The following is a 72089-nucleotide window of genomic DNA, read 5'->3' on the forward strand; positions in this document are numbered from 1 at the left end:
TCCTTGGATGCCTAGCTTCCATTACTTAAATGTTGATTCAAATGTTTTGAGTGAGTTCTGTTCTTGGCAGGAATAACAAATGAGCTCTACGTGTGGGGGTGGGGGGGATGGGATATCAACGTTTGTGTTAGAAGTCTGGTTCTAGATTCAGCTTTAAAGAATAAAGGGCTAGTGACCAACTAGTGATGTCTGGTACGAGCCCATGGTATGAAGCTGCAGCAGCCTGTGTGCTTGCCCTGCAGGTCTAGGGCAAAGGCACCCCTACATCTGGGTCTGGTGGTGCAAGCCTGCAGTCCTAGCTACTCTGGAGGCCAGGGAAGGAGGACCAAAAGTTCAAGATTTGCCTGGAAAACTTGGGGAAGCCATCTCAAAAATAAAACTTTAAAAAAGGTCTAGGACACAGTAGTAGTAGAGCTCACCTGGCATGTGCAAGGCCCCGTTTATGTTCAACCCCCAAACACCAAACACAGGGCTATCTATGAAAGCACCTGCACAGTAGGCCTTTCCCAAGTCTACTGTCCTCTCCACCTCACTGTTCACCCCTAGCAACCTGTGAATGCATTATCAAAAGTGAAGCCTGACCGACCCCCACCCCACTTTGATTAATGCCTATCTTTCACTACACTGTCCGCCTAGGCCCCACAGTGGCTTGTATCCCCAGGTGTGGCCTATGGTTTTTCTAGAAACATCAGAGACTTTCCTGTAAAACCAATCGCCCCCTTCCACTGGGCAGGCAGAGCAGGCCTTGGCTTCCATCAACGACTAGCAAACAGGACTTGGCCGAAGTTACCAGCTTTCACTTGCGTGATTCTGAGTGCCAGGGTCCAGGCGAAGGTGCAGCAGGTTTCCTTTGCTCCAGGCAAGGGTTGGCTGTCCAGGCACAAACATCATTCTGGCCTTGTGCAATTCCTTCAGCAAGCACCTCTAATCACACTGAGGTCACACCTGCAAGCAGTTCTCAGGTCTGGACAGTAAAGGCCTCTCAGACAATGCGGTTAATAATCTACTCTTTTGGATGTCCAGTGTTCACACACGTCCCATGGGAGGTTCCATCCTCCCAAGTGCTCCCAGTACTACTATCAGTGGGATCCCCACAAAGGGCCTACAAGTACCACCAAAAGCATGGGGAGAGCAGAGCACTTTTTTGCACCTAAGATGTTCCGGGACAAACACCAGCAACACCAACACCATTACTCTGTGCCCTTGAAACCTTCCCAACAGTGATGAAATGCAGACAGGGACCATTTGGAAAGCATTTCTTCAACAATCAAGACTCCCATTTGCACTTTCTTTTAGTGCCAGCTCAAGCACAGAACCAGACAAGGTGTCCTCAGGATGAATCCTCAAAGACAGGCCACAAGCAGCAGCAGGGAAGGAGCCAGCTGCAGGCTGGCAGGGCTTGTGGGCCAGACAAGGTGTTTCACTCCATCTGCTCACAACAGGCTTAATGGGCTCTGGCAAGAGCAGGGCTTGTCTGAAGGCTTTCAAACACTGGAGGACAGCTCCAGTTCCCTCCTTTGGATCACCACAGCCTAGCTGAAAGGAGCAGAGACACAATCATTTTCTTCCAAATTTTGATGTTTTGGCTCAATTCTCTCCTGTATTACATTTGTGATCTATACACTAAAACACTCAAAATAACACCAGCTTGTGGTAACTCAAGTACTGAAGGAACTATGCTTTCTATTCCCACTGGAAACATCTCACAAGTGTGTGTGTGTGTGGGGGGGGGGGGGGAACTAGGCTTTTCTAAGGGCTGAAGTCTATGGAACAACAAAAATAATCATCTCCAATGTAAATTTTACTATTTTATTTGTGAAAAAACTACAAGCAGAATTCATAAATAGACATTTCTATTTAAAGCAGGAAAATGATAAAGTGGCTTCTAATAACATAGTCGTGCACATGCCAATAACAGGAATATATTAACATCTTTTATTTGCTAGACAAAGAGCAGTGTCCAATATAAATTTCCCCCAAACATTTAAGACCTGTGAATTTCTGACCAGTTCACAAAACCACCGACACTTTAGCATGAAGAGAAAACAAACCTAACAGACTGTCAGCTCTAAGACGGACGGAGCAGAAACTTCCAAAGCATTATACAAGCCATCTTTCTGGGCAAATGGAAAATAGAGCTCGTATAAGACATTAACAAAAGTTCACAAGGGAAGATTATGTTCTGACATACTTAACAAGCATTCGCTATCTGTCTCCAACAAACAAAGCTAAGGAAATAATGTAACCATCTTTACACAGTAAATTAAGGTTACAAGTCATACACAAGAACAGAACTGCTTGCGCGTTAGAAACTGTTCAGCTCCATTGTCACACTCTAAAGGTTGGCTCTTAAACCATTTTCAGTAACATACAAGCAAAGGTTATTATATATTCAGCAATTAATAAATTCTCAATAATTTAAGATATGGTAGCTTAAAAATGCAGACTGAGAATGATCTTGATAAGGCAGGCGAGACATCTTAGTGGAGCTAAACTCACAGAAGCTTCCGCCAATGTTCTGAAGTATCCAGATCCAAACTGAAAAGTTTCGATTAAAATATTTTCGTGGGTATCAAGACATCTTTTTTTTTCTCCCAACTGCATGACTTGGGCAGAGCAAGTTCGGTCAGCTCTGTGCGTGTGCGCACGAGTGTGAAAATCATGTACTAAACATATGGGAAACTTGCAAGCCTTAACACTGTGCTTTTTGTTTTAATATGCTTCCTGTGCCACTGAATACCAAGTATTTCTGGTCCTCTTAATGTCTCTTTGTAAGCTACACTAGTGTTTTTTACCTACTGAGTACTATAGTAGGGCAAACTGTAGATGCAGGAAGCTACTAGGAATTCCATTTCCAGAATGCATGCCTGAGGATGTCATTGTGTAGCACCTCTCCTCCACCCCAACAGAGCCTGTGACAGCAGCAACCGGGCGGCCGGGAACATCTGATTGCCTAGACTCCGCCACTGCCAGCTGCAGTTTCTCCCTCAAGGCAAGTTCACTCCACTCGTTCTGAAGCCTTTCCTCCCTTCCCCTCTCCTCATTAATTTATCACGGAGGCAAAACTGAAGAACCAAGACACGGGCCATGAATGAATTAGTAGCCTATGAGGAGCTGGTAAATCAGCCTTTCCCACTAATCTAGGGGGTCCAATCACTTTACATGAAACTCGTTTTGAAAAAGTACACAGTGTTTCTGAACAAAGTGCATACCAACACTTATTGGTTCAAAGAGCAGTGCAATCCACATGAATTTGGTGGCATTTCATTTTTTTTTAAAAAGTTAATTAAAAAACTTAGCAATTCCTTACACCTCTGGAAAATAAATATGGCTGACTAATTAACCCTCCCTGAGACCCTTAATAAAAGGAATATTAAAACTTTAGAAGGAATGTCTTTGCAATACCCCACTAATATTAAAATGTGGATTTAAAATTCATAGTCAAATCACTATGTATTATATATTCTGATGCTTACAGAAAGCACCTGATTTCCTTTGGTTCATTAATAAATACTTTAAAAAGGTATTTAAAAAGGTAAGTACAGCTTGCATCCCAGACACAAGCACTGTTTTAAAAAGAGGGGAGCATTGTCCATGCTTCTGAGAACAGGAGCCCAGCGACAAATAGCACTGCCTTTGTGGACAGAACGTAGACCACGGCGCATCAAATGACTGGTTTTAATGTAAATGTGAATGGAACCGTTCCTGTTGGCTACTCAATTCAAGCTGTTAATACGTTCTTAACTTGTTGCCTCCACAGATAGAAATTAGCTCTATTATTAAGCAAACCCGGTTAACACCAAGAGGTGGTGTTTCCTTACACACTCTCCCATGAGTCCTTAGAGTGTGATCAAATAAAAGAGGTTACCACCGCCTTCTCATGCTTACAGTGACTGAAGTACTACAAACTCAGTGGATATGAAGGTAAAGTCAGGTAGGAGAGATACCCTGAATCTAAGAGCAGAACCACCCAAATTTGGGAGGAAATGGGGTGATAAATTGTTATTAGTGGTCTTCAATTATCCCCGCCCCCAAAAATGGTAAAAAGTGAAAAGAAACTACTTTAGAGTTCAGTCAAGCTATCTCTGTTGAGAAGACAGAGACTGCCCGTTCACTCTCCTGGGATGTGAGCTCTCTCTATAACTTGCCCGTGTACCCTGCAGTCCTTTCCCCCACAAGGAGCTGAGAAATGACACCAGAAACTGGAAGGTCTGTGTCAGGTCTGGATGTGTGGTCGACAACCACCGTTTAGCAGGTTTTAAGAAGACAAACTAACAGTTGCATTAGTAGGGTGAGGGCTTGGGGGTGGGGTGGGGTGGAGTGGCAAACAGACCATGGTCACAAAATCCACCACTGCAGTGTCACAGGGGAAGTAGAGACAGGGCTGCTTCCCTAGATGGCATGGATTAAAAACGCACTACTGCAACCCTACAACTAGAGACAGCTGCTGATGTGCCTCAGGCATGAGCAGAGGTCTGGAAAAAGGCCGGAATTCGAGATACAGAACACCATATTTTCATGAGTGCTTAATAAGAACAGCAATGTTAACATGTAACCGTAATTTACATGAATACTTGGCATTCTGGAGCTAGTTTTGTTACTTCCGAATGGTCAAAGCCCTCCAACTGAACCACTTGTGATTTGTCAATTATCCCATCGCAAATGCAGGCTATCTGGAGCAGTCTTTAAATGTGAGATCACGTTGTTTAAAAAATATATTTTTTATATCATCCAGTACTCTTAAAGACAGATGAGAGAGTCAAGTTCCCATGTAGGTTGGAACATACTTCATGTAAGACTGATTTGAATTACATTTCAGCACTTTCATAGAAGGGACTGTCCCATTTCTGTGTCAACTGTTCAATGTTGTATTCACTTCACAGTGTATCAAGCACCAGCGTTGCCATGGATTGGTTTCAAATAACCCTTTATATATAATTTTATATTTATATATATAGTTATATCAAAACTGATAGTACAGAGTATAGCTGGAAGAAAGAACTAAATTTAAGAGGATATGCTGACAGGATGGAGTCTGTGAACACAATAAATAAAAGTTCCCTCCCCCCTCCCAACCCTCTTCAACAAAACAGAAACAGAAAACCAGTTGTAATGTACATGGAAAATTGTGCACAGCAGATTTTTTTTTTATATAAAAAGTAGATTCAGGAGCACATCCAATTATAAATGATTGTTAGGAAAATCATATAAAACAATGGAATACATAAAAGTGTCAAGAGGAACTGTCAGGGTACGAAATTCCTTGGTGGCCAGATGCCCACGGCAAGCAGAACCTCTCCTGGTAGCATCACTACAAGGTCGTCCACAGAAGACTCTCCAGGGCGCAAGCAGCATGGGCAGGTGGAGGGTTTGAATCTCATACCCTGATTCATAGTTTCACAATTCCATGTGCAATTTCAGAAAGATTCATCATTTACTGCTGACATGTCGCCCTTTGGCGTGGAGGAGCGGGAGGAGCCTTTGTCTGTGCTCTCTGAGCCCGAGCTGCTCTGGTTCTGCTGTTCTGACCCTGCACTGGAGGTCACTGTGGAGGAGGATGTAGAGGAGGATCGAGTCTTTTCTTTAAAGTCTGTGATAATGACGGTGACGTTGCCCACAGTTACGGCCAACTGCTGTGCGGTGCTCCTGTCCACATTCTTCAGCCGGGGCCTGAAACATGCCAAGGGAAGCGCTTAGGGAGTGACAGCAACACAAGCCTTCCCACAAGCTTGTGCCCAGGGACCTACACACACCACGGACCACCACAGAAGCAATGCTGCCCATTAGCTGCAGGCACGCTGACCACTTTATCAATAAGAGAAATGACCATCAGCTAGCAGAACTTTTGATCATAGACGACGACGACCCACTTCTCTTCTTTCTGTTCTAGCCAAGATAATCTCAAAAGGTCAGCAGCCTTACCTCTAGCTCCTCGTTCCACCTCCCACCCCCAAATCTCTAAAATCTCTAAGTATGCTGTAACCTTAGGCTTTTGATTATGATTAAATCAACAACTTAGCAGTTCACTCCAGTTTCATAGTACCTTGAGGTGTGATTCGTTTCGCTGGTCTTTGTTGTAGCGTTAGCAGACTGTATACTGTTAGCTTCACTAGGAGGATCTTTCAGAATATCAGACTTTGGTCTAAGGGGTAAAGCAAAGACCCAGAGAAATAAAAGTAAGTCATCATTGAAAATCTCTGACCCCGGTGTAAATGAGTACATTGTATTTAGTACCCAGAAACTTACTTTGTTTTCTTGGTGGTGTTTTTCTTGGTGACACTGGGGCTGATGTCCTTGTCTTTATCAGGTTTCTCTTTGTCGGGCTTTTCTACCTTCTCCTTCTTCTCCTTCTTCGGGGGAGGTGGAGTGGCGTACTGCTGGGCCACCTGCTGCGCCACCAGCTGAGAATTGATGCGAGGTTTCCTACAACAGTCAACACGAGAGATGGGGCTTCAGTGGCCGTGTTCGCACTTCTTACCAACAGTACTACTCCACATTGTTTCAACGTTGTGTGCGTAGCCTTCAAAAGGAGACGTCACATGCACTTGTGATACATAAGCACACAGCCCTGTGCATCATCCAACACATTATAAGAGTGCTACAAACACTTCTTTTGAGCTGTCAGGAATATACTGACAGCTTTCAAATACTTCCGCTGCAGAGGGCTAATCTGGTTTTATTAAAGGGACACTGGTAATCCCCTGAAAAGAGAATGAAATTAGAAGTGTGACATTCACTCCTCAATCTAATTATTCCAACTGGGCCTGCTCCCCTGCAGCTGTGATTGGCATGGACAACACATACAGGGCAATAAAAGGTAACTGTGGTTCATAAAACTCCCAAGGGGATGAAATCACTGTGGAAAAAAAAACCTCAGACAAGTGATACATTGACTGTGTCATAACAGTTATGCCTGCACCAATCTCCAGCTGACACAGGCTCTCTCATGGGCTCTCTCATCACTGTTGTGTGTAACTTCTAAGTAGTGCCAACATTTTTACAATGCAGGACCATTCATAGACCCAAACTAGGGGGAAGGAATGCTAGCCAATGTTTCTATAGACAGCAACCCCTACTCTGCAGCCACATAACAGATCTCTTAAGTGAGGTAGGCCCCAAACTATTACAAGGCAAGTGGCCCATCCAGCAAGGAATACTGGACAAGGGGATGACCTGTCAGGTTAGCGATGGTTGGGGTGAAATGTTATTGACCATGGCTGACTACAACTGACCACTGAAGCTTGGATGAGACAAGATTCCTTTAATACTAATATAAAATTTCCCTAGCTAGACATTCAAGAAGAATCAATGCTCCAAACCTCAAATGGGAATATTCAAATGAGTTCTTAGCAAAGTGAAGCGGCAGGCTGCTAGAACACAGCAGAGTTGACCAGAGCGGAAGTCCTAAGCAGAGGACCTGGAAGAGCACAACCCTCCCTCCACAGCACTGCCTTCTCCTGTGGTTCCGCTATTCCTCACGGGGACTGTTAAGCAAACATGGTTAAAGGAGCACCCCTTGAAAAGACATGACATGGGGACAGATACTTATAGTTCCAGTAGAGGTACAACCTTAGAGAATGTCTATCAGCCTCCAGCAACAAAGGCCTTGATCAGGAAACCAGTTCCCTGAAAGTACAGTTCTCCAAGTGAGGTTAGATTAAGTCACAACATCTCTATGGGTGATTCTCAACCTTCACAATGCTGTGACCCTTTCGTGCAGTTCATGATGTGGTGACGCCCAACCATAAAATCATTTTCATTGCTACTTCATAACTGTAATTTTGCTACTGTTATGAATGAATCGTGATGTAAAAAAAAGATATTTGACCCTTGTGAAAGGGTCACTCAACCCCAAAGGGGTCTCAACCTATAGGTTGAGAACCACTGCTCTAGATGACTGCACTGAGTCTAAGCCTTTAGGTGAAAAGGTGCTGTCAGTTTTAACAATGAAGCAGCCCTACCTAACATGTTCCTTCAAAGAGGAATATAGCTGCAAATACAAAGACAATATAAAAGCATTTCATAGACACCAAAGGAACAAAACCCAGCTGTTTACAGGGATTATTATCAAGCAGTATAAATCATATACTTTAACCTACACTCGGGTGTCAAAAGGAATTTCAGTGCTGGAGTGTAGTGTGTTTTCCCTGCATTCGATCCCTGCTGTTAGACCTAATAAATTTTGAGGCCAGCTGAGTTACAGGAGGCCTTGGTATGTACAGAAAGTACCATGATCTGAGGATCCTTTCAATTAAGCCAGACACAGAACCAAAAGCGCCTAGGGGCCATGCTAGAACCCCAGTAAAGTTTTGTGGTGTCTTTTACTAGGCTACACTTTACACCTCAATGCCAGGTAAAAAGAGGAAATAAAACAGTCAGGTGGTGGTGACACATGCCTTTAATCCCAGCACTCAGGAGGCAGAGGCAGGAACAGGAGCAGGAGGATCTGAGTTCAAGGCCAGCCAGGACTACACAGAGAAACTCTTGTCTTGGGGAGAAGGGAGGGGGGAAAAAGGAACAAATAAATAACCCCTGCAGGTAGAGGCAAAGGAGAATGAATGCATGGTGGCGGTCTCCACTCTACTGAGTTTCAGCTCAGCCACTCCTACAAACCAGGTCTGCAAAGATGAAAGGACTACAGGCTGTCAGCAATGCATTTCCCAGGCCGAGGTGGTAAGAGCTTGGGGGAGGGGAGGGTGTGGGCAGAGATGTATCATGGACATCAGAGATGCTGTCTGTTTGGTACAAGGCATGTGTGCTAATATAGTCCTAGAGGGAGAAGCAGAGATGGACAGAAAGGGAGCTCCTGCATCTCAAACCACCTGTGAAGGCCTGGCTATGGGCAGAGCAGCTAAGAGCACAGCTTCCAGCTCCCTGCTGTAGGTCTCTGGCTTCTCCAGGATGCAGGACTCCTGACAAGGACAGCCTGCTGCACTACTCAAATGCTGCAGCCAACAGGTAAGATGTTCAAACACTTGTGCCAATGTCAGGCACTCACACATCAGCAAATACGCTGCAATTCTTCAGCACAGGCCAACAAGCTTCATTATGGACAGGACAAAAAAATCTATATATGCAGAGAATAAATGATGGCCCATTCATTCTAGCATAGGCACAACAGTGTGTGGGCAGACAGTGATGTGCTGTGTTATACAAGCCAAAAGGAATTAAGACTAATTAGCATAGTATTCAATTATTACCATGAAAATTGACCCAGCTTCTAAAAGCACTGTGTTATTTGAAAAGAACTGCTGTGTTCTAAATGTTGCAGGTATGGCTCAATGATGTCCTTAACTGACCTTATAAGCAACCCACCACTTGTTCTCCCCCACCCAAATCCCCCACAGTGACAATTTACTATTTTCTTTAGTTCAAATACTTGCTACAAACTAACCACCCCCCATCCCACCCAGTATTTCTAGTGTAAGGAGCAATTTCATGACCCAAGGAAAATGAAAGCCTAAAATGGTGTCTCATATTAAGGCATCCCTATGAGAAGCACTGATTCCCCCCCCCCCCCCGATTCCATAAACATGTATATGCCCAGCCTAGACACCAAAGCATTTGTGTGTAGCTATTCTTCCTACCTCTTGAAGATGAAAGTCTTACCAGAAGACAGGAATGGTACATCAGGGCACTGGACAGACCAAATATGCTTTTGCAAATACAATTTTATAAATCAAAGTTATTTTTCTTTGCAAAAGTGCCTGGTTAAAGCCACACTGAGCTAAATAATTCATCTTTGTTTGAACTAGTCTCTATAAAATAACTTAAATTCTAATTGTAAACAGCTAAGGCATAAACACATGTCGGGATGATTCCTAAATCTACCTATAAGGCAATGTGCTAAGCTGTCCATGCCAGCAGCATCACCCACCACACATGAATGGCCCTGGCTTCTTAACCAGTACAACTTGTTTTCTGCAGATTTAATCCTGTTTCCGGACCAAGGAACGTATGTAACTCATGACAACTTTGTATTAAAACCAGATACCTTCACACAAGGGAAATTTAAAACCTCCACCACATTTCAATGTGGCCATACCTTATCAGGTATCATTGATTTCTCGGCTTTCCTCCTTAAGAAATCTTTTAGTACTAAACAGCAGTTCCTATTCCCACAAAACAATCCTTCAAATTCTTTGGCTTCCTGAATGAGCAACTAGGTGGCCTAAAGAAGTCGTAATCTTATTCTAGATTATTCTTTCTCACCAGACTCAAGAGAGCCACCATGCTCTATAAAACCATCCTCTTGAGACTAACACCAACTATTGAATTCAACACTTTTCTCCTGTTGTCTTACAAGGAATACGGAAAGTGTGATGTAAAAGAGTACAGCTGGGTGTCCCAGCACTAGGGAAACAGAGGCAAGATCTCTTTAAGTTCCAGGACATGCAGAGCTATAGAGAGAGACTGTTTCAAAAACAAACAAAACAAAACAAAAAACCACCAATATAAAAAATTCTGATATGAAAATTTCATAGTGATATATATAACCAAGACAACCAAAGCTCCTTGGGGGCTCTTACTATTTTTAAAGAGAATAAGGGCTGCTCTGGTCAAGCATTTCACTATGCAAGTATGCTCTGCCACAGGCAGTCCCACTGCTGAGAAGGCAACCTGCAGAAACATTCAGATGAACTCTTAACTTCAAAAGGTAGAGGCAGGCAGATCTGAGTAAGTTCCAGGAGAGCCAGGGGGGTACACAGAGAAACCCTGTCTTGAAAAACAAAACAGAACAAAAACAAAGAAAGAAAGAAAGTCCATGGATAAGATACATATAAAAATAGAAGGTCTCATGTGGAAGAATGTTTCCTAAGTTGTTTAAAAAATACTTTTAAAAATTGTTTTTGTGGTTTGTGCCATGGCATGTATGTGGCGGTCAGAAGACAGCTTGAGGGAACTGGTTCTCCCTTCCCACCATGTGGGTCCTGGGAATTGACCTCAGTTTGCTAGGTTTGGTGGCAACTGTCCTTACCCCGAGCCGTCTTGCTGGCCACCTAGAACCTTTCTCTGAAGCTCAATGGGTTTCTTTGGCATTTTCAGTCTTTGGTCAGGATCATACCCCCTGACCTGAGGCAGCCCAAGACCCACTCTCTGATGCAGTGCACTGTGTGATTTTTGGGTAAGACACGTCACCTGGAAAAACTTCTGATCCCTTGAAGATGAAAACATTGAAGTGGAGTAAATGATCACTGAGGTTCCTTTAGCTCGGATACTTGCATTCAATATTTAATAAACGCATCTAAACGAAGTGCTTGCTCTTGAGGCGCAGGCAGGTTTGCAGCTTACATCGTCAGCAACTCATTTAGCCTGTCTTTACAGTCAGCTATATCATGTTACAAACACTCTACCGTGAGTTGGATGTGATCAGAATCACGTTCTTCCAAAAGGCATGCAAAACCACCTTCTAAACCACAAGGACAACAACTCTCTAGGCAAATACAGTTTCAAATGCAAATAAACTTGATAAATCAAGTCTCCCTCCAAGAAAGAAAACATTAAAGCAATCCAATCTGCTGTGCAAATTACTTCATAGCTGTCAAAGACACTATTTAAAATCTATGAAACAATTTTGAAATTACAGTTCATTTCATTAAAATACTCATAAAACACAAAGAATCTGTAATTCTTCAAACAAATGTAAAAAGCTATTTATCAATTCCAGGTCTAATACTCACCCAACTACCTTCTGCAGGTGATGGTTAAGAGAAGTGCTAAACTGAATTTATTGAGGTATCATTTTTCAACATTTCTCAAATCAAAGCCTTAAAATTACCCCCAAACTTAAGCACAAGGAAACAACAGCTGCGAGAAGGTCATTTATGATCAAATGCTCATGCCATAATAGTTTCTAAATCACTGGTAATTAACGCTCTGCTTAAAACCTCAAGTACAGTTGGAGCTTATAGAAGGGGATCTTAAACTCCTGGACTTACATTCTCTGTGTCTGTGAAACTCTCTCCACACTGCTTTACCCGAGACCGCTCATTCACACAGGTCCAACTACACTGGACTTTGTGTTTTTGGAAGGTACCTTCCACCACCTGTTTGCTTACCTTCAATCCCTTAGCTTTTGAGACACACCCAAGCTCAAGACCACTTGTTTCCTCATCTCTCTGGGCAAATAATCGGTAGCCAGGTCTTAGGACGCCACTTCAATCCACCCTGGCATGTACCTGCTGCTTAACATTTCACATCGTAATTTACACTTTTGTTTCTCTACTAGATTATGAATGATTGTAAGGCAGTACCGATTTCAATTTTGCATTCCACCCCCAAATCTGCTTTGAATTAATAGTTTCCAGACAGGAGCTCAGTGCTTACTTCTATAGGTGTTATGTCCTCTAAAAAGTGGTGCAGAAGCAGATGCTACAACAGCATGGAGCATATCTCTGCATTACAATGTTATACTTAACTGTCTGTTTGGGTCTCAGAACAGAACTCTTTAAGGTCCTTTGTATATACAACTCATCTTCTATGTTGCTATTCCTTAGCAGAAAGCCTGCCTGGGACACTGTGGGTTCTCAATGAAAAGTGCATTCTATGAGGAGGGTCTGTGCACTGCTGAGCTTTCTATAAACCACATCTCAGAGTTCTCAGTTTTCTGAAGTCACTAAAGGAACCAAACAACAAAAAATTATGTGGCCAGTTCGAGTAGACTCAAGTTCATGCTTTTCCACTAAACCATATTAGCTTAAGAAGGAAAATGAACACATCCAAGTGAAAGGTTAAGGAAGCCGGGCGGTGGTGGCGCACCCTTTTACTCCCAGCACTCAGGAGGCAGAGGCAGGTGGATCTACAAAGCTCGTTCCAGGACAACGCAGGGCTACAAAAGAGAAATCTTGTCTTGAAAAACTAAAACAAAGACAAACAAACAAAAGCAAACAAACCCAAAAGGTAAGGAAACAAAGAATTGCAAACCATTTTTTAAAGGGAAGCAAAAAGTTTACAGTTTTGTACTAGGTGAGATACAAGCTCCAATCCTCCACCTTCCCAGTCTCAAATATGCCAACTGCTCAAGCACATTCCCACTTTTGCTCACATGAGCAGAAGACTTGTGCAATCTGTTCTACAGCATTGTAGTTTTTAGTATCTGGGGCCAAGGGACAAAAACCTTAGGAAGCTCAAGACCTTCAGAAGTGTTAAATCTGTTTCTCTGGCAAAGTAACACACACACACACACACACACACACACACACACACACACACACACACACACACAACAATGAGTAAGTTAGTTTGCTTACTTAACTAGAGAAACCACACCATCACAAGTTAAGTACTCTGGCTTCAAGTGGGATTTCTACACCACCACAAGATCTCCAATTGCACAATGTTAGCTAAACCCTTCATGTATATACAGGGGTATTTGGACAAACTGGGATGACCTTATATTGCACACGTGGCTGTAATCATCTAGATAGAATAAAGTACCTGCTTCTAACATCAAAGCAAATCCACTTTTCAATCTTGATCTAACGGTGTCTAACAGGCTTTGGATTTTCAATACTCTACAAGTGACTCAAAGTCTGTACGAGAACTCTCCCACCCTCTTCTTAATAACTATCAATGAATGTGGTAATACACTGTGTCCCCCAATATATTGTGTCCCCCAGTAAAATTATCTGGGGATGAGAGAACAGAACAGTCACTAGGTTAGACAGAGAGGCCAGAAAATGGTGGCACACACGCCTTTAATCCTATTACTGGGAGGCAGAGATCCTCTGGATCTCTGAGTTCAAGGCCACACTAGAAATACAGCCAGGCGTGGTGGCACACACCTTTAATCCCAGGACTTGAGATTTCATGTCTTTGCTTGGGAAGCACACAGGTCTTTAATCCCAGGAAGCGATGGCAAGAAGTAGAAAGGTATATAAGGCATGAGGACCAGGAACTAGAGGTTTTTAAGCTTTGAGGTTTTTAGCAGCAGTTCAGCTGAGATCCATTCGGGTGAGGACTCAGAAGCCTTCAGTCTGAGGATTGTGGAAACAGGATCGGATGAGTTGTTGTTGAGGTGAGGTTGGCTGTGGCTTGTTCTGCTTCTCTCATCTTTCAGAATTCATCTCAACATCTGGCTCCAGGTTTGTTTTTAACAATAAGACCTTTAAGATTTGTCTTATAAATGAACTTTCTGCAAAAACTACTAAAACATTAAACATCTCCATTCTCTTTTTTCTGTTTGGGGGTCCAGATGAGGCCCTCACATCACATTTTGCTTTCACTTCTTTCTCTTTGTCTGCCTGTGGTAGCTTCTTAGTATTTTAAGACCATGAAACTTGTAAAGAGTTGCTTTCTAGAAATATCATTAGGTCAGGGCTGGAAAGATGGCTCAGTGGTTAAGAGCACTTGCTGCATCTTTGGTGGAGAAATTCTGGACTTTACAAATATGCTGTTTCTCCTCAAACTTTCTGCAACTATCTAATGTGGATTCCCCTCAAATAGCTACACAGACCCAGTTGATTTGGGATTTGGAATCTTCCTTACAGGCCTACACCTCTAGACCTGGACCCTTCCACTTTTATCAACTGGAATTCTTTCCCATACACTCATTGTATTTTTTCTATGATTTATATTAGTATGAATTTGTTTATCACATGGGGTATAAGGTTTTATTGTTTTTTAAAAATCTCATGTTACCATTACAGGTTCTAGCTTTTTTGCCGTGTGTCCTTTCAACAAACCTCATCCTTCAGAACGTGTTCCAAAGTCTACAAGTTAATAAATATTAAATGGTCACTGGATCATCCAACATTTTAAAGCAATACATTCAAAGACCACCTACAGAAGTAAGAAAGCCCTCACTAAGCTGGTATACAAGGTGATAAATGAGCCTTCCCCTCCAGGTAGATGAGCTCGAACAGAAAGAGGTTGAGGGCTTGTACATGTAAACAAGGAGCTTGAATTTGAATGTCTGTATCACAGGCACTGATCTACAGCACTGACCAAATGTTTTAATGCCTGAGAATACTGTGTTCCAAGGGCACACTTGATCATCAAACAGTATGTAGCTGAAGGCAGACATATCAAAGGAACTAAGGATAGATCTCAGTTTATCAGTTATATGAACTGCTCCCTAAAATATAAAATGCTTTCTAGAATCTTGGTATAGAGAACAAACAAACAAACAAACAACAACAAAACCCCACAACTCTCAGAAAGTGGAGCTTTTCCCTCAGAAATACGGACTCAAAAACCAAGACTCAATTCATGTGCCTAGAAAAGCATATAGCCTGTTGTGAAAGGAAACAGAGAACCAGGTCCTCTTCAGTCTCTCTACAGCTCAGGGCTAAAGGATAGCAATAGCCCCAAGCCTGTCCATTCCTAAACAGCTGCCACACATTCAAAAGCAGCCAAGAGAGGGCAAAAGACAGTGGGTGCTGCAGTTTGCTTGACTTGGTCACCATTTTCAGGGTTTTTTTTTTTTTTGTTTTAGTTTTGTTTTTGTTTTTAAATTAAGAGAGGCATTTTTGTTGTCATTGTTTTTCAAGACAGAGTTGATCTGTGTAACAGCCCTGGCTGTCCTCGAACTCAGAGAGATCTGCCTGCCTCTGCCTCCCTTAAAAGGGGTGCACCTCCACAGCCCGGCTGAGAAAGGAATCTTTCTATGTTGTCCAGGCTGGCCATAAGCTCTTAGGCTCTTCCTCCTAGTACCTGAGAGACCAGGTGTGCTTCATCATGCCAACTAGCCTTTTATGTTTCCAAGGTAGTCAGTCCAAGAAGGTGTACCACAGGCACACAGCGTGATTACCATCTCCCATCTTTTGTAGCTCTTTCCCAGACAGTTCTCTTCCCTGCTCCATGAGACTACATGTTTTCTGATATACGGATCAGATCCATCTTTCCTCTAGTTTGATGCACATGAATGACATAGCATATACTTCTCAAGTGCACATCTACTTGCACTGAGCTTGGCCTCTGAGCTTTGTCCATGCTGTGTGCTTGCTGTTTACCCAATCCCTTTGATAGACATTTATGCCTTTTCCATGTTTTAGCTAAAATGAAGAAAGCTGAAATGAGCACCAACTATAAATCTTTGTGTGGACATATGTTTTCATTTCTCCTAGCTAGAGATCCATGGCAAGTCTATATCCAGTTTTTTGATAAGCTGCCAATTCTTTTTTCAAGAGGATTATACCATTTCACACACTCTCTCGGCACAGCCCGAACACTATGGTGGTTCTCCATCCGCAACACTGGGTACTAGCAGTCTTTTTCATTTGAGCCATTCACATGGGTGTACAGCAGCGCTTCCAAATAGGGTTTTAGATTTTGAACACATGGTTTCATGTAGCTCAAACCAGCCCTGAACCCCCCATCCTCCTGTCTCCATAGGCAGCTTCATCTGGCTTTCACCTGCAATCCTCGATAGCTACTGTGTTTCTGGGTATTATAGCTCCACAAGAACATTGCAGCACTTGTGAGGATCAAAGACAACTGCCAATTTCTGCCAATTTCACACTTAAAGCTGGGTGAGGAGCAATTAAGTGCCATTTCTACCTTAAATTACACACACTCACCATCGTGTGCACATGTATGAGGCAGGTCATGGGCAGTGTCAAGTTCTACTGCTCTCCACCTTATTTTCTGACACAGGCAGGTTCTCTTACTGATTCTGCTACACTGGTTGACCAGCACTCCCCCTGGATCTTCCTGTTTGCCTCTTAGGACTGAGATTACAGTCATGCACTACTACATCAGGCTTGTTATAGGTTAAAAGTAAACCAGAAGCTTACATGCCTAGAGAATGCAACTGGAGTTAACGTACTCAAATGTCTTAGAGGGTTGATGCTATAGGGAAAATATCCTGATTATGCAAAAGACAAGCCTTAAACTATTACAATGTTTATTGCACACCTGTCATCCTACCACTGAGGAGGCTGAGGTAAGACAGCCACAGGCATGAGGCCAATCTGGTGTATACAGCTGATGAATGAGCCTATGTTTTCTAATGATTATGAGAAGGCAGTGTGACATCAGAGAAGATAAACAGAGGAAGTGGGAGGTGGAAAGACAGAAGGAAACAGAAGAGAAAAAAGTGTAAAAAGAGGCATGAAGTCAGTGTGTTTTCAAGGCAACCTAGACAGACCCAGATTCTGAAGATTCTGAGGAGGGGAGGAGGGGAAAACACAGAAGGAGCTGCCATCACCCCACCTACTTCCCTTGTAGAGAATGATGAATTACCCTGGGATTTTCCTTATGAGGCAGACTCAAGGAACCTAGACCAAGATCTCCACTGGAACCCAGCAACTCCTTCCTTCTTAACATGGGTGGCAAGGTGGTATGTGAGAGAAGGCTTCTGGGAAGGCCAGGGGCTGGGGAAATAAGAGCAAGGGCTAAATACTGCATTGTCAGTGGAGATGACCAGCAAGTGGAGCAGCAAGATGTTTGCAGGTGATGCAAAAGAGAAGGGTTAATCTCAGGATGCAAGGAAGCAGATTCAAATCCATTAACTGAAACACTTAGTGTCCTCCACTAAAGTAGTACTGATAAAGACTTGGAAATTGAAACCAAGACGAATGTGAAAAATAAGGCAATGGGAAATGTGTGACATCTGAGATTCTTGGTGCTCCTGATGAAAAAATCAGGATAGATATTTTTAGAATTTGAGAGCTGAATCAGCAATTGAAGCTGTTGTTGATCAGAATGGGAGGTATTTTGGTGGGCAGGTGATAAAAGCATGTTTCTACAAATTAGATAAAATGGATCTTGATCTGTTGGAACAAATTTAATTTTAGAGCTACAGTCACCTCCATGATACTTACATGAGCTGCAGACTGAACAATGAAACATGCATTAGCCTCAATGGCTGTTGGATAAACTTCTAAGTTATATGTTGGAACCCTCCCTCTCCCCCCCACTCTGGGTTTTTCGAGACAGGGTCTCTCTGTGTAGTTTTGGAGCCTATCCTGGAACTCACTCTGTAGCCCAGGCTGGCCTCGAACTCACAGAGATGCGCCTGCCTCTGCCTCCTGAGTGCTGGGATTAAAGGCGTGTGCCACCATCGCCTAGCAATGGACCTCTCTTATCTTATGGTTTTTAAATATAGTATTAAAAAAATGTTCCAAATGTCTTTAAGTTTGCATTAACTAAACAAGAGTAATGAATTTATACATCTTATATCACAGCTCCAGGGTAATAGCATACAGCATCATTAAGGAACCAATGGTAGGAAACTGCCTGTTAAAGTGGCCAGGGCATAGTGGATACTCTTTTTAGTGGTTTTAAAGTCACTGTCACTTCATGCTAAGAACCTCCTGAACCCCTTCACAGATGAACACACTTCTGTTTTACAGAAAACCAGGAGTTCTCAAGAATCCGAGTTTGAGCACTGATGTGCCTGCACTCTCTTAATGGGAAAGTACAGGACCAACTCCTAAAAACTTTTCCCAGTTCACCACGCAAGAGTTGAAGCACTCTACAATGTTCTAAGGCTAAACGTCTGTCATACTTTCTTCGTTGTACCAGGTATCGAAGGGTTATCTACACGACTCACACTTCTATTTCTAATTCTGACTGAGATGCTGATGATTTTAAAATGTAGCACAAGTTCATGAGCCAAACACAGGAAACAAACATATCTTAACAGGCAGGCTGAGTATGATTTGATTTACTTCTATCCTAAAATAATTCCCCCTGAAAATAAATCTGACTTTAAAATCTTATCCAGACCAGATGTGATGGTGCACAACTGCAATCAAAATGCTGAGGAGGCTAAGGCAGGAGAATCTCAAGTCCAAGTTCTGCTTCATAGTGAGAGAACCTGTCCCCAGCACTCGGGGAGGAAGATGAACTCTGAATTCTAAGTCAGCCAGGAATATACAAAGTGAGACCCTGTCTCACAAATAAAAGCAAGTAAGCAAACAAAAGGTCCATAATACTATGTAGTAGTCTCCCCTTAGCCAAAGTTTTGCTTTCTAACATTTAGTTAGTCATAATCCAAAAACACTACATAAGAAGTTCCAAAATAACCAATTCACAAGTTTTAAGTAACTTTTACTATGATATACTATTGTAATTTGTATTATTATTAATTTTACTGTGCCTAACATAAACTTCATCCTAAGTATGTATACATAACTGAATGGATAAAAGAAAAACTCTCTGTGTGTGTGTGTGTGTGTGTGTGTGTGTGTGTGTGTGTGTGTGTGTATGAGAGAGAGAGAGAGAGAGAGAGAGAGAGAGAGAGAGAGAGAGAGAGAGAGAGAGAGAAAATATATGAAGTTTGGTACCACACGCTTTTTGGGGGGAAAGGGGAATTAGAACATGTCCCTAAGGTAAGAGGCTATTGTATTAAGTTTTGAGGTGAACTTTGTCAGCCCCTAATTTAAAACAGGTTTACTGCTGAGCTGAAGGCTCCAGGAACGTTGCTGACATTACCTAGTCTATCAATATCATCTATCCTTTTCAAAAGTGCTGTTACTAAACAACTTCTCAGTCATCTTGGAAAAATACCCTTCCAAATGCCATGGATTTGCTTCTGCTGTGCTGGACCCACTCATGTAGAAACAGGAGGTAAACACATGAGTTAGTGGAGAAAAACAGGGGAATCTACAGTGTTTTTTCCAGGAAAAAGATCAGACTCATGTCCTTCAAACACATCTACTCTTTGTGCTATGAGGTGAGCAAACAGGGAGAAAAAAGGAAACACTTATCACAAATCAAATCCCCTCCTTTGCTGGTTCTTAACTTGGCTAAGTGAGTCTCTCTCCGAAATCTCAACATATAGTATGACAACTATTAACTCAGAACTGCACAACAGAAGGTGTGATTTGTGGATCCCATCCATGTTGTTCAGGCTGGGCCTAGCAGTCATCCATTTTCATAAAACAAGCAAGAATAGGGATGACTGATTAAGACTATGTGCAGGAATGTGGCAGACACACCAAAGACCCTAACAAAGCCTTATGGACAGGCTCACATGGTGAGCAACTAAGACCTATATACCTGCCAACAGCTATTAAGTGCCCAAGGTCTTCAGTAACACCATACTTTCTCCAGCCCCTATACCAAGTCTTCAGATGAGGAAGGAAGCTGACACTGTTAGAACTTCATCAAGGATAAGCCACTCCCAAATCCCTTACAAAAAAGACACAACTTATCTCGCAATTACTGATTTGGGGTAATACATTAATCAATACAATACAGACACAATTAATACACGGAAACACGCCTCCTATTATCTCCCAAATGTACAATAACTTTATCAAGTGATGGATGCCTTGGAGAGACAATATCTAAGTTATACATTATGATCAAATCTACTCTGGAGAGAATGGTGAATCAGAGAGTAAACCCAGAAATGAATCTTAATGATCATGTGTCTCTATGTTCAGAGAATGTGTTAGGCCATTCACTGTTGCATGAGCACCACACTGCATTTACACAAACCTAAATAATCTGTGAACCTCTGCTGTGCAGTGGTGGTGACTTTATAGTCTTATCTCCACAGCCCCATAAGGAACAAAGTAACACGGCATTAAATTCAGTACAAAGAAACCATCAAAGTGTACAGCGGATATGAGGCTGCTGCTGGCATAACAGCACACTGCTTTACAGTGAACAAGTGTGAGTATACAATAAAAATTACAGTAAATATTTAAACCAAATCAGATGTAGTGGCACACACCCATAATACCAACACTTCAGGGGAGAGGCAGGAGGACCGAGAAGGCTGAGGCCAGCCCAGGACCACCCTGTCAACCAACACACCTCAGTTATTCATTCACTGTCAGGTCTTAAGCATTGTGTCCAGATGTGTGCGACGTACTTTTATGTCACCAGCAATGCAGTAGTAGGCTTGCTTACTTACTAGGTAACTAGGTTACCACACACAGTATTTATATTTCTAGTGTGGTGGCTAGGATGTTAACAGGTAAGAAGACAGCTTCAGTTCCTTGCTAACATTATGGGATCACCATTGCAATGCTGGCCTGTAACTAACCAAAATGTCATCATGTGGCACCTCACTTAGTAACCTAGCTAGCTATAAGTCCATGGTCTCTTCACATATTCCATCAAAACTTGTGTATCTTTAGATCAGGATCAGCAAGCTTTTTCTCTAACAAGCAAGGCAAAATCCTCAAATACAGCAATGAGACCCAAAAAAAAAAAAAAAAAAATCAAGAATACTTAAGTAGACCATTAAAAGCTTACTCCCTGAGGTAGCTGTCAAAGAGAGAGTCCTCATGAAGGAGGTGAGGTCTTCAACTTAGGACAATTCCAAGAAGCCAGGGAAATATTTTCTAAAGGAAACTCCAGTCTCCTTGTTTAATTTGCCTTAAGACAGTATTTTGTCTCTGTCTCTAAATTTATAGACCCATTAATCTCCTCGGTAGAATTCTTTCTCCCACTAAAAGCTCCCCATTAAATGTCTTTTCTCAAGTGAAAATATCACTGCAGGCACTTGAAATCAGTCTGGTGGGCCAATCAATGACCCTGAATACCCCCCACAGGAGAAATAACAGGATCAAGCTACATAAGCCACAAATGGGAGAGGTAGGTGCTCACTGTGAAATCAAATTGTCTTGCTCTCACTTGGCTACAAGGTCTCCTGCTTGGAGGCTACGGACATTTTAGGAAGACCTGGTTTTTCTCTAGTGAATCATCTGCTGAAGGTAAGGCATCAAGCTAGATCCTTGTAACACCTCCAGTCTTCAGTATTTCAGATACACTATCAATCTGCATGTACACCAGAGTCCCTGCTGACACAAAGCTAAAACTAAATGAAGTCTATTCATGCTTTAAGGAAAGTCAGTACTATAATAAACTTTGTATTTTCACATAACTGTAATTATTACAACTTCTGATAAAACTTCCCTATATGGTACTTTAAAGCAGGGTGAAAAGGTGATAGAATAAAGACTAAAGATTTGAAATAGTCAAAGAAATGAAATTAGCATTTAATGAGCTTATTTCATAATTCAACTCCATTTTCTTTTCTGCAAAGGGTGAAATGGCATGTGTGCAGACAGACAGACAGACAGACACACACACACACACACACACACACACACACACACACACACACACACAGGGGTGGGAGTGGGGATTCAATATTAAAAAATAATTACCATGGTGGAGAAATAGCTCAGTAGGTAAAGGTATTTTGCCACTAAGCCTGATCTGAGTTTGAGCCCCAAGACCTACATGGTGTAAGGAAAAAAACTGATTCTGCAAGTTCTCTGACCTCCAAAGGTAAGCAATGGAGCAAAACCCATATACATACAAAATTAATAAAATGTAAGAAGGAGGATTGGCAGAGGGTAGATTTCAGCACAGCAACTGAGATTGGTAGGGGAAGAAAAGATTAATCTCTCCACATACTTGAAACACTCTGGGTAGCTCCACTTACTGCCTGAAGAACACAAGTCACCTTGGTGCCTATCTTTGAAGGAGCCATTTTGGATCAATTTGAGGAAGCTGTTGAACAGAAGAGGGGGCATTTTCTGAAGGCCTAGAGAACAGAAACCAGATATGGTGGTAGATGTTCAAGTAGGACCAACTATATCATAACCCCACAGAGAGTGAAGAGCAGAGAGCTGCAGGGAAAGCTTCCACTCTTATGACCTGGACAGCCACCATAGGACACATAACTAAACCGTGTCTTCAAAATTCTCAGTCACAGGTCACTTGATATCTGCATGGCAAGATTAGGCAATGCCACTACACAGATCCCAGTTTAGACAATGCTTTCCGGAGCTTACCAACCAAAAGGGCTTAGGCTTCCTGCAAGGCACTCATTAGCAAAGAACACTGACTATCCCTGTGCATTTAATTCCCACAACAATTAAAAACACGGACAATTAATGGGCAAAAGACCAACTATGACTATCTTCTCTCCTGTTTATTAGGACCTGTTTTTCAAAGCTGTGAGATTAACCACGTTTTGGTTTTCCCTTTCTGCTTAAAAAAATATTCAGTTCACTCTATATTATGTGGGAAAAAAAATGAACTCCAAAACAGTCTTGCTTTTGGGGAAAGGGGGTATGTGCAAAATCTTGCTCCATACTCCAAGTTGGCCTCGAATTCACAACCTACATGCCTCAACCTCCAAAACACTGGCTTTACGGTACACTACCATGCCCAGATAGGGGTGATGGGAGAGAGACCACTCACTTTAGTTTCTAAGTCCTTAATTTTAGTGTTTTTAATCTTTAGATACAGTGGTCTTGCTCTAATTCTTCCTTTAGTGTTCACTTGATTTTCTTAGAAGTAGTTCTCATAGGTAAGTGAAAACATACTGCAAAGTCTAGAGATGAATCCTGAAACTCATCTGCTATTAACAAGCAAGCATCAGACAATAAACAAGTGATCTGCCAACCAATTTAGAATTTTAAAGGTTTAGATGATCTCCATCTTTTAAAAATAATAACTAAAAATCTTAGCTATCTTACTCATGCCAATAAAATTGCTGCAGTGAGCATTAGTGATCATTTGGTAGCAATTGCTTCGAGAAGAAACAACTCTTCCTAACACTGGTTATTTCTCCTCTAACCGTTTCCCACAGGACTCCCTACCACTTAGCTAGTAGGATCTTCCAACCAGGCCTAAATGCCACAACACCATACTCACCTAATGCCTGTCTTCTTCAAGCATGAAAGACACATGGAGGTGGGGGTGGGGGGCTGAGAAAGGTGGTTTTGTGAGTAACTCTCACTCAGAAGATTCTGACAGGAAGCCCGGAACTTCTGTAGCAATGACTGGTAAGGAACTGATTGTCAGGAAAGCCTACAGTTCCTCACACCCTTGCTGAAACACTAAATACACATTTTCACATTCCTCACTGCTGAGAGACCACAGCTTCAAACTCAGAGATCCACCTGCCTCGGCCTCCCAAGTGCTGGATTAAAGGTATGTGCCACCACCACTTGGCTATCCATGTAAATTTTAAAGTAATATTTTTATTGATGCTTTGAGAATTTCATACACATTCTATTAATGCTTCCCAGTTCCCCATATCCCACTTCATGTTCTCTCCCCCAGCTCCTTTTTTTCTTTTTGGTTTTTGGAGACAGGGTTTCTCTGTGTAGTTTTGGTGCCTGTCCTAGATCTTGGTCTGTAGACCAGGCTGGTCTTGAACTCACAAAGATCCACCTGGCTCTGCCTCCCGAGTGCTGGAATTAAAGGTGTGTGCCACCACCGCCCGGCTTTTTTCTTTCTCTTAAATAAAGAAAAACCCATGAGAGAAAAGAACCCAGTCTGCACTGGTTGGCTCTTCCTGGGTATGGACTGAAAACATAATTTTTTAATAATAATTTTAAAAAGTTAGCCGGGCGGTGGTGGCGCACGCCTTTAATCCCAGCACTCGGGAGGCAGAGGCAGGCGGATCTCTGTGAGTTCGAGGCCAGCCTGGTCTCCAAAGCGAGTTCCAGGAAAGGCGCAAAGCTACACAGAGAAACCCTGTCTCGAAAAACCAAAAAAAAAAAAAAAAAAAGTTAAATAAACTGTATCTTCTATCTAAGGCTTCTGCTAGAAGTCATTTTCCAAATTCATATTTTTTTTTTTTTTTTTGGTTTTTTCGAGACAGGGTTTCTCTGTGTAGCTTTGCGCCTTTCCTGGAACTCACTTGGTAGCCCAGGCTGGCCTCGAACTCACAGAGATCCGCCTGGCTCTGCCTCCCAAGTGCTGGGATTAAAGGCGTGCGCCACCACCGCCCGGCCCAAATTCATTTTTTATGAGGTTTATTTATGTTTACATGCATATGCCTGTGTGAGTTTACATGCACCATTTGAGTGGAACTGCTCTGCATCTGACCCCCTAGGACTGCAGTTACAGGCAGTTGTAACTACACCCCAATGAACCCTGGTTCTCTGCAAGAGCAGTAAGCCCATTTTAAAAACTGCCGCTTTTGTAAGTAAAAAATATGTATATAAATCAGGCAAAGTACATTTGGACTATCGTTTAAAAGCTTACGTCCCCCCAAACCCTGTTCATGTCCAATTTAACAATCCCCACCGAACGGGTTGTCCTTTGGATGGAACAAACGGGTTGGCAAGGGTAGGAAGAAAGTATGACCTAGGTCCTTCAGCTTTTTACCTTCTACAGTGAGCACACAGCAACAAGGATGGATGCAAAAACAAACAGTATTCACTAAATATCAAGTTAAAGCAACTATAATTCAGCCTCCAGAACTCAGAAAATGAGCCTCTTCCAAATTCCCTAGTCTTGGGGTATTTCACAACATAAGCTACGGTGATTCCAACAGTCCAGACTATCATGTTCTAGCCAAGTGACCTGAGGCCCCTACAGCAGCTCTGATGTTCATGATCAAAATCACTACTATGGTATGATCCAGACACATGCCCACAGTACTCAAAGATTAGGACACTTCTGCAAAGGTGAGAGTCACAGAAGACTAGGGATGTATCTAAGTGGTAAGGATTTAAAATCTGAGTGACCTTAACTCGCATCCACTCTATAGTGTTACTGAGAGGTTGACTTTCCATTATAAGTCATCACTGGGCTGGGAAAATGGCTCAGCAAGGAAAGGTACTAGCCACCTAAACCTAATGACCAGAATTTCACCCCCATAATTCACAAAAAAGCCTGGTGTGGTAGTCCCCGTGTATAACCCAGCAGTCTTATGGTAATAAAGAAAATAGAGACAAAAGAATCACCCTGAGAGGCTACATAGCAGGGGGGGACCCTAGGATGACTGTGGCTTATAATAAGTTTTGGTTTTACTCAATCACTGGGCAAGCCTCAGTGAAACATTTCACTATTAGGATAAGAATTTGTACTGTTATCAAGCTGATAATAGAAAATAAAGAAATAAGTAAATAAGAAAAAAATCACCTTGGAAGCTCAAGGGCCAAGGACCCTCAAGTACGCAGTGCAGAGAATGAACGCACATGCACACACCCACACACGCACACGAAATTAATCATTATCACTGTGCTGCCTGCTGCAAATGCACAGACTAAAAGGGTATAAGAACTCCAACTCTAGTACTGTAACTAATTTTTCTATTTAATTGACTTTTGGTCTCCTTTTTAACAGTATCATTCAAAACCTATTTTTCACTTTGGTAATTGTTATAGTTTGAATATGAAGTGTTCCCCCTTGACTTATGGTAGACTTGATCCCCAGATGATGATGCTGTTGACAAGTGATTGCATCGTAGGATTCTAGCCTCAAAGTAATGAGTTAACTCATGATGAGTTCATAACAGAGAATGAGCTGTTCTCCAAGGTGTTTTCTGACATCCATACACTATCCTGTGACACACAAATGCCTCGCCCACAAATAAACTGTTTTTTAAAAACAAGCACAGATAGGCAGTGTTGGCGCATACCTTTAATACTGGCACTCAAAAAGCAGAGGCAGGTAGATTTCTGTGAGTTTGAGAATAAGTTCTAGGACAGCCAGGGCTAAGCAAAAAAAGGGCACAACTATGTATCAATTAAGTATGTGTGTATGCTTCTCCTTGAGGGGGAAAACCAATGAGTAGAACTCAGTCCATTTACCCTACCATGACAAAATACCTCAGACTGAGTATCTTATAACAAGGTCTGGAGGCTCAAGCCCCTAAATCAAGGAATTAGTGGGTGTGTTGTCTGATGAAAGCCCATTTCTCAAAGACAGTGCTTTCTGTGTGTCCTCATAGGGGGAAAGAAGGAAGAAGAAAATGAGAGAGAGATCTTTTAGGACATAGGACATGGATTCTCATCATAAGAGTAGGCCCTCATGACTTTATAACCTTCCAAAATTCCCATTCTTGACAGCAACACACTCAAGATTAGACAGCAACACCTGGATTCTGAGAGGTATAAACAGTCACATCAGAGCAGAGGCTAACAACAGTAATGACATCTGTTCTTCAAAATACACCAAGAGGCCGAAAAGGCCTAAGTAGCAAGACATATATCCAAAATACAGAAAGAATGCTTTACAATGCAATGAAAATAATCCTAATTCTTAACTGAGCTTAAAAAAAAAAAATCAAATAGAAATTTGACCAAAGGCTACAAAGGGGCAGCAAGCAAGATGCTAATCACTAGTCATTCAAGAAATAAAAATTCAAACCCACAGGAGGTTTCACAATATACCCACTCAAAAGACTGCAATATAAAAGACAATACACCAAACCCTGATGAAGAAAAGGAAACCAGAATTCTCATGTGTTGATAGCATTAATTTAAAAATAGCACAACTACTACAGAAAACATTTTGTAAGTAGTTAAGAAGTGTCTTATAAAGTTAATTTTACATTCTGCTACCTACTCACAGGTATCTACTAGTAAGGAAATGCAAAAACACGTATCCAAGGTCCTATCTAAATATTTACAAGATTATTCATAAAAAGCATAAAATTAGAATCAATACCAAATCCATCTACTTATGAATGCAGAAAATGTGGTTTATCCAGGTAACAAATTACGCAGCAGCAAAGAAATGAAGTATTGATAGAACACAACAAAACAAACACCCCTCATCAATATGCTGAGCAAAAGACTGTATGTTTGATTCCACTGGGTATTTATTTCTGTGGAGTCAGAAGTCAGCAGTTGCCCTGGGGCAAGACAACTGACTGCTAACAGGCAACAAGGGAACTTTTGGGGTGATGTTTTAGAACAAAACAGAACTAAGGTGAGGACTGCACAGCTATATAAAATCATTAAAAATGGAGCTGTTTAACACACAATTCACATGTACTGTAAATTGTTCTATTTTTAAAAATCTGTTAAATTGTAGCAACCCAATCTTCTAGAAGATTTTAACAAAGAAGCCAACTTAATTTCCAAATATTCTTGCATCTCATTCTATATTTATTTGTATACAACAGGTTACACTTTCAGACATAAATTACAGAGAGGATTAAAGGGAATTTCAGAGACAGCTTTTTCTTGAATAAAGCATGAGGTTTAGAACACTGTCACATAGCATGCATATTTCAGTCTTTTATTAATGTCCAAGAAAATGTTATTTAAAAACCATGGACTGGTGACCAGTAAGATGTCTCAGCGGGTAAGAGCACCTGTTGCAAAAGCCTGATGGCCTGCCTGAGTTTGATTCCTAGAACCCACACTGGTGTAAAGAGACAACTGACTCCACAGAGTTGTCTGTGGCTGCCACAGGAGAGCCAAAGCATGCGCATGTGCCTCCTCTAATGACAGTTTAAAAAAAAAAAAATTCTGGGTTCATCCAATACCACCTGCCTCCATGCATGCTGCTCAAGTTCAACCCCAAGGAGATCATGTACACCTAAGGTACTCTGGAAGCGAGGTCAGTGCCACCATCACTAAGGCACCCAGTGACTGGGCAAGGTCTGAGGATTATAGTGAAACTGACCATTCAGAACCGACAGCCCAGATTGAGGTAGTACCCTCTGCCTCTGCCTCATCATCAAAACCCTAGAGGAGCCACCAAGAGACAAAAGAAGCAGAAGAACATTAAACAGTGTAAATACCACTTTTGATGAGACTGTCAACACTGCACAGCCAGAGAACTTTCTGGAACTATTAAGGAGATCCTGGGTACTGCACAGCCAGTCTTATGGGCTACAGTGTGGACAGCCACCACAGTCATGACATCAACAGTGATGCAGTGGAATACCCAGCTAGTTAGGCAACAGGAGAAAATTCTTCTCAATAGAAGGCAATCTAAGAAGACAAAAAAAAAAAAAAAAAAACTATCTAGTAAGTTGCTACTAAAAGAAATCTTATGACCTGACTTTGTAGCAAGACAAACCACACTGTAACACACAGAAATATGCACACCATGTGAGGATTTTACACAAATCCAGGGGAAACAGAAATCATGCCAGTTATATAAGACAGAAAAAAGCAGTATGAGACTTTTCTGCAGTGGTTCTCACAAATGCAGTGTAGAATTACAATAAAGACTTTGTCTTCCATTATGAAGACAGATCATTCACTGCACAGCACCTATATCTCTATGGAATACCAACATGTGATAAAGTCTGAGGCTGCATTAGGCATAAGTGCTGCAACAAGTTAATCTTCTTTTCCTGAACAGAAGTAGACCAAAGAAATGTGCTGAAAACCAACCACTAATTACTGGATGTGAAACATGGTGGTGGGAGGGGTGGTGGTAGTACATTCAGCACCAACAATTCTCACACGACAAAAACCATCTCACCAGTCAGGAACTTACTGTTCAGATGGAGCCTTTCTTCAAGACAGATATACACCCTTCCCTCTGAACTCTAGATTTACAAAGTACTGGTGACTGACGGGACTTCTTAAAACCTTGACTGGCATCTACCAAAGGGGTTATGACAGAATAATCTGAGCATCTACTTATAGTTCAGTTTGTTGGGAGCTCAATATCATCTTGTTCCATTTTATTCTCATCCAGTGGCTTGTCTAAAGTTCAGTCTCCTTGAGCCTGGTGACCTAATAATGATCGAACCAAGCTACCAGGAAAAGGAAAACCAAGGGTAAGGAACCCCCCTTCCTCGAAGAAAGGACTAGCTAGCTATAAAGGAAGGAGCAATACAACCGACAAAGCACAGTATAGGTATTTTGCTCTCAAGTACAGGGTTGACCTGTTAAAAGCACAGGGCTGAGTACAAGGAGAGTATGGAAGGAAGACTTTAAAAAGCAAGACCAAAAAGCCAGAGAGGCATACTCTTCAAGACTAAAAATTCTTTCAAGGCTCAAGTTTCCAATAATGTAGTTAACAACTTTGAGATGGTCTCAAGTCAAACAACAATGAAGTACTTCTTGGTCCATTAGCTCTCCCACCTCAGCACATAACTCTGACAGCCTCAAATGTCATTAGGAAAAGGGAAAATCTGTTGTCAGCCACTTTTAAAATAATTTTGGCAATTCTTAAAAGTGAAGATGCTATCATTTAAACTACGGCCCCTAAAGCAACCTGCCTATCTAGCCAAGTATGGTGGTACACATCTAAATTCCTAGTATTTGGGAGGCTGAGGCAGAAGGAAAGTCACAAGTTCAAGGCCAACCTGGGCTATATTAAGTGGTCTCTGTTCTCTCTCCCACAAACAGGTAAACATACTACTGCTATCCAGCCTCTCAGCATGCCTGAGAAAATCAAAAACTTACAGGGTATTAGTATGATCCTAAAATTAAAAAAGTTTACTTCAAGGAAATTGATGACATAACTACATAAAAATTTGTCATCATTTGTCAGAAGATAAAGCTATAATGAATATGGTACAGTCACTATTAATTTTTCTCATAAATAAAAACAAAGTACTGAAGGGAGATGTATAAACACATTGTTGGTGGGAAAAAAATGTGATTTGAGAAGATAGAAATACTTTTTCTCATCAAGATTTAAATAACCAAAATTTAGACCCAACACCAAAAAGGTCTTATTATATAGGAATACATCAATCTCATTTTTTAATATTTAAAATTTTTTATGTGTAAAATTTTAACAGCTGTTTCTATTTAAAAAAAAAAAAAAAAAAAAACAACCTTTCAGGACAGCGAGATGGTTCAATGGGTAAAGGCACTTGCTACCAAGCTTTGCTGACCCGAGTTCAAGTCCTAGGACCCACATGGTGGCACGGGAGAACTAACTCCATCAACTTGTACTCTGACCTTCATATGCACTGTGGCAAGCATATGCATACATGCATGCACACACGCACACAAATAAATGTAAAAAAACCTTAACAACTAAATGAATTCCTCTCCCCTGTGCTTCTAGATGGCCTTCTAAGAGCCTTGAGTAAACAAACCAGCTGTATCAAACCTGCAGTCTTCAAGGAATGGAGGCCCCCATATTATTAGGCAATCTGTTTTCTGATACATGAAAATACACAACCAAGATAGGCTTCAAATGGGATGAAGACAAGTAGAGCATTTTTATTCCGCCAAAATGCTCCGGGTGGCCCACAATTATCTACAGAAAGTCATCAAGTAACATGACCAATATGAAAATAGACTACAAAGAAATGCATACTAAGGAAAAGGAATCACTACGATTGTACTACAGATGGTAATTTAAAAAAAAAGTCATCCATCCCACTGGAGGAAATTAGAAGGACGGAGAAGTGAACCTATGTCAAGAACCAACGCACACCATGAAGTCCCTCCCTCATACCTCATATCAAATAAGGCTTATCTGTCAAGCTAAGTGCTGTTCAAGAGCAAGCAAAACCAAATCACAGGCCTGCTGAAATAGCATGTGAGGCATAGAAACTGAGCGTTACCATTGTTTATATACTGTAATTGGAAATATCTCACAAAACTGATCACCTGGAGAACCATGAAGACAGTCCTTATTCGTTCTGAAATACATGCTTTCCATGGTTGCAGTTCTAAGACAGGGAAAACAGAAAGCAGGGAGAAGAGAAATAAGGCACATTACTCCCTTTCTGCCTGTTCGTGGGGTAAGCAACACTCTGAAGCACAAAGAACACAGACAGCATGGAAGCAGCCACACTTCAGAGTTAAGGTCGTGTTCCTATCACTTCATGGGGAGGCAGACTATTCAGTTCCTCCGGCACCTTAAGTGAGACGGTGAGTCCTTAATCTCACTGCATTTGAGTTTCCTTTTATATAATTGCGGGGAATCAACCTCTAGGGCTTGTTTTCCAAGAGATTTTTCAAGAAGAAAGAATATAACCACAGGTAACTTAGTCAGTTTTAGTTATTGTTCTGTTGCAGATTATTTAAAAAAGCATTTAATTGGGGGCTTGCTTAAGGTACAAAGGGTTACTTACAGATAGTCTGTGACCATCATAGGGAGGAAAATGGCAGCTGGAGTGGTAACTAAGAGCTTAATCCTGATCTCCAAGTTGCGGGGGGGGGGGGGGGGGGGGGGGGGGGCGGCGCACACGGGGATGGCAGAGCGCCTGACCCTTTGAAAGCTCAAAAAGCCCATGACACACCTCCAAAGTCATACCTTCTAATCCTCCCAAGACAGTCCACCAATTTGCGAACAAACATTCAAATATATGAGCCTACTGGAGGCCATTCTCATTAAAACCACCACAACTAAAGCAATTCTGGCTTTTCTTTGCTAGATAAGGTAATTCTTACTACAGCTTGAGGACTTGACTCACACTCATTCACTAAATGACTCCACATGTATTTTCCAGTAAGGCAAAAGCTAAGTTTAAAAAAAAAAAAAAAAAAAAAAAGCTAAATAAACATCGAGAACAGGAAAACTGTACCAAAGCCCATTATAATCAGTAATAAAGAAATCTTAAAAGACGCAAGCCAGAGCTGGGCTTAGTGTCACATGCCTTTAATTCCAGCACTCAGGAGGCAGAGGCAGGTGGATTTCTGTGCTTATCAAGGTCAGCCCGGTCTACATAGTGAGGTCCAGGACAGCCAGAGCTACATAGTGAGACCCTGAATGCCCCCCTGCCCAAAGGCAGCCAGGGAAAACAAAAGACCTTTATCATAGATGAATAAACTGTTAAGGCCAACTTCCATTAACAACACATTCTCCAAAACAGGAGAGGAAAACCAGACAGGAAATTAGAAGCTCCATACGCTATTATGAAAGACAGTAGAGAAACTTTAGAAGAGATGAGTTGGAGTAGTTTCTTCAGATTTTAAACAAAGACACTCTCTGACCTAGCAATCTCATTTCTAGCCAAGAGACATCAAAATGTATCTCCACACAAAACTATATACAAATGTTTACTGAAACATCATTCCCAAGTTAAAAGTTACAATGCATACATGAGTATTACCTAAAACAGTCTTATTAAACTTATCATTTATCCAGAACAGGAATGAAGTGCAAAAGAGACACGGCATGTGAACACCATCTGAATAATGCTATTGCCAGAGAAGTTTAAAAAAAAAAAAAAAAAAAAAAAAGGAAATAAGCCTGGAAGACAATGGCTCAGCCAGCAGTTAAGAACACTTACTGCTCTTGTACAGACTAGAAAGAGTTCAGTTCCCAGTACCAACCTGGCAGTTCACAACAGCTTCCACCTCCAGTTCCAGGGGATGTGGTGGCCTTAGAAGGCTCCTGCATACATGTGGTACATATAAACTCATGCAAAGATGCACAAATATAAATAAAACTTTAAAAATAAAAATAATCACCAACAGCCCTATCTGGTAAGGAATAACAGGAAACCCCTCAGGTAGAACAAAGACATCACCAGATAGATCTGCACACAAGACTGGAGACAACTGGGCACAATAAATGCAGGAAAAGTGACTTATTTTGTTATATATTGACATATTTTCTAAAATGATGTTACTTAAGCAAAAAAGTTTAAAAGCTTGCTCTTGGTGATTAAACATGCATCCAAGCAAATGCATGGTACAATAGCACAAGGCCAGAAAGGAGTATTACGAAGTCTTCACTTGAAGTAGACTGTGATAAAACACATACTAATAAATCAACAATTTAAATGTGCCGCAGCTAGGAAGTTAACAAGAGGAAGGGGAAGGTGGAGGGGATAACTGGGTGTAGTGGATGGAATGTGCCTGTAATCCCAACTTGGGAGGCAAAGTTGGAAGGATCAAGATCAAGGGCAACCTAAATAAATGAAAAGATAAAACTGTTCATGGATCAGAACAGTGAAATGCCTGTTTTCTTCCATTCTGTGCATATATATACTCAATGAATTGTAAAATAAGGCCCAGTATGTTCTTGAGATAGGATTTGGCAGGCTGATTCTAAAATTTATTATGGAATTACGAAAGTGAAACATAGTAAACTGAGAACAAATCAATTAACTGAAAATAAACCAAGGTGGAAAGGTCACATTTCTTGATTTCAAGATGTTATAAAGCTACACAAATTAAAGCTAACAAATTAATAAAAAGACAGACCAACCAACATTAAAAAAATTCAAAAGGAATTAATGATATGAACAGATACCTGAACATGCAAACAGCGCCCAAAAAAAAAAAGTATGAGACATACTCAATACCCTAGCTGTTCTGGAGACAAAGGTTAAAACCACATCAACAGCTAAAATACCATGAGAAGTCTATAGCTAAAAAAGAGATTTTTACCAAGGCCAAAGAGGGAGTTAAAACAGCTTAGAACTATCATATGTCCTGCTGGGAATTTAAAATTATAGTCACTTTGGGAAATAATTAGCAAGTGGCTTTTTTTGTTGTTGCTGATGCTTTAAGTTAAAGTTAGCCTAAGGGTTCCATTTCTAATATTTACTCAAGAGAAATGAAAAGCATAAGGCTATAGAAAGACTTGTCTGGGGTTATACACAACAGGTTTTTACTGTTGAGGGCCAGAAACTGAAAACAATTAAACTGATCATATATAGTGAATTGATTTGCAGATTAATCCCAGCATTTAGGAGGCAGAGGCAGGTGGATCTCTGTGAGTTCAAAGCCAGCCTTGTCCAGGGAGCGAGTTCCAGGACAGCCAAGGATACACAGAGAAATCCTATTGGAGAGAGGGGGGAGGGCGACAACAAAAAGCAGTTTAAAATAATTATGCATCTTCAAATAAGCATACTGACTCAAAGAGGCTAGGACCAATGGGTGGAAGATACACTCATTCACATAAAGTTAAAGAAAAATACAAATGAATTTACAAAAAAGCTAATATAATCACTAGCTCTGGGACTGAAAAGAACAGGAATGGGGGGAAAATATATGATCATCACCTTCAACGTGGTAGTTTCTCAAACTGCATTTAAGGTGTGAACCTCCTTATATTAAACAAAGATGGCAAAGGTTCTGTGTTTTGTCTGATTATAGTAAGCTTGGTTTTGTTATAGGACTAATACTGAAATCACACATTAGACCACAAAACTTCCCATAGGCAAGTTTTATTATTAATCATCTCTTAAAATCTGAAGCTTAAGTTAGGCATGATGACTCACATTGTGATCCCAGCACTCAGGAGGCCATATTGGGCTACACACTGAGTTGTACATCAGCCTGGGCTATCATGTGAAGACACTAGTAAAAGAAATTAAGGAATGAACAAAATACAATAAAATCATAAAACTGAAGTCTACTTGTTAAACAATTTGAAGATGCATACTAAAAACACTGTAAGTGAATCATATTTTTGTATAGCAAAGTATTTTCTCACTAGCTTGCTAAGTATTTTTAAAATGTATTTTCATTCCTAATTTTTATTGGCAACAGATTCTAACATTTTTAAGCTGTCAATTTAGTGTCAAAACCACCATTACACACACACACACACACACACACACACACACACACACACAAAAAAAAAAAAAAAAAAAAAAAAAAAAACCACACGCCACAGAATGTAGCACCCATCTTTTCAGAAGTGATCTACACTACAAAGCTTTCATGGAGGCATAAACTCAGTGATGATTGGAAGAGATCATTCCAGTCTGGCAACACTGAAGCTTCATGCATTTGGGGGGTCACTATGCAACTTTCCATATTCAACAGTACGGAAATTAATCTTCCCACTCTTCTTCACACCAATATCTGGTCCAAATGGTTTTCTAGGCACAAGAAAATGAAAAGCAAACAAACACAGCCAGCCTGAGTTTATTCAAACGTCAACTGTTGGGCTTGGCATGGAGGTATATGCCTGCAATCCCAGCACTAGGGAAGTCTGAGCAGGGAGACAGAGTTGGAGACCAGCCTGGCATACATAGTTAAGACCCTGCGTCTCAAAACAAAACCCTCAAAGTTTCTTGTTGCCTGTCATCTGAGTTTCCTCGGACTGAGCACAGGGAGGAGAGGCATGTGAAGACTTTCACTTCTGTTCAATCTTGAAATGCCAGGTGTAAGGAAAGAAAAAAGTCAACTTTCTTTGCCAAAAGCCTTTGCACAATTCCAAGCTGTTTTCTTTTAAGGGGGATTTTGAGAGGAGGGGACTAAAGACTAAACCTGATGGTTAAAATAAATCTGAGGAAATTCCAGATCATGCAAGTGGAAACTGGCTGCTGTTCTGGGCTCATCACTCTTCTATCTCTTGAATGGAAATAGAACTCAGAACAAGGATTAAAGCTGTGCTCATTTACACAATGAACACAACCAACCGAGCCTGCCATCTGAAGGGAAACACGTCTATACACTACAGATGCTCACTTTAGCCCACCCACCCAAAGATCTATCTATTCTTTAAGAAAAAAGCCAATGCCACAGCAACACTACACAATGTATTTTAGTTTCTTAAAAGAAAAAGTTATAATCCAGACAGGTTTGCACAACTTGCAATCCAGGTAAGTGGGAGTTTAAATAAACTCTAGTAATTCTGTCTCAGATTACCGAAGTCTCAAGCCAGTGGTGTCAGCTCACTCTTGAGACCTCAGCACTTGGAGAGTTGAGTTAAGCTGCTCTGAGTTCCAGCTAAGCCAGCCTGGGCTAGAGTGAGCCCCTGCCTTCATAAACAACTCAAAACATTACACAAAATTCTATCTAATGAGAGATCAACTCTGCAGTTTAGCATAAATGTCTACTTCTAGTATTTGGAAAGTTAGTTTGATAACTGGTGCATAAATTTAAAATCCAACAAATCATTTTACCAAAACACGCGAAAGCATTGGGGAAAATGCCTGTTCCACTTATGGAACTCATATTAGGTCAAAGAATTCTGAAAGCATTAATAAACAACTTAGAGACTTCATTTATAAAACAGTGTCAAAGAGCTGAAAGAAGACCTAGAATTTCCCCTGCTGGCAGAAAATGATAGTACCTAAATCACCACACTTAGTTCAAGAGCTCTAGTCCATCTTCTGAAAAATCCCTTCATAAAAGAACTACAGCCATTCTGAGTGCTGCTCAACTGCAAAATCTCTGAAGAAAAGCAGCAGATTTCAAGATCTTGTTGAATTTAATCTACCTTTACTGACAACCTAAGCCATTTTCAGGATCCAGACCACCCAGACCCTTCTTGTGCAGTTGGTATCCAGCAGCAAGCTGAGTAGAGAACTTCTGAGGAGCCCACCTGGGAGAAGCTTGCCTTCTTAAAGCAACTGGCTTCATCAGAAGCCTATTCTGCAATCAACTGTTAGGTCAGCTGTGAGCAGAAAAGCAGGCATGAACTTGAAAGGGAAGTGTGATCACAGGAACCATCCTAAAATTAATACAGTGCATGCGAAAAGTAAAACCAGAAACAGAAGTGAGGAATAAAACAATGGCAGCCGGGCGTGATGATCACACTTTAAATTCCAGCACAGCAAAGGCAGGAGGATCTCTGAGTTTGAGGATAGCCTGGTCTACAGAGGGAGTTCCAGGACAGCCATGGCTACACAGTGAAAACCTGTCTCTAGAAACCAAAACAAAACCCCAGTATGGCAATATTTCCAAGCCCTTCACCTAGTTTCTTGTTTGTGCTGCAGGATGAGTAGGTATTTGCTAGAGATTAAACTTAGACCTTGCACAAGAAATTCAGGCAACTGCTGGGCTGCATTCTCAGCCCTTTGTTTTTTTCACACCAGCTCTCAGTGGCTTTGAATTTGCTACTCAGGTAGCCCAGGCTGGCCGCCAGTTCTTCATCTTCCTGTTTCAACTTCCTCAGTGCTGGAACCATAGAAGTGTGCCACCACATCTAACTCACAAGTTTCTTACACGAATTTACATAGATATTTAACCAACATGACACATCATCCTTAAGGGAGAGAAAAGCATTTAAACAAGAGATGAGAATAACGGATTATGCTCTGAAATGTACAGTGAATAATACAAAAGCTACAGTAGGTAGCCTGCTTTGGAAGATTTAACAACTGTCTGCCCTGAAGGCTTCAAACCCAAATACAGAGACAAATGCGAAGAGAAAAATCCAGTACAAAATAATTTCATGTTCTGCTGGAGACCTAACACAAAGTTGCTTCAATGATCACAAGAGAATCAGAAATGGTTTCTCTCAAGGGTTATCATTAGCTGGACCTTGCATCAGAAGCTGGGGTTTACCAGGTAGGGATAAGAGTAAAGTTTTCAGACAATTTTATCTAAGTATAAGTGGGACAGGGATGTCCCTCTGTGATGGAGTCTACCCTGAGCCACAAACTGTATGTGGCAAGGCAGGCAACGTAATGGCATAAAAAAACATGTTCAGTAAACACTGATCAATGTGACCAGGAAATGCATACTAATGGTAAGAGAGCCTTGAAGAGCAAAACAGCAACCAGCTGCTGAATAGACCTATTACATGCTCTCTGTATTTTCTGAAGCTATCTCCAAGAAACTAGACTTGGCAAAAAACCAGTTTCGAGGTCACTGAATTGATACAGGTACAGATTCTTGCAAAATACACTGAAAAATAAAAAATGCAATGAACATTAAGGCAGATTATCAGAGGACGAAAATGAGAATTCAGTATATTGACTGTCATAGTGAATAGCTATCTAATGTTTCTAAACTGTGGTTACACAGATGGTTGAGAGACTAAATAAATAGGCTATTTCTATGAAGCAAGAAAGATCAAGAGCAATTCTACTAAAAAACTTGGATTAGTAATGTTAAATTAAGCCTCACTTCCTTACCTGTTAAGGGGCCATATACCTCTATGTACACCCTTGCCTTGTAAGGATTAAATGAGAAAACGCATGGAATGAATTTAGTGAATTCCTATGGTAAGTTAAACCCTTGTTAAAAAATGTTAGCCCTTATCAGCATTGAGTGGACTACAAGGTCACTAGTAAAGCTTGAACAACAACAAGAACAAAGTCACACCACACTATTCAGGCCTGGGCTAGCACCACTATGTCATGTCATGCTGTAGAGCTTTGGACAAGCTGTGCCTCCATACACAGAACCTAGTACAGTCAATACACATCTGATGTTCCATATATGTTAGTCAGAGAGACCCCAATGTAGATGGGGTCTGTCAGAACCAAGCTTTGCTACATACAGGGTGTTTCCTTAATTAAATAATAAAGGTGTAAGGATGCACCACCCTAGGGCTGCAATACAACAAATAGTACTTACAAATGCACTAGTCTTCTGCACCAGGTGTTCTGTAGTGATTCCAAAATTTCAGATATTCTTTCTTTGGGGTTTTTTGTTTTGTTGTTGTCTGTTTGAAACAGGTTCTCTATGTAGCCACAGACATTCTATAACTATGTAGACCTACCTGGCTGGCCCCAAACTTACATAAGTCCACCAGCCTCTACCTCCCAAGAACGGGGATTAAAGGTGTGTACCACAAGGCCTAGCTTCAAGAAATTCAGACATCTGAATACCTTTGTCTTCATCCTCATTTTCCATCAGTCTACACTGAGCTTAGGAAAAATTAGGAAGGATATGTAAATGAAGAATTTAGTAACAAAACCAGAAAACTGTTCAGTTACATATAAACTGAACACTTCAACATTTGTAACAGATAAAACTCCTTCAAGCAGAGACACCAAAATATGTGACACCAAAATATGTTAAGTACTTATTCATACCTCATTGAGGGAACACACAAATAAACCATTTTCCCTACATATTTTTAAACAAATAATTTGGCATCATAGTATTTAAGAGAAATGTTTAAGACCTGTCTCAGAAAACAGTAAATCAGAAAACAGTCACACAAGAGTGCATGTGTGAGGTCTCAGGATCGCCCTTCAAAAAGCGAAACTCTAAAACATAAATTATACTACATCAAATTTTACTCCCTAAAGTCAATTAGGAAGATCATGTTCCAAGTTTTCAAATGTGTGTGGGGGACAGAGGGAGCAAAACAATGGCACAATTTCACAATCAGGAAGAACAGCAGCACTAAGTTCTTTGTAGAAGATGTGATAGGCGCCATGTTTAAGGACGGTTCACTAAGACAAGGAGACATCAAAGGAGGCATTTGCCAAAACATGAGCTGACTGTTGGCTGACATACATTATGTCCTCGCATAGCCAAGGACAAGCTGAATATTCCCTTGACTTAACTGAAGGAACTGGACACAGAGCCGGAGTACACAGTGAAAGCAGAACTTATACGAAGGGCACAGAGCTTGTCCACCTACTCTGCCCAGGCAACAAGTGCCTTCCATTGCACCACTTTCCTGCAGAGTAAATCATTCACAAACTCAATGCTTCTTTTTGGTGATTGTAATGATAATATGAAAAGTACTTTCAAATAACTGTGTGATTTTCTAAGTCAAGAGAACAACTCTTTTGATTTCAAGGCAGAAAATGCTGTATACTCTCAGCCTGTTTTTAAAGATACTATTTCTTCAAAAGTCAGGATGAGAAGGACAAGAAACACCGATAAGAAAAAGAAACATAAGAATTAGTAAAAATAAATCTTAGTATATATATATATATATATATATATATATATATATATATATATATATATATATATACACAGTGTTAACTGCACATTATAGGCTCTATGATTAGGCCTTTTTCCAGAATTCTGAACAAGCATTATTCTATTGCTCTCTCCTAATTGAAACCCTCCTAGAAAAGGATGGAATGTTGTGAAGATGCTGGGTAAAGAAGTTTTACAAACACTTTGTACATGATAACTGATCCATTTAGCTTAATCACCTTTCCTCTGTCTTACTGAACATGAAATCAAGTTACTTTTCTGTGCAACAGCTTCTATAACTGCAAGGCTGTAGTAACTACCACCTCTGAGAATTGCTTTGAGTGTTAACATTAAGGGAAACAAGACATAAAACTGATGTGCAAAACATAAAGCACAGCCGGGTGGTGGTGGTGGTGGTGGTGGTGGTGGCACACGCCTTTAATCCCAGCACTTGGAGGCAGAGCCAGGCGGATCTGTGTGACTTCAAGGCCAGCCTGGTCTACAGAGCGAGATCCAGGACAGGTACCAAAGCTACACAGAGAAACCCTGTCTTGAAAAAAAACAAAACATAAAGCACTATGAAAACATATAATGTTTCAGAATATCTAATGACTGATGGGCTATGCTCAGGGGCCCATTAACAATAATTGTATAGTAACAATTTACATGTTTTTCTTTTTAATTTACTTTATATGTTTCAACTTGCATATGACTATGCACCACATTCATCCCTGGTATCCACAGAATTCAGAAGCGTTTCCAACCTCCTGAAACTGGAGTTACAGATAGTTTTGAGTTGCCATGTGGGTGCAGGGAACTGAACCTGGGTCCTCTGGAAAAGCAGGCGGCTCTTAACCACTGAGCTATTTCTCCTGCCCCTTACATATTCTTTACTAAGCTTTTTTGGACTTATTTACAAACTCACAGGAAATTGCAAAATAGTCTATCATGGTACCACGTAATCGCCTTTCAGCCTCTGTGTAATACTCACCTTCTTAATTATAATGCAGTGTCAGAACCAATAAAATACCATCAGCATAATACATACTTAGGGAGAGCAATGCCGATTTTTGTGATTTATAATTTTCAAAATGATTTAAATTTCTTAAGATTATTTTTGACTCTTAGTCATGAGTCATAGTGATATATTATACATGTATATAATGTGTAAATGAACAAATCATTCTAATTATCATTTCCAACTCTTCAAATACCAGTTCTTTGCGCTGAGAACCAAATCCCTCTCTTTTATCTTTTGAAGTAATTAACAAACTAGTTACCCAACTGTGCTACAGCACACTCCTCCTGGTTTTATTTGGGGGACGCTATCATGCTTCTCAATCCCCCTTAACCATGTGATTTAACACAGGTTCACATTCACATAATACAACACAAGACACCAAAAGATCTTCCACAGTATGAGCTCTTGAAGCCATGTTCTATTCTTTTTCGTGCAAAGTATTCTACTCTGTGGAGATACGTCTCTAATGAAACATAGTTGGGTTTTTTGTTTTTACTAATTTGGAGGTTTGACAAAACTGTGAATAGCTTTTGTGTGAGTGCAAGTTTTCATTTCTTTGGGCTTAAAGATCAAGGGGTATAACTGCTAGGTCATATGGTATGTGTAGGAAAAAAAATCTGACAGATTATTTTCCAGAGTGGAATACACAGTATACATTCTCACCAACAATGGGATTGGTCTCAAGTCACTTTTAGTAACTAAAATATTCCAAAGCTGTAATATACTTTAAATAATACATAACATTTAAAGATAATTTTATTAAAATATATTAATTTCTTTAATGTGTACGTATGCACATACTCATGAGCATGTTAGAGCATACTTGTGCAAATCAATGGATAACCCACAGGACTCAGTTCTCTCCTACTATCATGTGAGTCCCATATACTGAACTCAGATTTGTCAGGCTTAGTGGAAAGCATCCTGGCTCACAGAGCCGTTTTGCTGGCCCCTGAATCTTCACTCTAACACAATCAATGTCTACAGAGAAATTTTTATGGGCCAGTCATACAAATTCCTCCAAATCATACCATTGGATCACAAAATACATGTATTCTAAAAGCATAATTTAAATAAATTTATGTTATCAACCAAAGGTCTATGAGAATCTTCATTTCCCAACCTAAATTTTTTTTCAATCTTTAACATTTCATTTGCTCCTATTTAACAATGGTGGAAAGTTAAGTTTTCCTTTGATTACCAACTTGATTTGTAGTTTTGTTTTTTGAGACGGAGTCTCACTATGCCACCCCATCTCACTTAGAACTCACACACAGACCAGGCTGGCCTCCACTCTCAAGAGATCTACCTGCCTCTGCGTACCCTAAGGCTTGTGCCACCTTGCCTTCACAAGCAGGTATCAATCACATCAGTGTATCTTTCAACTGTACTGTGTCTCATGTTTGATTTAAAAGCTGAATTCCGCCAGGCGGCGGTGGTGCATGCCTTTAATCCCAGCACTGGGGGGGGGGGGGGGGGGGGGGAGATCCAGGACAAACACCAAAACTACAGAGAAACCCTGTCTCGAAAAGCAAAAAAATAAACAAACAAACAAATAAAGCTGGATTCCTCAACAGTTAAGAGTACATACTGCTATTGCAGAGGACTGGAGTTTGGCTCCCAGGGGCCACATCGGGCAGCACATGATAAGCTACTCCAGCTCCAGGAGATCCAATCTCTTCCGGTTCTTCTGTGGGTACCTTCACTCCTCACATGCACACACAGGCAAATATACATCATTTTTAAATTTTTTTTTAAAAAATGTTAAATCTTTGAAAAACTGAGTTGTGGTTTTAAAAAAAGAAAAGCTGGATGTAGTGGTGTATGTCTTTAGTACCAGCACTCAGGAGGCAAAAGCAGGTGGATCAGAGTTTTGAGGCCAGCCTGGTCTACAGAGGAGTTCCAGGACAGGGAAATCCTGGTGTGAGGGGAGTAAAGTTTTGGCTTTGGATTAAGAAAGACTGACAATTCCTGAAATGACCCTACCCTAAACATCCTTCTGCCGTTTTGTACTATGCATGTATGTGAGGTTAACATTCTCGAAATTGTAATTATAAAAATCAAACTATTACCTCTGAAAAACACAAAAAATGCTTTATGTTCCACATATCCAACATTAAGCCAAGATTTAACTATCTGTATAAAACTAGGTATATCTATCTGGTTAGTATGCAAATTAGCTTTTGTCTGAAATGGTAAAATCACATGCACAGCAACAAGATTTAACATCAAGTATTTGATTTGTATGCCTAGTTTTCATGCCTCTATGCTCTGAGGTCCAAAGTAGAAAAGTTAAAGAAACCCCAATCTGAACCAGCAATTCCAAGATGCACTACCCAGACCAGCAGCATGACACTGCCTGAGAACCTATGAGAAACGCACAAAGTATCTTGGTCCTTCTAGAAAACAAACAATCTACAACAAAGCAGGATTTTCACTTTACTGTCTACAAATAAGGAATTCAAAAACATGAAATGTTCACAAAATATCTTCCTTAAAAGCACCCAAAAGCTTTGAAATCTCTCATTCATACAGCTTACCTTCCCCATTCCCACATGGTGCTACCACCTATCCCATTTTGTCAACAAAACCTCCTATTACAATACAGCACCAGGGAAAGTGGACTCAATGAATAAACTCAAAAACAATTTCTACTGGTGACAATGAGAATATTTCTATTTTTGTCTGGTCTCTAAATATCCTGTAACATATTTTCTTCCTATCAAGGACAAGTTTATCAATCTTTACTGCTATTCTTTACTCACACAGTAAAAATTTACTAATAATGGGCTGTAGCGATGGCTCAGCTGTTAAGAACACTGGATGCTCTTCCAGAGGCCCTAAGTTTGATTCCCCACACAGTGGCTCACAACCATCCCTAACTCCAGTTCTGGGGACCCAGCACCCTCTTCTGGCTTCCACAGGTACCAGGAAGGCACGTGGTGCACACATACATGCAGTCAAAATACCCACACATTATAAATAAATGAATGAATAAACAAACTAACAAACAACTGCTCTTCCAGAGGACCTGATTTGGTTCCCAGAATCCACAGCCCTGTAACTCCATCTCCAGGTGACTCTTACACATCTAACCTCTGCAGGCACTTGCACTCATGTGCATATATCCATACAACCACAAAATTAAAAAAATAAAGACAAGTTACTAACAATTGACAAGGTGCTGAAGTAACACTGCAGGGAGTGCAAAGCCGCCATGTTCAAGGAGTTCAGCATTGGAATTGAGCATGAGTAGTGACCCAGCTCAACTATTCTTTAGTTTTTATTATCCACCTTCCACTTAGTAACAGATTCACTAAGCTTGGCCAATCACATGACCACACGTTAGACAACAACCCAGGAATTGGTCAAGAAATCTGAATCTTACAGTCAGTCAATCAGTCTTAATGACACTTCTTCTTACAGGTGACATGGACCACTAAATGGTTTTGGGTTTGGGGGCTTAAAGCAGCTTGAATCAAGAGTATGACGTCTTTTCTAAGAGAAGGGTTAGCAAGCCTCACAGCCTACATATGACATCTGAGCTGTTCTTAGAAAGCAGTTACCAAGTTTGTTTTCTCTCTATGACTAACCACCACGTTGTAAGATTCATCATGCTGAGGAAACTGGCATTCTTTTAATCTCTTGTCCTTCCAAAGGCCAAAGTTTCTTATCTGTATTTTTTGTGCTCTTTAATGGTACAGAAAAATACATTGTCTTAACTCAGAGGCTTTTTTACATACCCCTAAATCCTTCCCACTGTTTTTTGGTTGGTTTGGTTTTTTGTTTTGTTTTGTTTTCCAACCACAAGATAAAACAGATATTCTAAATTGGCTAAAAGGAAAAAAGAAAGCAGTATCTAACTCTGCTTCAAAATTGTACCTGTTTACCTCATGATCCCAACCCTCAATTTCTGAGTAATACTATAGCATATCCACAAATGCCTTTACTGAGTTCATTTTTGCCACCATAGGGTCAATCACTGCACAGAAATGAAAATATAGCTAAATAAATGAAGTGAATGAGTCAAGACTTCAACAAAATATAAGCAATTACTCCAAATTACTCAACAAAATAGAACAAAGGGTACAAAGGTGAAACTACCATATGTAGGAGGTGTAATGTCAAGTTATAGGTGTGTTAAAACAGCAGAATGGACAGAGGGCTTCCAACACTGGTCAGAACTCTTTGGCCATCTGTAAGCTGCACTGGGTGCCCGTTTACAAAGAAGCAATCTGCCTCTTCAAAATTGGTTTATCCCATACAATCAACCCCTTGCTTCATTTCCAGACTTTCCATCCAATGACTTCTGGCTGCTAAAATTACCACCTGGGCTACTAAGATAATACTTATGACAGTTGATATTCAAGTGTGCCACAAAACACCACAGCTCAAAACCACTCCAGAAACTACTTGAAATGCACTGCTTCTTGCCAAGGCTTTCTGGTCTTACATTTAAGCCACAGTTGCCTGTTTAGGAAACAAAACCAGAAAAACAAGAATATTATAGGAGCACACTTCAGGGAGACAATGTTCACCTAACTCAGTAACATTAAACACACAGGAAGAAAGCCCTCATACATGAAAGCACATTTGCTAGAACTCAAAACTGAGGCTGGGTGGGAGTGTTGCTCCAGCACACATTAGGCAATGGTTTTTGATCTCCAGAACTACAAACAACCAAAAGAACTGTAACTATTTCTTCAAGTCTTTATTTGCTCTATAGAGCAGACCTATCGGTGAACCCCTAGGAGGTGCCAGGAAAACAAAACGATAAAAACCAACACCCTGTCCTCCAACAAGGTGACAACAGAGGAAAACTGGCAAATCAAATATATACAACTGAAATACACACACACACACACACACACACACACACACACACACACACACACACACACACACACAGATAGGATGAGTGCAATAGAAATAGAAAATAGAAAAAGCTCTTAAAGGAAAATAGAGGAAGACCCATGGATGTATGAAGTAAGACATGGTCCACACTCAGAAAACACTAAACCATTTTGTATGGAACAAACATGTTCTGTATAGAAGGCAGATGGGGTAGTTGCAAGCTGCTTCCAGAACTCCTGAAGACAGACACAGGAAAAGACCAAACCATAATATCTTTGAGATACTCAGGATTTAGATTTCCTCCTAAAAGAATGTGAACCAGGGGCTGAAGAGTTGGCTCAATGGTTAAGAGCACTGGCTGACCTTCCAGAGGAACTGAATTCAATTCCCAGCAACCACATGGTGGCTCACAACCATCTGTAATGAGATCTGGCACCCTCTTCTGGCCTCCAGGCAGAACACTGTATACATAAAAAATGTTTTAAAAAAAAAAAAAAAGCCAGGCGGTGGTGGCGCACACCTTTAATCTCAGCACTCAGAAGCAGAGGCAGGCGGATCTCTGTGAGTTCAAGGCCAGCCTGGTCTCCAAAGCGAGTTCCAGGAAAGGCGCAAAGCTACTACACAGAGAAACCCTGTCTGGAAAAACAAAAACAAGCAAACAGAAAAAAATGTGAGCCAGGAGATAATTTGAAGTAGGATTTGTGAGTGTGATCTGTGTGGCACCTTCGGGAAACACTCTCAGAACTCAGCTTTTCAACCTATGGATTGAATTGCCTTTAAGCTGCTCAAATGGAGAAGCAGTTCAGGAAGCAGATATATCGTACTCAAGCATGGGGGTGATGATGAGATTAATAATGACGGTGAGTAGAGACTAATAACTAACAGTCTCTGGGAATGCAAACATTTGGAAGAGAAAGTCAAAGAATGTAATGATGGACTGAGATGCTGTTCAATTGCAGAGCACTTGTCTACACACATGCGGCCCTCAAGTCTATCCTAAGCACCTAAAGAGTTAAAAAGAGTTTAGGAGAAACAGGGTATACAGTCCAGGTGTGATCCATTAATCCAGGCAAGGAGGCTGAGAATCCTGAGTTCAAGCCCAGCATCGGTCAGTCTATACAACCAATCTTACATTCAAAAACAATGAGGCCTTCTTCAAGGAAGAGACTGTTTCCACTTAAACAATCACTGACTCTTATGTGTTCAGTCACACCATGTCCATCATCACAGTTACTACACTTAGTTCTCATTGGCTGTTGTTTCTTGGAGGGAGAAGTTCCCCATTTACTTATATTAATCAGTATTTTGAAATAGCAGTGACTGACAAGCTCCGACAGGTGTAGTGAGTGGCATGTACCAGAGACTGAGGCTGAGGCAAAAGAACTTACGGTTCAAGGCCAGCCTAAGCTACATACTGAATGCCAGGTCAGCCTGGGTTAGCTGAAATTCTGCCTCAAAAATGCAAAAATGCAAAAAAAAAAAAACCTGCTAAACAATACAGCCAATGAGAGGTGAGAATCCATTTCCTTTTATGACCTCTACAAGTTTCACACCTTTCAGTCCACTCATACAAAAGGATAAAACTCTGGTCTGTTGTGGTGGCCCACACCTTTATGCAAAGACAAGAGAATCTCTTGAGATCTTGATCTACATAACAGAGACTATGCCTAAAATAAATAAATAAATAAATAAGTAAGTAAGTAAATATGGGGGGCGGTGACAGACTGAAGATATACTGTCTCATGTTTTATCATTGGGGTGCCCTCTCTGAGGGCAGCTGCTCAGAGAGGGAAACTCAGATGGCCTGAGAATAAAACATCACTGATAAATAAAATAAACAAGAACTGCTCACAGCATCATAGTTGATCTACTCAGCCTAACAGTGAATTAAAACATAAGGAAAACTAATCACCCCAATGATAAAACATGAGACAGTATACAAGGGGTTTCTGGGAACATTCTCCAAACAATTTGAAGACTCCGGAACACCAAGTTACAAGCATGTACTTACTCTGTAAAAACTCATGAAGCATTGAAACGTGAACACTACCCACAGGTAAAGCAAGGACTACTGTAGGGAGCAAAGACAATACCACAAGGAGGGAAAGAACTGACCAAGGGACAAGAGAGAAAACAGGCCAGAGAGAAACAGAATATTAGCTGCTCAAGTCCAGAATCCTACTCTGAGCACTTAGTCAAAAGGCTGGTCTGGTGGTTCTTTTGGTAAGCTACAGAAATACAGCAGTGTATGTATAATCAATCTCCTATCCTGGTGATTAAAAAAACATTGAAGGATGCTAATTGGCCCACATTTAACATACAACATACAACTAAGTCGAGTACCCTAGGACTCGCAATGTAAACATCATCCAAACTAAGAGTTAAACAGCACACATAAATCTGTAGAACGCACTCTCCTCTGGCTCCAAAGGCAGGCAGCATCAGCACACCTAAACAGGCAAATACAGACAGACGGCAGCACTGTCCATCTGTCCGTAGAGCAGCCTCTACCTGCCCTCACACTCCTCTATGCTCATTACCACATTCTTCAGGGTATCCATCAAAAATTGAAATGATCTTAGTTTGCTGTTTATGTATTTTCTCTTTCCTCTCCATAGTATTCAATTCTATGAGAACAGGAACTTTGCCTGTCTTTGGACCACTGTGCATATACACAGTCTGATGCTCTGTACATAATAAAAACTTGTCAAGTGATCAGGTAAATTATCAACCCAGGTAATTTACTTTAAGGTCACCATGTATAACCTAAGATCAAGTCAGTACCAATGAACTAACTGGTCAGTTCAATACAATAACACAAAATAAATTATTACTCAACTTCTGGTAAGAGTAATCTTGAAAACTTTCAGCTTTGAAAGGAGCATTCAGCTCAAAGGTTTGGTAAGGTTTAATGACTTGGAAAACAGAGGGAATTTTTGAAATGTATTTTACAGAGTATTTTTATGAAAGACAAATATTACAAAGAAGCCAATGTGACTCAAGGTGCAAAACCACAGTTGTGGATTCTCAGGAAATATGGGTAAGAGGCCTGGAAGTCTTACTATCTGAAATATACTGACAGATGCACTTTGGTTCCAGCAAAGATCATAACTTTATTTGGTTTTTCCACAAAACTTCTCTAATGCTTAGTGACTTCTCAACAGACTGAGCTGTCTTTTCACATTCATTGATACGTAAGAACAGGATCATGTGACTCGCCCACCCACCTGCCATCTTATACATACAAAAATGCTCCTTATCTCCCCATCTGGCAAAGCTGGGTGTACCACCACGGTGCAGAGGCAACCTTCCAACAGTCCACAACTACTTTAGGCTCCACTGTTAACTTTGCTGTGTATCAACAAATGTGATGAGAGGAAATCAACTGACATGGTAATGTTCTAAAAACTTGGAATGTGGTGATAGCAGCACTCTTTCAAATGACTTAAGAAAAAAAAAAATCACTTAATTGCACTCATGATGAGCGAATGTTATGATATGTAATGTATGCCCCCAATAAAGCTCGTTTTAAAAAAATTCACAGACTGGAGGGATCATTCAATGGTTAAGAGCACTTGAGGTATTCAAAGGACCAGAGTTCAAGTCCCAGAATCTGTATCAAGGCAGCTAACAACCACCTGTAACTCTAGCTGGTCCAGGGAATCTGATACCTTTGCTCACCTGCACATACATCATACATACCTGCAGAACTAACAAATAATAAAAATAAAAGATAACTTCTTTAAAAAATCAGTTAAAGACTAGAGAATAAGAATGGTTAAGAAATTATAGACTAGAAAAGGCCAGATTTAATAACACACACCTGTAATACAAAAACTAGAGAGACTAGCAAGGGCCCAGGAGTTCAAAGCCAGTCCAGGTTATGTAGACAGTTACAAGCTATTCTGGACCCAACCTCAAAAGAATACAGACGCATGAACCTGGAGAGATGGCTCAGTGGTTAAAAGCACTGACCTGCTCTTCCAGAGGACCTGGGTTCAATTCCCAGCACCCACATGTAGCTCACAACTGTCTGTAACTCCAGATTTAGGGGATCTGACACCCTCACACAGACATACAGGCAGGCAAAACACCAATGCACATAAAATAAAAATAAATCAATTATCTTTGAAATAATTTTAAAAAAGAAAAAAAATTACAGACCCAACATGCACTTCATAATTATCTCTAAAATACAGACCTTAGCCCAGCAGGATCATTCACAAGTAATAAATGAACAAATGTATAAAGAGGTCTGCCTGCCCCCAGACCATCCCACTACTAGATCCCACTCCTTTTCCCTTGGGGCTTTTCTAACTGTCCCTTTCACTCTGCTCTATGCCACTCCACAAAGTCCCTATTCTAAATTAATTAACTAGCTACCTGCAGAGTTAAAAAGACTACTGTACATCACAATAGAAGTAAAAAGCTGGCAGCTGATTTTGCAGAAATCAGTTTTCCTTTTCCGAAATAAATGGAGGGAAGAGCTCCTGCTCGTTGATGACCAAGCCAGGCTGTTCCAATCCCATTTTTACACATCTCTGGCAGTCTTTACAGCTTTGATCAGTTTACCTGGGTACATGTCCCACATCCTTTTAACACACACGCCCCTTCCCTTCAGCTTCTGCTTTCACATCCTAGGAACTTCATAAATGCTTTTTAGACGATGGGTAGTATTTTCATACTTAAATGAGGGATATCAACCCTATCCCCAAAGGGCAAATAGCTCGGTGTCCTATTGGTCTAGCACTAATTTAAAGCTGTTTTTCCTGGGTTGACTGGTTGATGCCAGCAGCAATAAAAACAATAGTAATCAACAACTCCACAATAACTACCGGCCAGCTAACCAGATAAGGCTGTTTAAACACTAGCTCAGAGCAACAAAACCATGTGTGTCAGCAAACACTATTTCAAAATTGCCAATTTTCATCTATTACTCACCATCCAACCCCCAACCACCAGGCTGGGTTGAAGTTCCTATAGATATAACTTTAATGCCCAGTACTGCAAAAACAAACCGGAAAAACAAATTAAGTTTTCTACTGCCACCTGATTAATACTATGAAAGAGAAAATGGCAAGATTCTATGAAATCTTGGAAGTACAAAACTATTTGCAAGAAAAAGGCTCAAGAGAAAATATTGTAATAGCCAATATTGCAAAGATATCAAGGGATACATAACGGCTAGGAGAGCAGAACACTGGTCATATTTGCTCCTTATTCATGAAACCCATGAATAACACAGAAAACCAAAAATGTTACTTGCATTCCACTTAATGACTTCTGAACAGATCTAAAACACTGAAGTATTGGTAACAACCAAAACCAAACAACCTCTGTTCAAAAAGAGTTATCATGACTGGTATTTTAAAGATCTGTGCAATCTGTATTCTGAACCTACTGAATGACTCAACTGCATGAAAGCCCTGAAAGACATCACTTTATCCATTTTTCTGAATTGACAGACTCTCAAATATCCTAATATTTCACTGTCATCTGTGGCTCTGAAAACTTTAGACAAAATATTAAGGTCAACACCTTTCACGTGTTTCCAAAAAGTTGGTGAGTCAGGTTTTTCAATAAAAGTAGAAACTGAAAAGCATTTCAAGATGAGATTATTATTCCCAGCAATACATCAGATGTAAACTTTTGAAACCGGCTGAAATGTTCTCTTCACCAGCATGGTTCTCAAGTTCTTACTAGTTTCCTGGTCATTTACTTGAACATCATCTACAGTAACACTCAAAGCAAAACCACAATAAAGAGCTTTGGCCTCAGAGGGATTCTACATGTAAAAAACATTACTCATAAATAATATACAGTTACTATTGATTTAAGTACAAATACATTTCTAAACTTTCATGCTGCCTGATGGAATCCCCGATTTTAGACAGCAGAACAAAACCCACAGAAATGGGTTTTCCATTTAACTAAATTTATTATAATACAAAAATCTGACATGAATTTACTTTAAAAAACAAAAACAAAAACAACCTACTAGCTTAGCTGGGTGTGGTGACAACAGTCTATAATCCCAGCACTTAGGAGGCTGAGGCAACAGGATTTCAGTTCCAGATTAGCTCCAAACATCGTAAGATGCTATCTTGGTAGAGGAAAAACTACTTATGGGGAAATACATTCCAGTTCTTGAGTTTTGATTCAAAAGCCCCTTTTCTTAAGAGCTAGTGAAATTCATAAAACAGTCTACCAGTAACTTACCTAGGGCAATTCATTCTAGTTACAGACTTGCAGCTGAGCCTCTTTAATCCCAAGTGAAAGCAGAGCAATGAGACCCTGACAGGACACCTCACTCAGAACATCCAGGTGGAGCTGCAGTCACGCTGGGATGCTGCCACCAACCCAAAATCAAGCACCTGCCTAAATGAAACTTTTGGCCGTCGTCAACCTCAACTCCTGAAAGGTCCTAACCTCACTCTCACTTTCTATGTGCTCTGAAGACAAGTCTCTTTATAGGAGAGCGAGAACCTAACTCTTATCATCAGAAATCCAAATAAAAGTTACAACACCTGGAAGACTATAAAACCAGTTTTTACATTTTACCTAAGTTCATTTTAATGTCACCTCTAGAAGCAGTACCAACTCATTTGCTGTCTATCACATGCAGTTAACCAACCACTCTCATCTCAATAGAAAAGAAACCCTTCCAATGTTTTAATACAAAACCACCACACACAAACTTCAAAAATCAATTCATCTCAACATTACACGCATCTCTTCACCATTCTGCATAAGCTAGTAACCAAAAAAAATAAATAAAAAAGAAAAAACACCACACATCAGCAACCCCCTTGCACTTTTCCAACCCTCCAATACGTATCTTCAAGTGCAAAAAAGAGGAGACACTTGCAACTCAAGATAGAAAAAGGCACAACCCAGTCTTATTGTACTACCATACCACCATTAAAAACTCAGGAAAAAAACTAATTCCGGACAAATTAAAACCACTCTGTACACGGCAAAAACAAAAAGGTCCTAATGTCCCCACTTCCTCTCTCCCTTCTGGGAGCCAATACCAACAAGCCAAAGGAACCAAGTGTCAAATAAATCCAGTGTCTGTCTGAAACAAGACAAAAACCTGGGAAAATTCCCTCCCATAAACCCTTTATTTCAGCACGAGGCACTGCACCCAACTTTAAAAGGCAAACAACCCGAACCACATCCCCCACCCCCAAATGCAAAACAAGGGTCGTAATCAACAAGTTGGCAAGAGGGCGATCAATAATAATAAAAGTACGACTCCCCTTCTCCTCCGCACAGCAAAGAGATAAATAAAGCCAAAACAAGCCTTTCAACAAAAGCTAGCACACACGTCTTTCAGTACCTGGTGGAGGTGCCTTTCCGCACATCGCAGATGCTGCATTTAAAGGCTTCGGCGCTGTTCCTGAAGGTGCAGACGCTACAATCCCAAAAGCCTTCGTCTGCGGCAGGTTTCGCTTGTCTTTTTGGCCTTCCGAGGAGTCAGGAACCGATGGGAGGATGGAGAGAGAGGAGAGAAACAGGCGCTGGTGAGCCGTCGTCATTTCACAGGAATCCGACGCTGGAAACTTCTCGCGGCGACCACCCATCTACCCCACTGGCGGGCACCGGGGCCGGAGGCCGCCGGGCAGCGCGGAGCCGTGCGCCCCCTCCGGCCCCGGGAACCGAGCGCCTGGCGGCGACGGCTCACGCGGGGCCGCGCCGGGCGCAGGAAGCGGGCCGACTCGTGGACGCGAGCGCGGGGCGGCGGGGGCGCGGCGCGGGCCGCGGGCCGGATCCCGAAGGCGGCGGGCAGCCGGGACGGCCGGGCGGCGGCGCGGAGGAGGCCGGCGCCGCGCGCTGCCCGCCCCTGCTCGCGCCCTCCCGCCCGCCCCACCTGGTTAAATCTCCCTTTGTCTGGGCGGAGCGGCGACGGCGGAGGGCGGCTGAGGAGGAGCCGCCATGGCTGCGGCGCGCACGGCCGCCGGCCCGAGCGGAGCGACACCGCCTCCCTCCGCCCCCGGGTCTCCATCTTAGCGCGCCTCCCCCGCGCGGCCGCTCCGGCCTAGTCGCCGGCGTCCCCGCCCGCCGCGGCCGCCCTCCCCTTCCGCCCCCTCGGCGCCCGGCAGGTACCTGGTCGGGCTCTTCTTGTCGCCCATGGTCATGGACGGGCTGGCCCCCGGCGCCCCACAGCTGCGCGCGCCGCCGCTCAGAGGAGAAGCGCGGTCCGCAGCGTCGCGGAGCGGCCCCCGCCCTCCCGCGCCGCCCGCCCGCCCGCCCTCCGCCGCTGGGCTCAAGCTCCGGCCGCCGCCGCCGCCGCCGCCGCTGCCGCCGCCAGTCTCCGGACGAGACTAGTCCCCGCCAGCGCCGCCTCCGCCGAGTGACTGACGAGGGGCGGGGCCGGGCGCCGCGCGTCATGCGCCGGCCAGCCAATAGGAGGGCGACGACCGTCGCCGCGGGGGCGTGGCGTGGCGCGCGGGAGGGCGTGGCGCGGCGGGGGGGCGGGGCGGCCGGCGTGCGTGCCCGGGAGTGTGTGCGCGCGGGGGGCGCGCGTGCCTGCCGGTGGCCCCCGCGGCCCCGGCGCGTCTGAGCGTGCGAGCCCGGCGGGGAGCACGTGGCCGTGCCCGCGGGCCCCCGCGGCTCTGTGGCGGCCCCTACTCGCCTCGGAGCCCTGTGCGGCCGCTGCTGGGACTCTCGCCCCGCAGCCGCTCCGCTGAAGTAGTTCCGCGCAGTTTGCGCGCGCCGCGGGGGGCTGCGCCTCGAGGCCCGCGTCTCCCGCACTGCCGCTTCTGCCACGCGGGGCTTTGTGGCCGCCTCCCCCGAGTGGCCCTCCCCGGCGACAGCCAGCCCCGCACCCTTCTGGGCCCCGGCGCCGGAGGGAACTCTGGAGAGGGTGTGGCGGAGCCGCGGGCCCCCGCAGCCGAAATAGGGCGTTTCCCCGGGGAAGTTGCTGTTCAGATCCAGGCGACCGCATGCCTGCTTTCCAACCTCGAGCCGCACGGCCCCTGCCTCAGAGAAATGAGGCTCCTAAGGCTCCTCCCAGGGAGGGCACCGTGGATGGAAAGCACGCTGACCTGTACCCCGCACTTAGGTAGTGTCTGGGCCCGACTCCATTCCCTCCGGCGCCAGAGGTTGGAAGGTGGGAAAGATCGGTAACCCTCACTTTCTGCCTTGCTCCAAGAGTGCTCTTGCCACCGGTTGTGTCTCGGGGACCTCCACCCCCCAGGAACTGGCAAGGAACCTTGGGGGGATGTCTGAAGATTAAAGGAAGCCCCAGGTCGAGGCGGAACAGGACCAGTGGGTGATGCTAAAAGGTGGGGGCAGGGATGGGATGTGGAGGACAGATAAGAGCAAGCCCAGGCTCTGGTTGACGTGCAAACTCCAAAGTAGGTTCTTATCAGGACTGGCTCTTGGGAGAAGAGCAGAGCTGGAGACCCGCTGAAGCTACCGTAGAGCGGGAAGCAGGAAGTCTTGGGATCTGAAGGAGAGAATAAAAGAGGGAGGCAATGTGACCAAGATAAGCTTGATCAGCACTAGATGTCCTCCAAGCAGGCACACCCAGAAGGGCCAAGCTATACTGGTCAGCAAGGGCCAGCAACCTCCCAGGCCTGGGCCACTTACTACTTCTTAGGAATGAAGGAGGAAGGATGGAGTCCCTGGGGCAGAGGGGCCAGAGATAGCCAAGGAATGTGCATGTTAAGGCATGGCCCACGGCCAGCAGCTTTGGCCTCTAGGGTCGGCCTGGCATGCTTCCAGCACTCTGCCCCTGGTGCATTTAAAAAAAAAAAAAAAAGTCCCTTTGGAGGGGGAGGCAGGGAACCACTAAAGGGTTGCAGCTCAGTTCCTGCCTAGCAAAAAGGTCCTGGGTTACATCCCCAGGCACTGGGTAAATACACAAAGAATAAGCAATCTCCCTGCAAACCCCATCCACAGAGGGCAGGGAGATTTATGCAGAAGTAGAACAAAACCATTCTTGCACCGCAGTGCATATAGTCATGGCTTTGTATGCACCTTGTTTTCACCATCCTGGTGCAACCCAGCCCCAACCCCAGGTAATCACTCTACTTCAACTTAAGTCAGCCAAGGTTAGCTTGGTCTCTTCATGAACTATCCTTGGGGTTATGTGGTGTGCCTCAGGTAGAACTTTTTTCCTCCCCGTAGTGGAGAAGAAACCCATGGCTTTGTTGGTAAGCAAGCATGGCCACTGAGTGATAGTTTAACCTGAGCCCTGGCACTTCTTCCTCAGCAGAGTATCTTTGATAATTCTTCCATTCTGTTGCCTACATCCAAGTCCACACTCCTTTCTTTGCTTAATCTTGTAGACTCCTGTTGCAGTCACACCATCATTTATCCATAGGACATTGACTTTTTTCAGGATGTCTTTTTGTGTGTGCATTTGTCCAGTGGTACCTTTGGGGGTTAAGCGGGGGAGAGATTGTTTCTTGAAAGGAGAGTTTCCAGAATAAAGAGCTCATTTCTAGGAACTTACTAGGAGACAGCAGATTCAGGAATTCTGGTTTTAGTCAGTAGTGGGAAATGAGACTATCAGAAGTGTCTTCTAGTTCCAGGAGTACATGGGACACCCTACCCCTAGATTTTGGAGTCCATGCGCCATGGCAGGATGGCTCTAGGCAGAAGGCACTGAAGTCCCAGAGTGGGGAACTTCAACTTGAGCTGGATGGCAGGCCGACCTTCCTCCAAACGTTGCAAGTGAGAGGTGCCCACCCTCCTTGGTCCTCTGGTTCCTATCTTGAACTTTTGTCAAGAAAAAAGGGGCCAGGCAGTGGTGGCACATGCCTTTAATTGCAGCATTCGGGGAGGCAAAGCCAGGCGGATCTCTGAGTTCCAGGCCAGCTTGGTCTACAAAGCAAGCTCCAGGACAAGACAGGCACCAAAACCACACAGAGAAACCCTGTCTTGAAAAAAAGAAAAGAAAAGAAAGAAGGGAAGGCAAGAGTGGTACCGCTCAACTTTAAATCCCAGCCAGCATCCAGCAGCAGAGGCATGTGGATGTCTGCATTAGAAGCTAGCCTGGTACAGAGACAACCAAGCCAAACTGGTGGGAACTCATGAACTCCATGGGACTGGACTAGGCCCTCTGCGTAAGTGAGACAGTTGTGTAGTTTGATCTGCTTAAGGGACCCCCTGGCAGTAGGATCAGGATCCATCCCTGGTGCATGAGCTGGCTTTTTTGGAGCCCACTACCTATGGTGGGACACCTCGAACAGCCTTGATGCAGGGGGAGGGGCTTGGATCTGCCTCTACTGAATGTACCAGGCTCTGCTGACTCCCCACGGGAGGGCTTACCTTGTTGGAGGAGGGAATGGGGGGTGGGTTGTGGGGGAATAGGCTGGAAGGGCGGGAGGAGGGAAGAGAGGGGGATCTGTGGTTGGTATGTAAAATGAATAGAAAATTCCTTAATTAAAAAAAAATTAAGACAGGTTAAAAAAAGAGAGAGAAGCTAGCCTGGACTTATAGTGAGTTCCAAGCCAGCCAGGGCTACATAGACCCTGTCTCAAAAAGAAAGGAAAGAAGGAAGGACAAGAAGTGGGAGGGAGGGAGGGAGAGCTCTAGTCTACACAAAGAAGGGGTCTGGAAAGTTATCGGTGCAGTCCTGTTTTTCAATTTGCTACTGCTCTCGAAGGGCGGTGGTGGCCCACACCTTTAATCCCAGCACTCGGGAGGCAGAGGCCAGCAGATCTCTGTGAGTTCAAGGACAGCCTGATCTACAGAGTGCGTGCCAGGACAGGACACAGAGAAAGCCTGTCTCCAAAAACAAAAACAAAAAAAATTGCTACTGCTCATTTAGCCTGAATGCTCTCGGAGGCTGGAACTTTGAGCCTAAGAAATACCTAAAAAAGACATGATAAACAAGTGGGAGAGATAAGCCTGTCTCCGAGTACCTCCAGGCTTGCCCCAGGCCCTCCCATATCACCCTGGTGGTCTGGGACTCCCGGCTACAGTCTAGGCTGAAGTTTGCACTGCTCTACAGTGAACTGAGGACAGTGAAGGCTAAATGTGAGACCGCTGTGCTCTGCCCAAGGAAACAACCACCCATAGATGGTTCTTAGGAAGAACTTCCTTATTTGAGATTATCGTCTCAGTGTTTTTCTTTTCTTAGATGGATAGCTCATGTCAGTATGGCTTCTTGGTTGTGTTGTCTTTGTTGGGGGGATGGGTGTTGGTTTGTTTTTCAGATGGGGTCTCACGTAGCCCGAGTTGGCCCAGAACTCATGAGCCTCCTAACACTGTCTCCCAACTGCTAGGATCATGATAGATGTGTGCCCTACTCTGGCTTATCCTGGCTTTAACAGACTAATGGCAATGGTACATGGGAGTAGGTTTTCTTAAAATGCACTCAGGTGCCTCCAGTTCTAATGGTAGGTTACTTTCCTAAATTCCAGTGATGTCATCCTGGAAGACTTTAGTGTGCTGAGATCTCAATGACTTTACTGAACTTTTCAGGGCCAGTGGGATTGAAGGGAAGAGGAGGGGGGAAAACAGTATCAACGGGTGACTGGAAAAGCCAGCCGAGAAGGTCAGAGACTTAGGAAGGTTAAGATTTCAATTGTAATGGCTAACAATCAATGCCCTACTTTGCAGAGAATGTTCATTTAGGGGTTTAGAGAAAATTACTTCTTGGAGGGACCAACCACTTGGAATTGTCTCCGGAACAGAGCGGAATAGAACTAGATTCCCTTTAGGACCCAGGGCGTGTCCTGATATCACTGGGCACATTCAGAGCATCACATTGGAGGCAGGGTGAACTTTGGAAGCCCAAGCTGGAGGCTGGTGGAGTTCCCTGGCCATCAGTGCTGAAGCTTACCCCGATTGTCTGTGAGGTTTAGGACCTTTCATTGACCTTCGCCTTGCACAGCAGGAAATGCCACAAGTCACAACTGTGCAGGTGCTGTGACACACACACACACACACACACACACACACACACACACACACACACAAATAAATCAATGCCAACAAACAAACTGCTGGGCAACATAGCACACAGTTGACTAAAATTAAACTAAATCAGGCCAGGTATGATAGCATATGACTTTAATCCCAGCACTCCGGACGCAGAGGCAGGTGGGTCTCTGTGAGTTTGAGGCCAGCCTGGTCCACAGAGTAAGTTCCAGGAAATCCAGGGCTATGTAGAGAGATTGTCCCAAAACCAACCAACCAAACAAACAAACAAATGAATAAAAGTCTAAAATATCAGGAAGAAAATATAAATAGGCAAGTCTCCTAATGGTATATAAAGATTCTTTACACAATGCGTGAAGAACAAAGGTTCAGGCCTGGGGTTGTAACTGGATGGGTAGAGTGGTCTATGCAGGGAGTCCTGGGCTCATCCCCCACAGCATGCAGGAAGCCCTGGGCTCCATCCCTCACAGCATTCAGGAAGCCCTGGGCTCCATCCCCCACAGCATGCAGGAAGCCCTGGGCTCCATCCCTCACAGCATGTAGGCCTGGGCTCCATCCCCACAGCATGCAGGAAGCCCTGGGCTCCATCCCTCACAGCATGCAGGAAGCCCTGGGCTCCATCCCCACAGCATGCAGGAAGCCCTGGGCTCCATCCCCACAGCATGCAGGAAGTCCTGGGCTCCATCCCTCACAGCATGCAGGAAGCCCTGGGCTCCATCCCCACAGCATGCAGGAAGTCCTGGGCTCCATCCCCACAGCATGCAGGAAGCCCTGGGCTCCATCCCCCACACTGCATAAATCAGACACAACCGTATACCTGGAACCCCAACACCCAAGAGGTGGAGGAGAGTGGTTAGAAGCTCGAGGTCATCCCCAGCTATACAATGAGTTCTAGGCCAGCCTGTGCTACATAAGACCCTGTCTCTAAGCAAATGAACTGTCTTCTCTTTGGAAAGTGCTGTTGAGAAAATGAAAAGAAGGCCCGGACCGGACCGTAGCTCAGTTGGTAATGTGCTTGCCTAGCACATCAGACGCCGCCCTGGACTCAATCTCCTGTACTACCTAGATCTGACATGCTGGCTCAGGCCTATAAGCCCAGCACTGGGGAGGTGAGGCAGGGGGATCAGAAATTGAAAGTCCTCTTCAACTATGTTCAAAGTCAGGCTGAGCTGTATGAGACGCTATGTCCAAAAAGAGGAGGAGGAGAAAATGTGCACACACACACAAATGGAAGAAACAGACCTGAAAAAAATGAGGCAAAGACTGGGGGCCAATATTTACAAAATACATAGCTGATAAAGGACTTGCATCCAAAAATATGGCTCACTTTTCCTTATGCAGCCTAATGAAACATGAGCAGAAGATGCAGACAGACATTTCACCAGGAGGTACAGAGACGGCACCACAAACATGTCCAACATCAGGATTCAGGAGGGAACCCACACACAAAGCCGCAGCAATATACCCCTGAGTCTCAGAGTGGCTTAAGTCAAAAAACCCGGCAATGCCAAGTGCAGGGGAGGATGTGGCACTACCCTCCTCCATTGCCAGTGGGAGTGCAATATGGTACATTTCCTCTGGAAAAAACAGATTGGCAGTTTCTTACCAAGTTAAACATACACTTGCCGTGTGAGCCAGCAATCCCACTCCTAGGGATTTACCAAGAGACGGGGAGGCATATGTTCACACAAAACATTATACTTAGATCCTTAAAGCTGCTTTTTCATTGGCACCGAAATCTGGCAGCAATCCAAATGCCCTGAGCTGGTCGGTCATTAACACATTGTGGTACATCTACAGCATGGAATACTACTCAGCAGTTAAAAGGGCAAACTACTGGGCAGGCAACAGGATAAATAACAAATGCTTTACTCTAAGTAAGAGAAGCCCATCTCCAAAGATGATTTACTGTGTGGTTCCACTTAATGAGATTTTTCTGGAAAAGGTAAAACTAGACAATTTCTTAAGATTCAGTGATCGGATTAAGGCCAATTGATCTGCTGTATGAGGCACCTTCTCTTTGAGTACTGATGGTCACTGAAAAGAAGTTCTGGAGGACCTTGAAGTGACATGGGTGACCAGTACTCACAGTTTAATGGCCAGAGTTCCATAGCCACAATCATCAGTGGGAAAGACAATCCCCATGTGTCTCAGAGATGAACAGCAGAAAACATTGGACTGTTCACTTTCTGGCTGTGGGAGTGGGCCTGCTTAAACAGCAGTCGGGAGATCCTTATTTCTGCCTGTGACCGGCACTGCCTTGCTCAGAATGCTCTTAGGACTTCTCATGACACTTAGATTAAGACCCAGAATCTTGCCTGTGGTGTTCCTGGCTTCTTATCTTCATGATCATACAGTTTTTTTCAGCCCCCATCTTGACTCTGGGCATGCAGGTGCCTTGCTTTTTTCTGCCAAGCACAGGCCCCCTAAGGCCTCGCTGCCTGTTCCCCCATGGATCTCTCCATAGCTCCTAGCTACCTAGTGTCCTGGTGCCCGCTAAACATCCCTCTTCAAAAATCCTTCAATATCTTACATAGCATGAGCTCAAGTCACCATCACCCTTCAAACTGCTATATTTTCCCTTAGATGATTAAGAATGAGCCTTCACACAGCAACTTCCACCAGAGTTCATGCCTGCATGCCTGTCTGCCTGCCCGCCTGCTAAGGATGGACTAGAACTTAATTTCTAGGGGAACAAAAGCTTTCCTTTCTTCAGTCTATGTCTGTAGTGTCTAGACTAGAATAGAAAATGTCCCCATAGCCAGTACATAGTCATAATTGAAGGCAAGACAAAAACATGTTTACATCATTCCCCTCTTAAAGCCTCAAATGACCCAGTGAGAGAATCACCATTACTGAGCCATAGAGGTGGTTCAGCAGGCAAAAACACTTGCCTGGCAAGTCTGTGAATCTGAGGTAGCTCCCCAGAACCCACATAAAAGGTATACATGGTGGTGGCCCCCATCAGTAACTCCAACATATGGAGATAGGAGGTGGAGATAAAAGAATCAGCCGGAAGTTCTCTCATATGTTATCTCAGAAATAACTAGAGAGACCCTGCCTCAAAAACACTGGAAGGAGATAATGGATTCCCAAAAAAGGATCCTCTGACTTCCACTTGTTTGTAGTGTGCTGTGGGATGTTCTGTATGGCAAATGTGTTGCTGATTAGTCAATAAATAAATCACTGATTGGCCATTGGCTAGGCAGGAAGTATAGGTGGGACGAGGAGGAGAATAAAGCTGGGAAGTGGAAGGCTGAGTCAGAGAGACACTGCCAGCCACCATATGAGAAACAGCATGTGAAGATGCCGGTAAGCCATGAGCCACGTGGCAAGGTATAGATTAATGGAAATGGATTAATTTGAGCTGTAAGAACAGTTAGCAAGAAGCCTGCCACAGCCATACAGTTTAAACAATATAAGTCTCTGTGTTTACTTGGTCGGGTCTGAGCGGCTGTGGGACTGGCAGGTGAGAGAGATTTGTCCTGACTGTGGGCCAGGCAGGAAAACTCTAGCTACAGTAGTGTCCCTGTACTCTCCTGCTACTGTGCTTGTTCTCTTTCTCCTCTCTCTCTGTCTCTGTCTATCTGTGTGTGTCTCTCTCTGTTTGTCTCTCTCTTCCTTTCTCTGTGTCTCTGTGTATATGTCTGTCTCTGTTTCTCTTTCTCTCTCCCCTGCTCTCTCTCTCCCTCTCCTTCCCTTCTCATACCCGATAAAATTTAAAAGAAAATTAGAATCGCCATCACTTCATTAGCTAGTCGAGCAAACTGAGTGAGGACAGAGTCTGAATTCCACTCAGCCCCCGATCCCCAGTCTGTTGTCATGTCTTTTCAGTATGCCTCTTCAGAAGCATCACAAAGGGACAGCTTGTTTTGAAGGGTCCCCAAGGGATGTAGACACATGCCAAAGTCCTGTGGATCCTTTCTGACAGGAGTCTGTATGTGTGTCTGTGTGTCTGTCATTTCTCCATTCCCTGATGCCCCAGTTAGGTCAATCCCTAACCCATGCAAGGTCTCAGTAGTCCTCCTCTTCAGGGGGAAACCCACAAATACCGGGGCTGGAAGAGATAACTCAGCTGTTAAGAGTAAGCATTGCTCTTGCAGGGGACCAATACCCACATATAGACATGCACATTACAGAATTTAAAATAAATCTTATATACACGAAGGTTTTCTGGTCCTGGTAAACCTGGGTTGTGGGCCTGTCTGACGGTTAGCCTGTGCAGAGCAGCCACATGTGCTGGACCGCATGGAATGAACAAGGCACTGACTGGGATTTGGTTTGGGCCTGTGATGTGCAGAAGGGGTCCTTGTGCACAAGTCCCAAACCTCAGCAGTCACTTCCCACATTGATAATTGTTTTCCCTTACCTTGGAATGAGAGTCGCTGTTCTCTGAGGACAGGGAGAAGAGTTAAGACATTTCACTGAGTTCGGAGGGAAACACTAGCATGCAGAAAGAACTTGAGGCTGTTACACCACCCTGATCTTCACAATCACCATCCTATGTGAACCCCCAATGTGCCCTCTTCAGGTTGGGGACAGCTGGCTACAGTAGTGTGTGTGAATGTAAACAAGACAATCCCTACTGACCTGCGTTTCCACCCAGGCTGACAACATCCAGCCTTCCGGTTGCTGACTCTTTCTATCACAGCAGAAGGGAAACCCTGTACATCAAGAACCCTACCATTCACTAATACATCTTGTTCATTGAAACAACTGATGTTAGGCCAGTGAGATGGTGAGGTGGCTCAGCAGGTAAAGGGACTTTCTATGCAAGTCGGGTGACCTGAGTTCAAATCCTGAAGCCAACATGAGGTAGAGAATGAGAACTGACTCCAGGTTGTCCTGGCTTCCACATATGTACTGTAGCATGCCTGCTCCTGACACATGCACACACAATGATAAATAAAAATTAAAACAAAGCCATCTAATATTGGGGTATATTTATATGTTACAGGGCTTTCGTCTCCTCCAGATGAGGATGGTGAAGACCTCACCCTTGCTACCCCAGAATGTGATGTATTTGGAGATGGCATCTTTAGAGGTGATTAAATTAAAATGGAGTCAATAAGGTGGGACCAGCAACTCCCCCCGCCTCCCCCCCACTTTTTTTTTTTTAATTTTTTGAACCAGAGTCTCATTGTGTAGGTTTGGCTGGCCTGGAACTCACTATCTAGACCAAGCTGGCCTTGATCTGCCTGCCTCTGCTTTCCTGAGTGCTGGATTAAAGATGTACACACACACACACACACACACACACACACACACACACACACACACAGTGTCTCTTTAAGAAAAACATTCAAAGTCAGGCATGGTAGCACATGCCTGAAATCCAAGCACATAGTGAGTTCCAGGTCTGGGTAACATAACAAGAGTCTGTTTCAAGAAAATAAAACCATCTGGGCAGTGGTGGCGAGTACCTTTAATCCCAGCACTCGGGAGGCAGAGGCAGAGGGAATCTCTGTGAGTTCGAGGCCAGCCTGGTCTACAGAGTGAGTTCCAGGACAGCCAGGACTGCTTCACAAAGAAACCCTGTCTTGAAAAACTGAAGGAAAAGGAAGAAAGAAAGAAAGAAAGAAAGAAAGAAAGAAAGAAAGAAAGAAAGAAAGAAAGAAAGAGGAAAGGAAAAGAAAAGAGAAGGAAGGAAGAAAGGAAAACCAAAGAAGAGAGGGAAGGTGAGGGAGAGAAGGGAGAAACTGAGGAGAAAGACAAGGAAGAGGAGGAAGAGGAGAAAGAGGAGTTGGAGGGGGAAGATAATGAGGAGGAGAAACGGAAGAGGAAGAGGGGAGGAGGGAGGGGAAGGATGAGGAGGAAACATCTGGACACACTCAGAGATCTCAAAAGTCTACGTGTGAAGGAACGGCCTGGTGAGGATATTTCCACAAGCTACGGAAAGAGGCCCCTGAGATACCAGATTTGCCAAACCCCTTCCCTCTAGACTTCCCTCTCCAATTGTGTGAGAAAGTCCATTTCTGTTCCTTAAGTGTTTGGTCTGTGGTATTTCGTTACAGTAATTCTAGCAAATGGTCACCTATGCTCTGAGTGTGGGTAGAGACGCCCCTGGGGTTAATAACTCACACCACTAACAGGGTTGCTCGGGCAGTCACTAAGCACACGGGATTTGTTTTTTTTTTTTTTGTTTGTTTGTTTTATTTTAGCAGATGCTCTCTGTGTAATCCAAGCTGGGCTCCAAATCCTTTTTAAAAATGAACTGCGTCTGCCTATGTTAGATGTATGTGGGTACAGGTGTGCTATGGCATTCATGTGGAAGTCACAGGGCAACTTGCAGGAATGTGTTCTCTCCATCCACCATGTGGGGCCTGGGGAGGGAGCTCAGGCTTTCAGGTTTGTTGGCAAGTGTCTTTATCCACTGAGCTACCTTTGGGTGGTGGTGGTGGTGGTTCTTTTTTTTTTTCTTTTTTTTTTTGAGACCAGGTTTCTCTGTGTTCAGCTCTGATTGTCTTGGAACTTGATTCCTAGACCAGGCTGGCCTTGAACTCACAGAGATCTGCCTGTCTCTGTCTACCAAATGCTGAGATTAAAGGCATGCGCCACCACCATACTCGGCAACCCACTAAGCTCTATTGCTGATCCCTGGGCTTAAAATCTCTTTTATATTTTATCTTTGTGTACGTCTACATGTGTCTATGTGAATTTATATGCACATGTGCAGATGCCCTCTGAGGTCAGAAGAGGCCATCGGATCCCTCGGCGCTGGAACTAATGGGATTTGTGAGCCAGCTGACCTGGGTCTTAGGATCTGAACTCCAGTCCTTAACTGCTGAGCCAACTCTCCAGCCCCTGGGCTTAAAACCTTGATCCTCCTGTCTCAGGTTCTCTAGAGCTGGAATCAGGTATACACTACCAAGCCCAGCATACTTAGGGTGTTTTTAACACAGTGGATACTAACAATAACCCTGTGAGGCAGATTCTATTATGATTCCCTTGTTATAAATAAGGGAACTAAGGCTAAAATAAATGGAGGGGAGGAGGGAGGAGGGATCACTTGTCTTGAGTCACACATTCTGAAAGTAACTAGGCTGGGAGCTGAATCCTGTTGCCTGGGCTCCGAAGGTTCTAGTAAGCTGTGGTCATTCCCTGATCATAGCTCCAATGAGGAACTGGAGGGCTCCGACTCTGGTGTCCCACATCCATGCAGCCAGCCAGGGTGTGGTGAAACCAGAATTTCAAGTTCTCTGAAGTCAGCACACACCAGAGCCCTGGAACTCAAGAATGCCGAATGTGGTTAGCTGGAGGAAGGAGAAAGACCCAAGCTGGGGGAAAAAGGGCAAAAATTCCATGAATCGGGATGAAGAGATGGCTCAGTGGGTAAAGGCACTTGCCATGCAGGCCTGGTGACCTGAGTTCAATCCCCAGAACCCTGGAAAGGGGGAAGGAGAAAACAGAATCCACAGAATTGCCCTCTGACCTCCACATGGTCACACACACACACACACACACACACACACACACACACACACACACACACACAATCTATGAATCCATGCAATAGGTTTACAGGGGGAAGAGACACCTGAGCTAGGACAACTGAGCCTGAATCTGGGAAGACTTGAAAGGGGAGAAGGCACCAAGCACAGGGCTTTGAAGAGCACCTTGCTGCTTGTAGCCTCTGTAGCCCCAAGAAACAGACATGGGTCCTGCGATCCCATGCCAGGGAGCCTACAGTAAAATCTAGCCGGAGACCACACAATCAGAGAGTCATTCAAGCTATGACTCTGTCACTCACTTCCTTCGTACTTTTAATTTGAGCATTCACAGGTAGGCATGCTTCCTATGTATGCCGGGGGTGGGGGTGGGGTGGGGGGATGGGGGGGGTGCTGACAATGCTGGGCTGAAGTATGCTGCAGTAGACCCCAGTAGTTAGATCTAGCAGTGAGAGATAAACTGGGCTGTGAGCAGATAGGAACAGCTGGGTGGCCACCAGTTGAAGGTGGTTGCAGCTCTCCTGGAATTTCCCTCTTAACCTAGCCGATTGCCCTCTCTACCCAGTCACAGAACAGCAGGGGGGCGGGGGCTTCAACCTTGGCCCTTAGGGTTGTGTAACTCTAAAGCCTAGTTCACCATCTCCCATGCGGGGGTGGGGGATGGGGCCAGCAAGTGCTGGGAAGAAGGGAGGGTCGGGTGCAGACAAAACAACTCCCAGGGGCTGGGGAAGGAGGGAAAGCCTGGAGAGCAGGAAGCAGAGCCAGGGGAGGCAGTCGGCAAACGAGACCCCGGAGCTGGGTATGCAGAAGTCAAAGGCTGTCTCAGAGCTTGCAGACAAGCTCTGCCCTGGGGTGGGCTCCGTCAAGACCACCCTCAGGTTCTTAAGGGACAAGAAACACACCAGGAATATCTCTACGGCAATGTGTGATGAACAGATGCCCTGAGACCAGCTAGACACTCCTCTCTACACAGGGACTGAATCAGAATCGAGGTCACAATAGAAATCTCCAGCAAGTGGGGTTTCATAACTACTAGGGCTGTAACAGAGGAAACGAGTGTGAATAAGAACTTAGGACCGAGTGGAGTGACCCACAGAGGCATGTCAGCACGGGCAGGCCAGGTCAACAGCACACAGAGCAGTAGCTTGGCACTGCAAGGCGATCTGTGCACTGGAACCCGGCACACGTGCGTGCGTGCGTGCGGGGTGGAAGAGGGCGCAGAGCAGTCGGCCCCGGAGCCTCCTACGACCCTTAACATCAGCTTCATTCCACCTTGAAGATCATGGCAGGCCACGCCCAGTTACAATCAGTGAAGGTGCACACTGAGTTTTTAAAGTGTCTTTGAGAGCAATGGGGATAGATGCCAGTGGTTTGAGGGTCAGTGTGTGAGAGAGGACAATCAGTAAAAAAACAAAAAAACTGAACTGGTGGAGAACTGAAGAGGGAGATGAAGGGTTTGTGCCGAAAATCTCTTAGATTGGTTCAAGGTTGAGTTTCAGGGGTAAGGCAAGGGGAAGAGAAGGGTGACTTCAGGGGCCGTGGTGGGATTAACAGAAATAGAATCAGAGGAGAAGGTGTCTAGAACGGGAGACCATGAGGTGAATGGCTGGGAAGACAACTTTGATTAGGGCCTTCGGGCGGTAGTAGAGCATTTGCCTAGTACAATAAGGCCCTGGGTTCAAATGGAAGGCACACCACATCACTCACAGTTTTGATGTGTCATTTAGGATGCAAGTGACAAAAGCAAGATATAACATGATAAAAATGACCCCCCCCCCCAAAAAAAAAAAACCAAACCCCTATGCAAACCATGAGAGAATATATCTTTTAACATGCTGGCTGTCAAGAACCCAAGCCCCATCCCATCCTTCTCTTTTTTGTGACAACTTAAGGATGCAAACAGTGTCACCAGTCCTCTGTCACAAGAAACACACCTTAAGAGACAGGGGACTATGCTCCATGTGTCCTTTTAGGAGGAAGAAAAACTTCTTCTCTGTGTCTTACTGGAAGAGTCAGATGTGAATCATCCAGAATGTGACAACAGTCCTGGGGTCCATGGTTTCTGCAAGGCGCTGTTCCCATGCAGGCACATAAAAACACATAAAAATGGGAACATTGAGTGAATAAGGACAATAGGACATATCATGCAAGAGTTAGCTGAGGACAAGCTCTGCCGCTGAGCTACAGGGATCCAAGCACAAAGAAGGAAAAACGAGCCAAACACACAGACCCTACCGAACACCGAAATGCAAGGAGGGTCTCCTGAGAAGATGTAGCTTCATAGCTGAATCTTGGTTTTAGATTCAGAGGCCGGCATTGAGACTCCAGCCTTGCCTCTCGCTCCTTCTGTGACCTCCAGTGGGGGCTTCTTAACTACTCATGGCCTTGGTTGAATGGATGGGTTGGTAAGCCTGCCCTGCAGGGGTGACAGAGGACAACTGGAAAAAGGCAGGCACACAAAGCTCCTATACAACCACACAAGGCAGCTGCTCCAGGGCTATTGAAGAAAAAGGGTGTCACACAGAAAGATCGAGAAGCTGGAAATAACCAGGACAGAGGGCCACCTATGCCAAGTCACAAGACCCCTCATTGCTAAAGAGAAACTGACAAAATGTCCTCTGGGATGAGCAACTAGAAGGCCACTGATCCTCTTGACTTTGGACCAGAGTTCTGGACTAGGGAACTTAAAAGAAGGGTCAGCAAACAGGACCCAAGTCCAAGGTGCTTGGCTGGCCGCAAGGGCTCTGTTCTGAAAATTCCCCTCGGTATCATTCCTCAGCAACACTCACTTAGGGGCTGAATGTGTAGCTTAGGCGGTAGTGTTCTTGTCTAGTATGGATAACGCCCTCGGCTCAATCCTGAGCACTCTACCCAGTTGGGTGTGGCAGTGCATGCTTGGAACCCTGGCACCTGGGAAGTGGAGACAGAGGGTCAGGAATTCAAGGACATCGTCTGCTATACAGTGAATTTGAAGTTAGTCTGGGATGCATAAGAGCAGAGAAGAGGAGAGGGAAGGAGAGGGGAGGGGAAGAGGGGGAGGGAGGGGAGGGAGAAGAGAGGGGAGGAGAGGAGAGGGGCGGGAATGAAATGTCCTCTTGCACCTATTTTCTAATCCTCTGAGAGTGAAGTAAAGGTAGTCATGTCCTTTTTTGTCTTCTGGCCTTTGACGAAGGAGGCATCGTTCCAGCCCCCGTGTCGCAACCTTTTGCAGAGTTTGTTTACGCTAGCGTTTTATTGCTGTGTAGTTCTTTTTTCTGTCTGACATATTTCTCAAAAGTAAAAAGCAAACAAACAAACAAAAGGAAATTCCAAACGACATATGTGCTTGGCATTAACCTGAAAAAGTCCGAACCCCTCAATCTGTGTACTATCAGCGTTGTGGGACTAGGAAAAGTGTATAAAAACCGTGGAATCTGGCAAGTTCTCCTTTAATAAATGCCAACAGTTGCTTCTCAGGCTCCTTTGGTCACATGGATCGCGTTGGTCAGGGCTGTCACGAAGAGCCTGCTAGTTTATTCTCTGCTGAATGTCTCTGGGCAATCCAAACGTGGGCAGCCCCTGAGCAAGGTCAATTTCACGACCTCCTTCCTGCCACCCCACCCCCTCCGGACTCTCTCAGCTCCCCAGTGGCTGATCCTTCATCCCTAGCAACAACTGCAGCTGCTACTGTTTCCTGACTCTGGTGGAGAAAGTGGGCTTGGGGCCAGGTCTACTGTCCAGGGCTCCCTGTGGAAGATGCTAGAAGAGAGCAGGCAGCACACTCTCTCTCACCATCCGCAACCTTTGCAGAGCATCTGGATTGCAACACGCACAGTCCAAAGGTCCAGCCTGTACGTTTCTGCACCTGCCTTGGTTGTTTAAACGGAACTGACCTTAAACCAAGCACTGGGTCCTTACTCTGGTATTCATGCCGAGAGTTGGATGTCAAATGTGAATATGGATTTAGCATCCTCTTCCCTCCAGGCTGTTGGGACTAAGGGATGCATATTAACCACCCAGCTCCTTGAACACTGAACCCCACGCCACAGCTTGCGCACTTCTTCTGGATCCAATAATATCTTTGCCCCTGTTGAGTCCAGGTTATCCCTTACATTTCAGCTCATAGTCATAGGCATGCTGCAGAGGTGAGTTCCTGTACTGGGAGAGGCTGGGGAGGCCACACCTTGTCCTTAACCCATCAGCATTCTGTGCCTGAGATTGGAAGTGTAAGGCAGTGTGGCCCACTGGAAGAGAAGTGAGTTCTCAGCTGTCACTGGCTCTGAGTGACAGCCTCTTGTTGGGTGGGTGGGTTTGGCAGGCATGGTTGAGAGAAGATAGAGCTGGGCTGGTATAACTACATAGGGGTGAATTAGACCACTAGATTCCTGGACACAGGCCTGGGCCTGATCCTTCTGATTCTAGAAGAGGCTTCAAGATAGAGCAAGCATGATTTTATCCGACAGGTATTTATTAAGTTAGTATCTTAACTGGCACTGTCTCATAATGTGCTCAGTGCTGGTGGGCAGAGTCTTGTGTAGACTATTATGGGGTGGAGAGAAGATTTGACTAGGATACTTAAGAATTTTGTAGAAAGAATGGAGATGTAGCTCAGTCGATAGAATGTCTAGCATGCAATGCACGAAGCCCTGGGATTGATCCCTAGGGCCACATAAACTACGTGTGGCAGTACCAGCCTGTGATCCCAGTACTGAGGAGGTCGAGGCAGGGAAATCCAAAGTTTAAGGTCATCCTTGGCTACGTAGTGACTTTGAGGCCAGCCTGGGTCACCCGAAACTGTTTCTAAGAGAGGCAGCTAGGACCACTGAATAAGAGCAATGATTCCCTCATTTAAAACCAACTTCTGAACACCCATTACACCTAAGGGCCTTCCTAGGTGGGAAGAAGGCTTCACTGGAGAAGACAGGCAAGATGCCTCCCTGTATGAAGCCCTCAAAGTCACCATGTAGCTAGCAGGCTAGGAAGGCAGAAGAGACAACAGGTTGACAGACTGGTTACTTCTGGAGCCAGTCACATAGGTGACAGTGGAAGAAGACAGGGATACTCTAAAGTGATGCCCAATTCCATTCTCCAAGGGAGATTTAGCAATAGTCAGTAGCTCAGGCTAGGAACCTTGGGGCTAGGTGGAGGGCTAGCACACACCATGGGGGAAGCCCAGTATGATATGAGACCTGAAGGATACTAACTCAGAATGCTGAGCTATGACAGCTGGCATCCAATCATGAGCCTGGGATGAGGAGCTAGACTGTGATAGGCTAGGAGAGCTGAAAAGCAATGCTGGTACAGGGTCTGTGCCCCATGTGGAGGGCCTGATGGGGAGGACCATTGCCACACCATTCCCTCTTACACGCCTCTCCCCTCACGCAGATTGTAAGAGTCTGTGGCATGTTTCCATTTGAGTTTATCAAATCCACTCTAGCAGTGAAGCAGATGGCCGGGAGGGGGTGATGAAGAAGATAAAAAACGTTCACGGGTTGAGAACTGACCACTAAGGCCGTGGCAGTGAATAAGGGGGAGCCGCAATAGACTATAAGCAAAGAATGCTTTTTATAATTTCAGTGATTAACTGGATCATGGGGGGGGGGCAGTTTAGGAGGACCCTGAGTATCTGGCTGTGGTAAGGAGTAGCAAAGGGAAGGATGGACATGGAGTATGTAGGGGACATAGATCAGTTCAGGAAATGTGGTGTTGATGGTTGGTAGGGGTGGGCATCCAAGCGGCTGTGGATCTGCTGCTGAAGAAAGACCAGCTTTA

General features: G+C 43.4%; 1 protein-coding gene and 1 pseudogene across 1 annotated transcript; one reads left to right on the forward strand and one right to left on the reverse strand.

Annotated features, from left to right (window-relative positions):
• Window positions 1–1795: 1795 nt before the first annotated feature.
• On the reverse strand, window positions 1796–54225 carry Rybp (RING1 and YY1 binding protein). The gene is made up of 5 exons (XM_052720598.1): window positions 54100–54225; window positions 53333–53458; window positions 6247–6423; window positions 6044–6142; window positions 1796–5670 (listed from the first exon to the last, which is right to left on the reverse strand). Exons 1-5 carry the CDS (start codon window positions 54129–54131, stop codon window positions 5418–5420), a joined length of 687 nt encoding a protein of 228 aa, XP_052576558.1. The 5' UTR covers window positions 54132–54225; the 3' UTR covers window positions 1796–5417.
• LOC128098621 (splicing factor 45-like) lies at window positions 16903–21034 on the forward strand (annotated as a pseudogene).
• Window positions 54226–72089: the final 17864 nt, after the last annotated feature.

The sequence above is a fragment of the Peromyscus californicus genome, unplaced genomic scaffold (assembly GCF_007827085.1).
Source record: "Peromyscus californicus insignis strain IS unplaced genomic scaffold, ASM782708v3 Scaffold_6__1_contigs__length_162567912, whole genome shotgun sequence".
In the NCBI taxonomy this organism is placed as follows: Eukaryota; Metazoa; Chordata; class Mammalia; order Rodentia; family Cricetidae; genus Peromyscus; species Peromyscus californicus.

Excerpts from the sequence above, each read along its gene's own strand:
- Rybp (XM_052720598.1), bottom strand. The coding sequence starts at position 54,131 with ATGACCATGGGCGACAAGAAGAGCCCGACCAG. Across the intron at positions 6,424-53,332 it reads CGGAAAGGCACCTCCACCAG|GAAACCTCGCATCAATTCTC; the intron begins GTACTGAAAGAC and ends TGACTGTTGTAG. Across the intron at positions 5,671-6,043 it reads GAAACGAATCACACCTCAAG|GCCCCGGCTGAAGAATGTGG; the intron begins GTACTATGAAAC and ends GGCATGTTTCAG.